Source organism: Monodon monoceros, unplaced genomic scaffold (assembly GCF_005190385.1).
Source record: "Monodon monoceros isolate NGI ecotype Baffin Bay Population unplaced genomic scaffold, NGI_Narwhal_1 Super_Scaffold_10, whole genome shotgun sequence".
Lineage (NCBI taxonomy): Eukaryota > Metazoa > Chordata > Mammalia > Artiodactyla > Monodontidae > Monodon > Monodon monoceros.
Genome location: NW_021703766.1, coordinates 10172758 through 10244846, shown reverse-complemented (window position 1 = coordinate 10244846; position 72089 = coordinate 10172758). Strand labels below are relative to the sequence as shown.

The following is a 72089-nucleotide window of genomic DNA, read 5'->3' as shown; positions in this document are numbered from 1 at the left end:
GGGATCCTCCCGGACCTGGGCACGACCCGCGTCCGCTGCATCGGCAGGCGGACTGTCCCGACACTGGTTCTTCTGTCTCCCCCTCCCACTCTTAAGGACCTTTGTGATGGGCGCACCCGGATAATCCAAAATAATCTATTTTAAGATCAGCTGATTAGCAAGCTTACTTCCATCTGCGAGCTAAATTCCCTTTTGCTGTGTAAGGTAACATATTCACAGCTTCCAGGGGTTGAGACATGGACTTTTTGGGGGGAGTGGCGGGGAGGCCGGAGGGAGCATTATTCTGCCCACCACGGTATTCCATAGTGTACATCCACCGTATTTTAATTAACCCAGGTTTCCAGCTCCAGGGAAATGAAACACTCCCAATTCCTTACTAAAACAAATAGTGCCTCGATGTTCATCCTCTCAGATCTATGAGAGCACTTCTCTCATAGGGGATAATTATATACACACACACACCTAGGGGTGGTATTACTGAACCTTAAGTAATATTCATAGTTATGATACTACCTGATTGCAGAAAAAACAACAAATATTCACTTTCTGACTCTCAAGCAGGCTAGCAGTATTTCTATGAAAACTGTCTGAAGAAGACGCAAGAGGTCTTCCTAAATTTCTTGTCTCTCTCCACTTCCCAGGCACGTGATGCGTGGCCCTCCTTTGAAGTTAGACGTGGTCATGTGACTTGCTTGGGCCAATGATGTAGAAGTGGAAGCAAGACTGGTCCTGCAGGCCAGAGTGTTAAGAGCACAGCTTCATCTCTTGCCATGGAGATCAAAGACTCCCAAGCTGATACAGAGCCTTCATCGAGCTGGGTCTCTGCATGGCTCCAATGGACAGAGACCAGCCCCACCCTTAGCAACCAACTGGATGGATGTGGAGGGGCCGGAAAAAAGAAATCAAATATTTATTATGTCAAGGCACTGGACTGTGTGGTTTTTGTTACTGCTCCGTAAAGTAGCCCATCCTGACTAATATGTCTTTAAAACCAGAGAGTCCAAGTTTCAACTCTATTTAGATGCTGAGAATTTTTATAAAGCACTTTTTATCATTTTCTTCTGCCTTATCCCTCAGACTTATAAGCCCCCTTTCTCCTCCCTCCCACGCACACTGTTTTTCCATAACGTCTTACAGAAAAACCTGAACCAACTTTTTGGCCAAAACAATACACTGAAATAATCTCTCTTTTTTTTTTTAAGTTTAAAATATTTTATTAATTTATTTATTTTTGGGTGCGTTTGTGTCTTCATTGCCGCACGCGGGCTTTCTTTAGTTGTGGTGAGCGGGGACTACTCTTCGTTGCGGTGCACGGGCTTCTCATTGTGGTGGCTTCTCTTGTTGTGGAGCACGGGCTCTAAGCGCACAGGCTTCAGTAGTTGTGGCATGTGGGCTCAGTAGTTGTGGCTCACAGGCCCTAGAGCACAGGCTCAGTAGTCGTGGCACACAGGCTTTGTTGCTCCACGGCATGTGGGATCTTCCTGGACCAGGGCTCGAACCCGTGTCCCCTGCATTGGCAGGCAGCTTCGTAACCACTGGGCTAGTGATACCCAACAGTCCCTCTACTTGACAATATGGTCCTTGAGTGCAAGTACCACGTTTTTTCATCATGCCCAGCTTCAAAGGCAGTCAGGACCTGGCACATTTGTAGCAGTCGTATAATGTCAACCCAAGCGACTTTTCTCTCCATCTTACATACACCAACCGAGACTCAGAGAGCATAGGAGACTGGCCGAGGTCACACAGCCAGGAAGAAGAGGAGTCAGGATGAGAATCCAGGTCCCATTACAGTATAATTCCTCCTTCGGCAGCTCAGGGGGAGGCATCCAATGATACCAACCAGGACCTACCCCTCTCTGCCTTGCCCACCTCACACAGATACAGACACCAAAGCTTAAGTACAAGAAGGATTGCATGAATTCCCTTCCTCGTTTTCGAAGAACAAGGGAATGATGGTTCTGACATCGATTTCAGATGAGATTAACATCTGGGCTAATTGCTTCTCAGCATCGCTGTTACACATTTGCTAATATTTCCTCTTTGCTCAATTGCAGAAGGAACCTCACAAGCCTGCTTCATCAGATGGGAGATCACAGACCATGATGTAAGCCCAACATTCAGAAGACATAAACAAGTCAAATCAGCAAGTGTTCCTGGAAATAAATACAGACTTCAAGGTACAGGGACATACAGGGAGGCTCCAGGCAGAAAAGGGGGCCCACGTTTCGTTTGAAATATAAATGAGAGCTTGAATGAGGGAGAAACCAAAATGATCCATTTCCTCTCATATTATCATAAATGTGGTCGGCGGGGATTCCAAAAGGACTCAGAAGCTTGGCTGTTGGCAGATGGCGTGGTTCCCCTTATCAGTCCATCAGCTGGGCTAACATGACCCCGTAGAAATAGGTTTTTCTCCACTGCATCTGTGCAAATAAACATTGGCAATGTCTAATATCGAGCTGCTTGCTTGTAAAGTGATCTATGACCCTGACAGATTATCACCCTGAAAGTGAGGCAATGACTCCAAGCCAAAGGGTCCCATTTGTTTCCAGGACTTAAACTTCTCTGTCTTTGAAAAGGAACAACGGTTGTGGCCGCAGATGGCTAGAGGTGATTATTAACGTGCTCTCCCCATGGTGCTCAGAACTCAGATATCTACAATATGGAGGCTAGAGGATTTGACCGGCTTGGAGCCAGTAATGGCCCCAGGGAATGCTAAATGTTTGTGCATGATGTAAGAAAGCTTGGGCCTTGGCATCAATCTCTCGACGAGACAATATAGCAGAGCGGTCCAGAGCTGAGGATCTGGACCTGGGTTTGATTTCTGCTCTGCCATGTAATAGTCCCTTGCCCTGGAGTGATTGACTTAAACTCTCCCAGCCTGTTTCACAGCTCACTTAGAAAAGGAGGATCAGAGTAGACTTAGACAGGGTCATTGTGAGAAATCAACCAAATCATTTATGCAAGTGTTAACAGTCCCTGTGTGAACTATTACATTGATAAGAGGAAGAAGAGTCATCACAGATATTCCATTGGGCAATGGCTGCATATTCCTGCTGGAAGGACACCCTGCCTGGGCTAAGACTTCAAGAACTAAGCAGGCAGCCCAGGACACACTCTGGAGTCTGGGGGCACAGGCAGTCCTAGAGGAGAGGAAAGGGTCTTCCAGATGGACCAGAGGTACCATCTTGGGATGTGGTGGCAGTGGTGAGGTTCCGACTATCATGGGCAATGGAGGTGCTCAAGGAGACGGTGGCTACAAGGAAAGCTCCCTACACTGGAACAGATGAGAGTCAAGGGAGAGATCACCTCTGCTGGAAGAGCAGATTAGCTGTTGCCACGGAGAAGGCACCAGCTCTCAAAGTAGACTCCAAAGGAGGCGTCAGAGCTGGGGCTTCTGCCAGCAGAGCGAGGCGGGAGCACCCAAGATGAGGGAAGAGGAGTTACTTTCTTTTTTAAACCTCTTCAGTGGCTCCCCATGGCCGTAGGAGAAAAATAAAACTCCTTTCCATGGCCAGTGGGGCTGCCCCTTCCTAACTCTATAGCATCAACACCCCCCACGCTCCCTCTAAGCACCTGCCCCCAGCCACACTGGCTAACTCCCATCACTCAACCCAGTTCAGCTCCAGCATCACTTCTTCCAAGAAGCCTTTCTCTCATGGCCCCATCTCTCAACTGTCCTGCAGATCTAGGGGTTAATGGCTTTCTACTGTGACTGGTCCCCGAGGGCATCCAATCCCCGGCTCCTTTCCTTAACCTGTTAGTACTTCCTCCTTTAAAGACTCCTCAAAATGCCCAACTGTGCTAGAATCTTGATTGTCATCTCCTTCCCAAACCAGGAAAACACGACGTCAGAGACGGCGGTTTATGTACACCCTGGACCCTCCCGTCACCCCGCGAAGTCTACGCTGTCTCCTCCACCACGACCAGGGGACAATTGGCATGCTTCAAGACAGCTGCGGGAAACTGCTGCGTGGCTGGTCAAGCAAAAGAGGCACAGAAACGGAGCCCAGGATCCTCGAGCGCACGATGCCTCCCAGACCGTCCATGCCTGGACCACGCTGTCATCACGCGGTCGGAGGCTACTCCAGCTTAGAGCAATTTAAGCCTTCAGCTGATGGAAACGCAAGAACGAGAACGGGCAGCTGTAACTACCCTCCCTGAAATGATTCTCCCAAGGACTTCAGAGCCTTTGTGGTATCCCAGGATCTGTGAGAGTCTCCCACAGGGGTGGCCTTGAGAACGTAGAGCTGATCGGAAGACTGAAACAACTGCTTCGGCTTGGCGTGTAAAAATGCGAAGGTCTGCTCTTCCTGGATGCTTTGGAATCCCAACATGATGGGCAGCAAAGGCCTTAGGTATCTCACGCTGAAGATTCCTCGGAAATCACTTACAGCCCCCCTACCCCCATCCCCACAGTGTTACCTGTGGTTTTCTGAAGGTGTGGGGTTTTCAACGCCATGATTCTGGTCTGGCTCCCCAGACATGTGCTGTCTGGTCTTAACTATGACCCCAAACTGCAAGCACCCTAAAGGATTCCTAAGAGGTGGAGACATGAAGCTTCAAATCCTAGAGGCCAAGAATGACTTGGAAAGTTAACATTCATCTACGGCATCTCACACCCAACTGCCCGACTCACGCATCACCCCACAATAGGGTCCCGCCTCGGCCCCAAGTGGACCAAAGGTTCTCACGTGCTTCATACCTATGAACCCTAGTGGATGCTTGGCATTCCTGGCTCCTCCTCAACCAACCCCTTCCTTCTGGGCACCTCACAGCATGGCAGGCGTGGTGTCATGGCAAATCAGATCACTCCAGACACCACAGCTCCTCTCAGAGACACCCAGAAGGGGGGCAAGTGTGCTAACTTCCGCAAATTGAATAGCATCACCCAAGATTTTGAATCTTTAGCAGATTGACTGCAGGTCAGAAAAGAAATGGGTTGGAATCCATTCATTTTAGGTGTGAGCTAGTACCTTGCTAAGCTACTCACCCTAGCAGCTAGAACCTAGATGCAAAATACTACAAATCACAGGCCTTCGTGACAGTTTGAAACCATCGACATAAAAAGGTAAATGCCAAGGGTCTACTAAGTACAGCAGACAATGCTAATACCCCACCTAAACCCCACTGATGTCCGTGAGCTCCATGTGTGCACCCTGGCTTCTATGTATTTACAGCAGGCTGGCGCGGGGCTCTTAGGGGGGCTGACCTTGGCTGATGGAGCTGGCTTTGCTCACAGGCCTGGAAAGCCATAGTCCCTTGGAATTCATGTCCACCCTCCACCCTCCTCCTGCGGGTGGCTCTTAACCAATGACTGACAGGCACAGTACGAAATCCCCATCTCCCTCGCCCCACATTCTAAGGCATAGAGCTTGCCTCTCAAAGTTCCCCTGATGAGATCAGCCTGAAGCTCTCCACTGTGGGACTTGGCCTGAACTCGCCGTCTTCCTTGGCACCTTCCTCTGCCCTGTCCTGCTCCCCCAACCCCCATGATCTCCCCCCTTGTACCTGAGCCCTCCTCTCTGGGTCTGTTCTGGGGTCATCTCAGCTCCATGAACTCTGGTAAACCAGCAGCAGCATTTTGAGGTATGAAGACAAGAAAAGGTGGACATATCTTGGAGATGAACCTCTGATCAGACACATGCTTTGCAAATATTTTCTCCCGTTCTGTAGGTTGCCTTTTCACTCTGGTGACTGTTTCCTTTCCTGCGCAGAAGCTTTTTAGTTTGATGTCATCCCACTGGTCTGTATTTATTTTTGTTGCCTGTGCGTTTGGTGTCATAGCCATGAAATCATTCCCAAGACTGATGTCATGAATATTTTCTCCTGTGTTTTCTTGTAGGAGTTTCGCCTATAGTCAACAATAATGTATGTACACTTAAAATGTGTTAAGAGCATCTCTCTCATGTTGTGTTCTTGCCACAGTAAAATTGAGAGGGGAGATCTATTTGCACGAGAAATAATTAAAAGAGTTACCATCGATGTATAAAGGCCCAAAGAAGACTGTGTAGTATATTAAACACATTCAAGGCCCTTCTCTCAGTTAGCTGACAGTCCAGTGGGAATGAGATCTAGATCCATACTGATATCATATAGTCCATCTATCTATATACTACATTATATAGGCATACACACATATGTATATATGCATACGTATATACTATATTATGCATGTTATATACTATAGTATATATAGCATACTATATATATATTATACATTACTACTATAATAACCTAGTATATAGATAAATAAATTAACCAGGAAATTAAATGTCTAAATGCTAAACTTGCAGCCATCCTATTGCTGAAGCATAAATGAATAACTTACGCTTCCTTCCCTCAAAGGAAAGTCTGTGGGGAAAAGTCTGACTCTCTCGGCATCACCCTTAAAGGGTTGAGGCATGACTCAAAAATCAGTTTTCCTTCAAGACCACCTTCTAGGGATGTGACATCCATGAAAATATCTAAAGGCTTTCGTGGCTATTTCTATTTCAGGACCACTTCTTGGGAGTAATGTGTTCCGTAAGTTTCCTGTAGTGAGACGTGGTGAGGGGTGGAAAGACTGGAGCAACAGATAAATATGGGTTTGGACGCCAATATTTATGGGCAAATATGGGTTTGCTGCCTCTATGACTGACTAGTTCGGTGGTATTGGACTTCCAAATATTAAAATGTGTGTCAGGTTCCCTTTCTATGAAATAGGACAACCACTCCCCTCACGGGTTCATAGTGAGGATTCTAGATGTAAAGCGCCTAGCTCAGTATGTGACATACAGCTGGACTCGGTAACGTTTATTTTCTGTCTGGTCTAACTCTTACTCTTTTCTTTCAAGGAATCAGACCTAAGGAATATGGAGACAGACTGAATCAAGAGGCTGGGAAATGGTCCAAATCAAAGGACTTTTGAAAACAGGACTTGGTAAGCTCCTTGAAGGCAGAGGCTAAGTCTTTTAAGTGTTCAGTACAGTGCCAAGCCTGCTGGCATTGCCCAACAAACATTTAAATAGTGATAGCTACTTAAGAACTGGATTTTGGTCTCAGTTTCCTTGGAAAGGTCGCCACCTGGTGGACAGAGCTCAAAACAGCACACCTCTGGAATCAGTGTGTTCCTAGGGCCATTTCAAGGCTGACAATTTTATCTGCTAACATTTACAGCTCCTGGGAGCCTGCTCAAGCAATAGTGAGTTTCCAAAGAAGCAGAAAGAGGAATTCAGAAGGGAAACAAAAACTTCTTAGAGCTCTAGAAAGATCAATGCATTTTCTCGCTTCTAATCCTTCGGTTAGAGAATCCATCTTGTCCCATTTACCGGCCCTAAGAATTACGAGTAAAAACTAGCACCTGAAATCCTCAAACTTCAAAGCGCATTAGACATCTACAAAAGCAACCCTAAGCTAAGTCAAGTGACAAGGAAAAGACAAAGGCCATATTGAGTTGCCCTCAGGACACCCTATACGAGTATCTGGTTTCTGCTGCTCTGAGCATTCCGAGATCTAAGATGTTAAAATCATCTTTCATGGAAACACACTTGCAACACACGACTGAGTCTCCAAATGGTGGATATATTGATAAAATGGAGTAGAAAGGAAATTCTCAATGGGGGTGAAACTCCTAGGCTCCCATTCAGTGAATCTGTGATCAAATGCAAAGAGCATGGCTTTAGAGGTGGGTATGAGTCTGGGTACAAATCCCAGACAAAGTAGTCAGCTGTTCCAAGGCTTAATTTCCCCATCTGTAAAGTGAGTCAATGATATTTCCTCCGTACCCATCACCCAGCCACTTCTAGCTATGGTTCCCAAGTCAGCACCACCATGATGGATGGGAGAGTCTTCAGCAGCCCTGATGGTCAGAAGTAAACCACACCACGCATTTGTGCAAATGTTTGGGTTTCTTTTATGACGACATGTCACGTGGGCCTGCATTACTCAGATAATCACCCCATTTCACCCATCGGGTGTTTTCCAGTGAGCCCATGGAAGCCTGAGGTCAAAGAAGCACTTAGTAATTAAATAATGCCCACAAGTTTCCTGAACAGAGATTTCAAGCCAAGCCCATAATGTAAGGAAAGCTCTGCCCACTTCCATCAATTCATTTCGGCCTCTGCTTCCTGAAAGATCCCAATTAGCGACTGTGATCAGCTCCACCTGGGGAAACCTGCAAACCCTTTCAGCTAATTGGCCCAAGGAAGAAAAGAGGGACTTGAGTGGACTTCATGGGACACGGGCTGACCTCCATCCTCACCCTCCCCAACAGTTATTTCTTGCATTGAAAGGGGAAGCTGAAAGGATACGTATGATGGCGGCAAAAGCCCTCACGTTGGTATTAGGGAAAAGTAAACGGGGTTGGGGGCAAGGGATATCAAGACAGCTATTATAACGGAAACTGTATCCCCATCCCCAGAACAGAACACACACCAACATCCCTTCACTTACTGATCGTTCTTAGTGTCTTTCCTTGTTTCTAGAGATGGTGAGAGATTCCAGCAGACTCATTTCCTACCTGCCAGGTTGGAAAGTTGGCGCCGGTTTCACAGTTGAGATCCTCTTGTTGACATCTGATTAGGCTCTTCTCTGTGTTATCCTTGAACAGAACCCTGGATAGGACTAAGGGCTCAGGGCTGGGAGTGGGAATTACGCACAGCAGTGCACGGGGGAAGACGATCAGTGGTGAAAATCCTCCATGCACAGCCAGAAAAACTTGATCTGAGCCCCAGAACTAGCAGCTATGGGTCTGTGTCACCCTTGAACAAGTGACTTGATAAAGCCTCAGTTTCTTAATCTATAAAATAGGCATAAGATTCCTCACAGCAGAACCCTGTCAGGAAAAGTGAAATCATTCCCTTCCTTTGGAAATTCATTAAAATGTACATTGACATCACCTACGAAAACTTTACCATAGTGCTTGACCCTTAGTGGATGCTCAGAAAATGGTGTTTTGCCCTTACGAGTATCCAGGGAGGTAAATGTTCCTGAACCTCTTTTATGGAGGCATCTCAGCATAACTTTTTTAAAGATCACACACCCAGTAAGGGCTGGGGTTGGATGGGGCCTGAAACTCAAAACCCAAAGCTTATACCCTCCCCTCTACAGTAGGGATCCTAATTCTTTGCTGGGCATCAGAATTTCTTGGGATGCTGGTTAAAAGTGAACATTCCAGGGCCTCGTTCCAGATTCTGATCCAGTCGGTCTGTAGTAGGCCCCAGATCTAATGTAGAAATTCCCATAATTCCTCTCATTCACATTTAGATATTATTATTGTTATTATTATTACCACAAGTAGTAGTGGTATTCAAGTTACTATTAGTTTTTACTTTTAAAACTAAGGTGAAAGTTCAGTATAGCTCCTGGTTCAGAGATCAAGATGAAAAACACAATCACATACATGTATGCACACACATACATATGTAAAAAGTACATACTGGATCCTACTCACTCCAAAGGGTGATACAGAATAAATTTACTAAAATTCCACGGGCCAAGTAAATGTATATTTTAATAAATTTGTTAAGTTAAACTATGTTCTGTGAGTTTATAATTTTGGCCATAAAAACTGTTAAATTTCTCAAAGAGTCTCTGGGTTTTAGGGAGATTATTTCGATAACACTGGAAGATTAGGGAAAGTGAAATCCATTCACTCATCCAGCAAACATGTGTTGCTTATCTATTTTGTGCTCGGCACTGGGATAAGTGTGAGGGATTCAGAAATCAACAAGACTAGAAGCTTCATGAAGCCCCAGAACTTGTCTACCTTGTTGGAAAAACAGATACACTTAAGTAAATCAAATAATGCCAGAATATGGTAAGTGCTATAAACGAAAAAAAAAAAAAAAATCAGGGTGCTGTGGCAGAAGTATTGGGAGCCAGGGAGTGTGAGACAGAATGCTCTTTCTGAAGAGCAGAAGTTTAAGCTGAGAACTGAAGGTGGGAAGGGCTCAGGCGTGTGAAAAGCCAGCAGGAACAGCAAGCACAGAGGCCCTGACACAGGAAGGAGACGTGTGGGCTCATGGGATGGAAAGCAGCTCTGGGAGCTGGCTGAAGAAGCAGGAGACCAGTGAAGTGCCTCACAGGGAAGGAGGCCACAATGGGGGCAGCTGTGCAGGCTCTGCCCCATCGCTGCCCCTGGACCCCCGGTTACACACGCAGCGACCGCCCACACGGGGACCTGAAACAAAGCCCCTGTGGGCTGTGACAGACCTCGAGCCTGAGGATCTTGTTTCTCTCTTCCTCTCCCAGGACAGCTGCCGGCAGGACAGCCTCTGTCCCCTTCAGCACTGGGTCCTATGGAGCCCAGGCCCCTTGAGAAGGAGGGAAGAGGTCGCTTCCAGGGGCCACCCCCATCACAGGCACCTCTGTCTCCCACGCCAGGCTAGGGACGCTTTGATTAACCCACTAGTTCCCAAGAGGGATGGCCGGACCCCCAGGGGACCTCTGGCAACGTCCACAGACGTTTTTGGTCGTCACAAGTGGGCAGTAGATGCTACTGCCATCCAGTGGGTCAGGCCAGGGATGCTGCTATCCATCCTACAATATACAGGATGGTCCCCTCAACAGAGTCATCTAGACCCAAATGTCAACAGTGCCAATGTTGCAAAACACTGGCTTATATGTGGAATCTAAAAAAATGGTACAAAATGGAAATAGGGTCACAGATGTAGAAAACAAACTTATGGTTACCAAGGGGAAAAGAGGTAGGGACGGATAAACTGGGAGATTGGGATTGAACATAGACACACTACTATACATAGAATAGATAACCAACAAGGACCTACTGTGTAGCACAGGGAACTCTGCTCAGTGCTCTGTAATGACCTACATAGGAAAGGAATCTAAAAAAGAGTGGATATGTGTATCTGTATAACTGATTCACTTTGCTGTACACCTGAAATTAACACAACATTGTAAATCAACCATACTCCAATAAAATTAATTTTAAAAAACCACAACCCTGGCTCAGAGGCTCATCAAACTTTTATTTCTTCTCTAATAAAGCCAAGATCTCCCACTGCAGTTCCCCCGAGAATAAGGAAGAACTCAAATCCTTGTAAACGAGGCAGAGAAAAGAAAAATGGCAGGCACTGACTGATCTACTGCGTGCCAGCCAGTGCACTTTACATGTGTTAACTCATGTCCTGTGTTTCCGGTTTTTTGATTGCTTGTTTATTTGCAGCAGACCTATGTAAGATGGGTACTTTCACTACTAGAGAAGGGGACTGAGATCCCTCTGGGTAAAGGCAACTTTCAAAATCACAGAGCTGAGATTCAAACCCAAAGCTCAATGACTCCCAGTGGGGTGCCCTTTTCTGAATTCCAGCAAAGCTCTCAGGTCAGCTGCAGGGGGAAACGGAGCAGTCAAGTCTGACTGTAGGAGTCTGGTGTCTTGCCTGGGAAATGTAAATAATTTAGAGTACAGGGGCTGGAGGGTAATCATCCTGTCTGGTTTCACAGGCCACCCAGACAGCTCTGAAGCCCCTCTCCACCATCCACACCCCACGGCCACCTCGCTCCCCATAACCCATCTCCTTGCAGATTCTTGTCATTCCGGGGATGAGAACCTCCTTCTCAACCAGAAGGAAAAAGGTGAGAGGTGAAAATACCATTTGGCAACCAAGTTCCTCAAGCAGAGAAACACTATTACAGGCTGAGGAAGCGGCATGGAGGCAAAAGTCAATCAACATGTGCTGACTTGATGCCTACTGTATACAAGGCTCCCCGCTAAGAATAGTGAGGACTGGAAAGGTGAGAAACATCAATGTGGACCCCTTTCATTCATTATAAAATGGTTTATCAGGCGTATATTTTATGCCAAGCCAAATGCGAGGCTCCGAGATATCAGGATAGAAAAACAGTACCCCTGACCTATGGTCAAAGGTGCTTTGAGGTCAGGGGTCTTGTTATTAATTGTATTAATAAATTAGTACAAAGTGCTAATGTATTAATAAAAGTACTAATTAAGATATGGATTGAAAGCAGCAGTGAGCTAGGGGGAGAATGGACAGACAAGGTCCCAAGTGGATGAATGGATGAATTAAAATTAAAAAGGAGAAATTATCATTCAAAAGCACAGCTAAAGTTCTGGGAAAGGGAAGGTACAGAAGTGAAACCTGACCTGCAGGAGAGAAATCAGGAAAACCTTCGTGACCAATTGTCTTTTCATGTTAACAAGATTCAGACATGTGGATATGAGACGACTTGCATCCCGGAAAAGGAAAATGAGTCAAAGTTCTGAAAAAAGGCTTCCCCTGACTAGAAGGAGTCATTTATCCAGAGGCCAGAGCCACCTGGAAAGAAGGATGCATGCAGCAAGGATGGTCTGAGTGCCCATCACAGGGGAGAAAGTATTTGGAGCCCTTCTTGTAAAGACTCACAAGAATACAAAGTAGGTGCTTTTATTAACCCATTTAACAGATGGGAATGATGGAAAGCCCACCTACGATCCCATCAGGTAAGCAGTGAAGCCCAGGTGGGATCCAGGCCTTTTGGCTCAGAGCAGGTGACTGCAAACTACAGTGCCTGGGCCAAACCTGGGGCATCACCTGTCTTTATAAATAAAGCTTTATTGAAACACAGACATGCCCATCCACTTGCACACTGTCTATGGCTATGATGGCAGAGCTGAGTAGTAGGGCAAAGACCATCTAGTCTGCAAAGCCTTCAGTAGTTACTATGTGGCCCTTTCTGGAAGAAGTCTGCCCCCTGCTTTCCAAAACTCATTCTCTTGACTTGGGTGACCCAGCACGTCCTGAGCTGGTATCACCAGATGGAACCCTCCACCTGGGGGCCACTCCCAGCCTTTGGCCACTGCCAGCCGTTTCCCCCTCTGATGGGGAAGCTGAACCCCAGGGTCTTCTCAGGACGTAGAAAGCCCTGTAAGCGAGCACATCCCTGGGGTGCTTGAATTCCTGTGGCATCGCCGCTATTTATATTGCAAACACCGCAAGAACTCATTTTTCATGCTATTTCAGCTGAAAACGGCCGTGGCAGGCCCACAGTCTGGAGATCAGGACGGTGGGGGTGAGCGGGTCTGTGCAGCTGGGCTCAGCCAACCGCCCGGGCTCCAGGTTGCCTGTCCCAGGTGCACTGGGCCCAGGCCCAGGCTTTCTTCTGGGACAGTGGGCTTGAGGAATGAGGGCAAGTTGAGAGGAGAAAAGGCGCCTGGTGGGAAACGTGGCCACCTCTCATCTAGAAAAGCCTAAAAACACAAAGTGGCGTTCATACACCCACCTTGTTCGACAACCCAACATGGGTCATTAATTGAAATAAAATCAAACCAAATGGAATCCAGATGTTGGTAAATATGCACTTGCATAAAATTCAGAGACACGTCACCCAACGGAAAGGCACCAAAACTCAAGCAGGAGTTATTTGAGGGACCTGGGGTTACCTCCTAGTCTCTATCTCAACCACTTGTCTTTGGTTTGTTCTCCTTTCATGGCACTTAGGATTTTATCTGTCCTTTTTTCTTCTCTTTGCCTAACTAGAACTATCTTGCATTTCTCCCCATAAGAATGGAAACTCCACAAGGAACTGTGTTTGTTTGTTGTTAACTGGTGTATCCCCAGGGCCCAGGACACAGCCTGGAACAGAGTATGTGTTCAACTAATCCTTGTTGATTGAATAGATGGTTCTATTTTCATGTATGCCAGATGATCCACAAGAAACATACATTACTCTTAGAAAAAAACAACAACACTGTTTTAAAAATATGTATCAACAAATCAAAGAATGGAAATTGACATTTTATTTAGCAAATATTTATTGACTACCTACTACGTGTCCACATCACCAATTTCCCCTCGCCTCCAGAAAGCCATGCATGATACAATATTCAGAGCAAATGTTCAATGAATACTTCGTGAATATCCCTGACCACACAAATTGCACCACCGCAGTTACCACCTACTTTGAGAATGATATATAAAAACAGCAGAAACAACAACTCATCTGTAAGAGATTAAATGTTCCAATGAGCCCACCACCACAGTCCCCAAGAGTCTGGAATGCATTTTCCTGGGAGATAATAAAACTGAATCGCAACCGTAGCGCAAAGAACCCAGCGTTGTTTTGGAGAAGTTATCAACAAACATTGTGAGGCCGGCAGGTCCCGTGAATAAACAAGTCAGCATTTATGAAAGTTTGCAACACAAAGCTTGGCAACCTATAGGCTTCATTCTACCCCTCTCCATCAAGCTCCAGACTCGGAAGACCAAAGTCAAGGTACAAAATAAACTTGAGATGTTGGCAGGACAACTACAAAGCATCTGAGAGTTACATGAGTGGATACATGCTGAGTGTCAAGTAGGAGATGTTGAGGAGGCAGATCTGGACTCATTTTTTCCCTCTTCACAAACATGGTAATGAAACTCCTATTTTAAAGGCCACTTATTAATGTCAAGTAAGAAAAGACGCCCAGAGAATAGCCAAGATTGCAAAATAACGGCTGGCCTGACCGTGCTACTTAAGTCTGGCTCTCCAGTGAAACAAGACTGGTGCTTGGATATAATAATAAACCCCACGACTCTGTGGGTCAACCTGCCCACTCTGAGCTTTCATTATTAAAGATGCTTGGATCACCCTCACCGTTACCTACACCACATCTACCAGCTGGTAAGTGGTTCCGATGCAGTAGGGGGACGTGAAGGGCAGCTGGGAAAATGAAAAAAAATAACTTGTAAAAGAGAAATAAACATTCCTAAGAAGATACTACCCTCCACTAGCCATGTCCCAGAACTATAAAAATAAAGAAAGAAAATAGATCTATACTGCATTGAGCAGAGGGGCAATCCTTCCATCCCGGGGAGGATAAGAGAGCAACAAACCAAAACGGCAGGCTAACGTAGCTGACACCGCAGTCTTTACGAAAGACGGTTGAAGTAAATGCTGGAGAGGGTGTGGAGGAAAGGGAGCCCTCCTGCACTGCTGGTGGGAATGTAAACTGGTGCAGCCACTATGGAGAACAGTATGCAGGTTCCTGAGGAAACTAAAAATAGACTTGCCATATGATCCAGCAATCCCACTCTTGGACATATATCTGGACAAAACTATAATTTGAAAAGATACATGCACCCCTGTGTTCATAGCAACACCATTTACAATAGCCAAGACATGGAAACCACCTAAATGTCCATCGACAGATGAATGGATAAAGAAGATGGTGTGTGTGTGTGTATATATATATATATATATATATATATATATATATATATATACACACACAATGGAATATTACTCAGCCATAGAAAGAATGAAATAATGCCATTTGCAGCAACATGGATGGACCTAGAGATTATCATACTAAGTGGAGTAAGTCAGAGAAAGACAAATACCACGTATCACTTATACATTGAATCTAAAATATGACACAAATGAACATACCTGTGCAACAGAAACAAAGTCACAGACATAGAAAACAGACTTGTGGTTGCCAAGGGGGAAGGGAGTGGGAGAGGGTTGGACTGGGAGTTTGGGATTAGCAGATGCAAACTGGTATATATAGGATGGATAAACAACAAGGTCCTACTGTAGAGCACAGGGAACTATATTCAGTATCCTGTGATAAGCCGTAATGGAAAAGACTATGAAAAAGGAGATACAGATAGTTAGAAAGATATGGTTATGTATAACTGAATGACTTTGCTGTACAGCAGAAATTAACACAAAATTGTAAATCAACTATACTTCACTAAAATCAATTTTAAAAAAAGAAAGACTGTTGAATGATGGGCTATCAGACGTTATCTCTTCCTTCCACAAATGAGAATTAATCCCCTGCTGGGTGGCAGGCCTAGGTGCTGGGAAGAAAAGGACCAGTCTCTGCCCTTAACGACAAGTATGATTAACTCTTTAGAAACATGGTGAAATTTGCTAATGGCCTTCCATGACCCAAGTTTGGTGCTAGACTTCATAAATGTCACCCGTCCATTCAATAAGCACGGATTAAGCACGTACAGTAATCACACTGCTCACTGGGGTCACACTGAACAGACAAAAATTCCCTCTTCATGCATCTCAGTGCGTGTCCATAAAACACCACCCCGCGGATAGTACTCCAGTTTTAAGGAGACGAAGTGAGATTAGCTACAACCTTCTCAAGGTCACACACTAGTAACCGGGCCAGAGCCAAGACTTGGGCCCCGCCCACCTTCAGACCTTTCCTTCCCCACAAATGTCTGCAAGGACCACCTGGCAAAGGTTATGGTGGCTCAGGTTTATTAATAACAGCAACTTGTGTTTGTTTGTATCTTTGTTTCTACACAGACACACTTTGACTATGAAATCCACAGGTTTTTTTTCACTTCTGCCAAGATAGCAATAACAATAGTAAAACAACACAAGAATAACAATAATAGCAACAACAGTCATAGTAATGCTCCTTTCTCGTATTTCTCCAAACACATAGCCCTTTCAGGCGAATTATTTTTGGCCTTTCGACAGAGCTAGAGTTAACAAGAAATACTTCACTTTCTGTTCAACACTGTTGTAAGGAATCATCAGAATGACCGCGGTGATGACTGGCAAACTGATGCTCGTCAACCTCCATATTGAGGAAGTGATGGGCAAGGTGGGGGCCGTGGGGAAACGGGGTGCATGAGGCCCGTGTCTAAGGGGCAGCTGCTTCTCAACCTCAGCTGATGGTCACCTTGCAAAAAGGAAGCCAAGCATGCCCAGAACTTCTAATTTTTCGAGGGAAGCCAGAAATCTGGATTGCTATGTCAAATCTCCCCAAATTTCAATATTGGCAATACATTTAAAAAAACATGTGTACCAACATTTTGCTGGCTAAACGATACAAATTTTGGTGTGAAATCTGTCACAGGTCTCTGCATTATTCTACGTGTTCTTTCCAGCAAATATCATGCATATTGAACAGCATTTTAATACATTTATCTAGAATACCTATCAATGGTCTCTTCCTTTCCACACTTAGAGCTATGACATAAAACCACCTCCACAGAGAAGGAGAAAACTGTGTCTATATCAAGTAGCATTATACTCCAAGTACCAAGCACAAGATGTTGACAAGTGCCATCAAAACTCAGAGGGAGGGAGAGGCCACCCAATTCTTAACTAAGTGTCGTGGAGGAGAGGAGACTTTACCTTGGATTTAAAAGGAGGGGTCTAATTTGGACTTAGAGAGAAATGGCAGAAATTAGATCAGAAAGGCACAGAGCATGAGCAAAAGCTTGGAGATGAAAGTGAGCAAACACTGTTTAAGGGAATGTGAATATGAGAATGTTGATAGGGGTGAAAAGAGGACAAGGGAGCTGCAGATGGCGAGGACAGAAGGTTACACTGAGGCAAATAACCTTGTACAAAATGGCGCCCGTATCTGGTCTACTCTAGAAAAGGAGGGTAGGGGAGAAACTGAACTCTGAGGAAGGGGCTGTGTTGTAAGTCTTTTGACATCCCCAACACTTAACACAGTGCTTAACATGTAGAAAGCTTCCAATAAAAATTTAAGGATGAAATGAGCTCATATATGTGAGGCATTTTGACCAACACCAAGTGTGCACAACACCAAGGGATTATGAATATTGATGAGGAGACAGTTTTCAAAGGAAACTTATATCGGACCCTTGAGAGAAGACTAATAAATTGAAGGTCTCTGGCAATTGTTAAGGGTGTTGTCAAAGTTTAGCAGGCATTTTCCTTCTTAAAAACAATGAAGGGAAACTCATTCCATGGATTTCTGATCCAACTGGGGATATTAAGCCAAAAGTGAAAGGGAAATAGAGGTTAATGTGTGGCCCTTTTTGGATGTCAGAGTCAAGAGACACACCCTACCCTTCCCCTACAGCCTCCCCTAATAAAAAAAAAAGCAATAGCTCTTAATCTAAGAAAGCACTACATTTTACTTTCATCAAAAGCTATGGTTTATAAATTGAGTTATTTGTAGTGAGGTGGACGGACCTAGAGTCTGTCATACAGAGTGAAGTAAGTCAGAAAGAGAAAAACAAATAATGTACGCTAACGCATATATATGGAATCTAAAAGAAAAAAAAATGGCACTGATGAACCTGGTTGCAGGGCAGGAATAAAGAGGTAGACATAGAGAATGGACTTGATGACATGGGGTGGGAGGGCGAAGCTGGGGCGAAGTGAGAGTAGCATCGACATATATACACTACCAAATGTAAAATAGTTGGCTGGTGGGAAGCAGCAGCATAGCACGGGGAGATCAGCTAGGTGCTTTGTGACAACCTAGAGGGGTGGGATGGGGAGGGTGGGAGGGAGGCTCAAGAGGGAGGGGATATGGGGACGTGTGTGTGCGTATGGCTGATTCGCTTTGTTGTGCAACAGAAACTAACACGGTACTGTGAAGCAATTATACTCCAATAAAGATCTATTTAAAAAAAGAAAAGAAAAGACGTTGATAAAGATCCCCCCCCCCCCAAAAAAATAGTTATGGTTTACTTTCCACTGCGTGACAACGCAAGGTTTGGAAGCAGACCCGGGTTCAAGTCCCAGCCCAGCCACTTACCAGCTCTGTCACCTTGGATAAGTTACTGAGCTTCTCTGAGCCTCTCCATAAAGGGATGAGGCAGCAAAAACAGTGCCTATCTCACATGACTGATGAGGATGACAGGAATAATGCACAGTGAAAGCTGATGACCCTCCTGTAAATATCAACTTGGACACAAAATGATCTCATTTCAAGGAGACATCAAAAGCCAAGGAGCCGATTCTGTCCCGATGAAAATCCCACAGAGATTTCATCCAGGATGTAAATTGCTTCTTGATAGTCATCTCTTTCCTGGCTCCTAAGTACAGCGTTCTGCTACCACGCGTAGATGTCTCTCTCAGCAGGGTAATCCACACACACAGACTGCCCACAGCTGTCCCAACCACATGAAAGACCCACGCACTCCCCGGTGCCCTACTGGTAAAAGGTAGTCATTCATCAAATGCTGAAGACTCAGCACCAGACACAATGAAAGGTCAGCCCTGGGTTTTTATTGCATTGGTATTAGCTTTCCCTGTCCGCAGCCACTTGCTCAGTACAAAGCTTTACAGTGTTTACAAATGGTGGAGGGTCCTGGCCTTTTCTTCTTATTGACTTTTACATCCTTGCATCATTAATCTTTCATTTTCATTGGAAACTTCAGCTGGCCGTGAAAAGGAAACACTGCCTTCTGCTGTATGACTCAAGTTCTGCTGGGCTGTGCACCTCTAGAGGAGGTCTGGGTGTGATAGGGTGTGTCGGGGGAAGAAGTGCCATCTTCCATCCTGTGCAAAAATTGAAACTGTTATTTTTGTGACACTGTGCTTGCACTTGAGACCAGCCACACCTGCCTAAGGAATTTAACACAGTGTTTACTATATTGTGAGCATTCAATAAAGAGCATCGGTTGTTATTATTATTTTATTATTAATTTTATTCGATTATAGTTATTTCCATACCTTGTATGCTCGAGAAAAGAGAATATTTGTCAACAATAGGAAGTAACTTCTGAAGCAAGTAACACTTTCATCGGTAATAACTATTAAAGAAATAGCAGAGCAATAACAAAAAATAGGTATCATCACTATATAGTCCAAGCTTCAAAATGCTGAACGTGGGCACGATGCAAATTTGTTATCTTTCCTACTTTTTGTGAAAAAAGAATTGTTTTCTTCCAGGTTTCTTTTAAATAATTTTCTACATCGACATCATCAAATACAACTTTCTTTGATGATGGAAAAGTTGTATAACCTAGCAAAAAGCTTACTGGTACATCCATGTTATTAAACACCCAATGTGACTGAGCAATTTTAATTAAGATCTAATAACATAGTCTATGGTGTGTATATACCATACTTTACATAGCTATCCCCTTACTTTTTCTTCTTGTAATTGCTTTCCATTTAGTATTGACAATTCAAAGGATACTTTTCAGATACCTCACAAAAATATGCACTGAAATTGGGAAAGCTAGCTGTTCTCTTAATAATCCTAATCTCTTAGAGTTTGGTACATCATCTAAGCCTAACCAACCTGTGAGAAAGAGTCAACATCATCCTGATCCATTCATAAGTACGCCACTTAGATAGAATTATTGTATCCTTATTGTATTATATCCTTCCCCATCTCTCATTTCTAGTCTGTTAGCTTTTAATCACCAGCAATGCTTCTTATACCGCCCAGAAATCTGAGGAAGAACAGAAGTTTAAGAAGGAAGAAAGGCAACCTGGGAATGATGTTACAGAGAGTGCACAAGTGGATGAGAGAGTTCTGGGGGGGGAGGAGGCAGCCCGATGGCACAGACAAGCTGCATGATCCTCCATCCCTGCAGAGGTGCCACCTCCTGCCCCAGCCCAAGAATACTTCTCTCACCACTTTCCACAGGTCACAGAAGAAGAATTCATTCTCTCTTTATACCACTTTGTGCAAAGTATTACCCCATCCACTACCTTATTTGATCATCACAATGACCCTGGATGCGGGTGGAGGGTGTAAGTTGGGCAGATAATATTACCGTATTCACATTTTACACAACAATCTAGAGATATTAACTTGTCTAAGATTACATGACTACCCCACACCAACACTAGAATTAGAACTCAGATCTCACAGCTTCCAAGTCCAGAGGTCTTTTTAGTAGCTCTTTTATCCGTTTCCTCCTGCTCCCCAAGAACAAAATAGGGCAGCTGTCTGGACTGGTGAATAAACAGTAAAACCGGAAGGCTACATATCCTGCTAAATTAATAATTAAGGATTTCTGATTCCAGGAAACATGGAGGAAACACACTCCACCCTGCCTCTCCCACTGAATATAGCTATAAAAACATGGACCTAATGCATGAAGGTGTTATTTGAGGACACTGAAAAGTAAATTGTGGCAATAAAATCAGAATTTAAAGTAACACTGAACTGGTGGTAGGTTTTCCACTTCTTTTCCCTCCAGTATACTTTGGCTTGAACTCAACACTCTAGACTTGGCAGTGGACACCAGGACAGAGCAGAGGAAGCTACTTCATTCTGGCCTGAGGCCCTGAGGAAGGAACTTCTAACTCCAAAAGACAGTATGGAAATTTCCTGTTTTGTTTTCTTTTTCTTTTCTCTATTTCTCACACCCCCAATCAGTTTTGTAAGGGTGGTAGAAGTGACTAGAAGCAGGAGCCCATGGGAGCCAAAACTCTGATGGAGAAGAATGCTTCTGTCAATTTGGTGGAGTTGAAATCCCAAGAGGGTGGGGAGGACCTTTATTTTCCTCCCTCTGTTCTGCCACCATTGGCTCTTGACACAGACAACTGAAGTGACTAATCCTTAGTTTTCAGAGGACAAAAAAGGAAGAGCCCTAGGGAATGAGAAAATACTGAAGAGATCACAAGAAGAGAACTCAGGAAAACAGACCCATAAATGTGTTCATGAACTCTGGGGTTCACGCGCCTACAATGCAGGCATTGATCTGATCCTATTCAGCACACCAAACACGTTGATCAGTCAAACTACCTCCCAGGACCCAGACTGGCCACTAGGTGGAGAGCATGCAGGACAGATCTGAATAGCATTGAAAATGCTTTGAAAACCAGAGGACATTAGAATCATAGCCCACAGAATGTGGGATAGAACTTGGGGCCTGACCAAAAAATAGGTCAACTGACTGCTGAAAGAAAAACATCAACATTCTCCAAGGATTTTAGAAAGACCCAGAGTCTCTTAACCTAACACTAAAAAAGTTTAGGATACAATCCAAAATTACTCAGCATATACAAATGTTGAAATTACCTGACAAAGACTTTTAAAACTAGGATAGAAATGCTTGAGCAAGCAACTACAAACACTTTGAAACAAAAGGAAATATAAGAAGTCTCAGTAAAGAAATAGAAGATATAAAGAAGACTCAAATAGTTTTAGAACTGAAAAAACTGAAAGAAAAATTTACTGGATGAACTTAATAGCAGAATAAAGATGACAGAATAAACAGTCACCAAAATTGTAGATAGATGAATAGAAATTATCCAATCTGAACATAGACAAAAAGATTGGAAAAAAAAAAAAAAGGAACATAGCCTCAGGGATCTATGTGATAATGACTAGAATTTTAACATTCACATGACCAAAATCCCAGAAATGAGATAGTATAGTACTGAAAACTATTTAAAGAATAATGGTTGAAAACGTCCCAAATTTGATGAAAGACACAAACCTACAGATCCAAGAAGCTGAGTAAACTCCAAAAAGAATAAACCAAAATAAATCCACACTAAGACACAGCATAATCAAACAGTTAAGAACGAAAGACAAAGAGTAAACTCATTATCTATAATGGAACAACAATTGATATTACTGTAGATTTCTCATTAGAAACCATGGGGCCATAAGAAAATGGCACAATATTTTTAAAGTTTCGAAATAAAACAACTGCCAGTGCAAATTCTTTATCCAGCAAAAATATCCTTCAGAAATAAAGGTGAAATAAGGACATTCTCCGATGAAGAAAAACTATGAAAAAAATCAGCTAGAACGGACCTGATCTATCCAAATTGCTAAAAGAAGTTCTTCAGGAAGAAGAGAAATTATGCCAGATAAAAATGTGGAGTATCAGTCATGAAGAGCAGAGGAAAGAATAAATATAATAGACTACTCTTTTTTCAAGGCCCTTAAAATACATTTGAAGGTTGAAAGAAAAATTAAAACTTTGTCTACCGGGGTTTTCAATATATGTAGATTTACTATATGAGACAATTATAAAAGGGGGCATAAAGACATGCATATGATGGAATGTAAAAAGATGCATATGGTGTAATGTAAAGAGATGCTTATGATGCATGTCGTGGTAAGGTGTTTACATGCCACTTGAAATGGTTAAATGTCGATTTTCAGTAAAGAGTGGAAAGCTAATATATATACATACACACACATTTACATACACGCACACATACTCATATATACATATCATAAACCCTAAAACAACTACTTAAAAACTTTACAAAGATAAAATAGATAAAAGATTTAAAAGAATAAAAAATGGCAGATAATTTTTTAAATGTTTAAACAACCCAAAAAGAAGCAGGAAGGAAGAAACAGAGGATGAAAACAAAACAGACATGGTCCTTACTTTCAAGACAACAATTAAAGGAGCAGATAAATATTTGCATTTCATGATGAAACTCCTGAAGGAAAATGTAAAGCAGAGCACTCTGACATAGACTAACCATCACGATCAGGAAAAGCCTCTGTGTGGAGATGAGCTTTCAATTAAGACTAAGAGCAGATCTGGGGAAAGAGTATCTCAAGAAGATGGAACAGCATGAGCAAAGACCTCCAAGCAGGAAACAGATTGGGTGTTAAAGGAACTGAAAGATGATGGTGGCTGAAGCAGTGAACAAGGAGAATGTGAGATAAAAGAGGTAAGGGAGAGAAAGACTGTGAGATCTCCCAGGCTGTAGTTACTAGTTTGGATTTCATTCCAAGCACAGTGAGAAGCTGCTGAAGTACTGCATTTGAAAAGCAAAGGATTCTATTTTTAACGTTCTGAGGAACCTCCATACCGTTTTCCATAGCAGCTTCACCATTCTGCACGCCCATCAACAGCGTAAAGGGTTCCAATTTCTCCACATCCTCACCAACACTTGTCTGTTGTTGTTGATAACAGCATGAGTCCACTTATATGAGGTATATAACATAGTCAAACTCATAGAACCAAAGAGCAGAAAGGGTTTAAAGTTTTAGTAATGCAAGATGAGTATGTTCTAGAGATCAGTGATTATGGGCTTAAAGCTTCAGTAATGCAAGATAAATAAGTCCTAGAGATCTACTATACAGCATTGTGTCTAGAGTTAACAATACTATATTGTACACTTAAAAATCTGTCAAGACAAATATCGTGTAATATCACATATGTAGAATCTTTTAAAAAATGGTACAAGTGAACTTATCTATAAAACAGAAATAGAGCCACAGATGTAGAAAACAATCTTATGGGTAACAGGGGGGAAACAGCGGGAGGGATAAATTGGGAGGTTGGGACTGACATATATACACTACTATATATAAAATATATAACTAATAAGACCTATTGTATAGCCCAGGGAGCTCTACAAAACACTCTGTAATGATCTATATGGGAAAAGAATCTTAAAAAGAGTGGATATATGTACATGTATAACTGATTCACTTTGCTGTACACATGAACCTAACACAACACTGTAAATCAACAATTCTCCAACAAAAATTTAAAAAATAAAAAAAGAAAGAAATGGAGGAAGACACACAAAAAAATCTGTCAAGAGTGTAAATCTCATGTGTTCAGTGTTCTTACTACAATACAATTAACAGATTTAAAAATAAAATGAAGATGAGAATTCATCTGAAAAAGGAAAAGGAAAGGAAAGGGTTATTCTGGAGAACCTTACCTACCCCCACCCAAGGTGGGAGATTCCTGGGCAGAGTGTATATGTGCTCCCTCGGGCTTTGGCTGAGGATAACACAGCAAAATAAACAAGGAGGTCCCAGGCAAGAGCAAGCTTTCTCATTCCTTTGACAGCTGAATGGTTAGCTTCCCTGGGCAGAAATGTGTACAAATCTGGATTACATCGAACAGTCAGATGCCTTATCTAAAAGACGACAGCCAAAGCTTGATCTTTGGCCTTAGGGGAGAATTAAAAGATGTTTATGTTTCAGAAATAATCAGAGTCAGACATCTCAAAATTAAAATTCTTTGTCAGCCTATCAATATTTATGAATGTGTAAAATTTCCGACAGCCCCATTCCACAATTTCCATGCACTGCAGGTTGAAAGAAGTTTGACCTTGGAGACAGATAGCATTTCTCTGCCGGCACATTTCTCACTTACTCTGCAGAGCAAAGCTTGTATAAAACTATACCCATCTTCCAGTTAAGTTACCTATATTCACCTTTCTTGTTGAAATCAACCAGAGTGAGACTTCTTTACTTTCAGCAGACCCTGCAGGATTGAAACAAGTAAAACTACAGGTTCCTCCATATACCATCAACTCCAAAAAAACCATGAATTAATGAACCAAGACTATTATATACTATAGCCAATCTAGTTTGAAACAATGGCAAGATTTGCATTCGGAATAAAAGGCTCCTACTCATACTTTTGACATTAACTCATCATGTGAACTTGGTCAAGTCTTTTTTTTTAAAATTTTTTTTTTTTTTACCTTAAGTGGCTTCATATCTATTATCTGCAAAATAAGGAGTTGCACATTTTACGTGTATGTATCCGTGTGTGTGTGCACGCGTGCGTGTGCGTTTGTGTATGTAAAGATGAGGTTCTCTAGAAGCAGAGCCTGAGACAGGGATTCAGAGGCATGTGATTAACTGAGGGACACCAACCTGTAAGGGAGGTGAAGCAAGAGAGAAAGGGGAAAGTGTTGAACAAGGATATGGTTAGGGTTACGCTTAGGCTTAGCCTGACTCGCAAGAGAAGGTTAAACAGACCAGGAGCATAACACATAAATTTGTAACTCAGAATCGTCCCCATTGTGAGACAAGAGGGTCAGCCTTTTTTTTTTTTTTATCCCGTTATCAGGCACTGGAATGGAGAGATTAATTAATTTCTCTTGGGTGAAGAGGCTACCCTCAGGTGAAGATAATTCTTTGGAGACGGAGGCCAGCCATGAGCTCCCTGGAGCAACATTTACAGCAGCTGGGGAATGGACACACTGCCCCATAGAGGAGATCTGGACAAGGCACTAACATCTACGTTGTGTATATACGAATAAGAGGATATTGCACATACATGAATGAAGGTAATGGAGGTACGTGCGTGCACGCACACACACACAAACACACACGGGGGGAGGTTAGTAGTGAGGAGAAAGAGTGAGAGGGAGATTGACTTCTATTTTCTCTATTGGCTTGCAAGGTTATTATGAAAACAAAAGATAATACTTGAGAAAATACTAGAAACTCATGCCTCGTGCATTCTCAAACCCATCACAAGCTTCCCTGACTCCCTTTTGCTATTCTCTCTGCCTCTGACTGCCCTCCCCAACAACCAAGTTTACTGTGACTCCAAGTGGCTATCAGGTCCCTTTGGAAAGTCCCCAGGTCTACCTCCTCCTCTGACCAGCCCTCCTACTGCTCTTACTCATAATGTAAGACACCACTAATAAGGACCCAAGGACAGTACCCTGTTGTGTGGTACCCATCTTGGGAATCCATAATTAGAGGGTTCAAATCCCAACTCTCCATTTAACGCTTATGTGACCTCTGGCAAAGTCAAAACCTCTCTACACCTGCCTTCCTCCTCACCTCAAGGTGAGCGACGGCACCGACCTCAAATTTTTTATTCTACATGTGACAGCTTTTGAAAGCTACGGTGATACATTATTTGATGGTTCTTTTCTCTGTCCGAAGGAACGCATTTCTAGCATCTCCCAGTTAAGTAGACCTGTAATACCCTTGGAACCTCAGGACTCCATCCAAGAAGGAATGGCTCTACTTGGATTTAAAGGAAACAAAAGGAATGCATAGTTCTTGCACTGAAGGAATCTAATGCTGAAGAGAGGAAAAGCATGAAAATGGGGTTGGGGGGTGTCCCAGGCCATGAGCCAAGAGCCCTGGTAGCAGCTAGGCTCAGCAGACGATGCTCAACTATTTTTAGCCTCTGTTTGGGTGTACTGATTTCCGGGAAAATATCCTCTAATTATGGTGTCTAGGATTGTATCCTGCCCTCCCACCCTCATCCCACCAGAAGCCGAAATTCTGCACTGTCAGGCAGCTCTTTCTAAGTGCCCCTCAAACAAGACAGGGATTCTCAGCTTTCTAGAAATGCCATCCTGGAACTGGCTTTAATTTCAACAGCCATCCAAGTGCTTTGCTCATAGCAAAGGGCAGTCTTTGAATCCTCCCCGCATCAGGCTGCTTCTGGTGCCTGCTGGCATCCAGCACAAAGCACTGGCATGATTTTTCTTGCTGTTTTCAAAACAATGCTGCAAAAAAAAAAAAAAAACCCCACAATTCCATCTTAGCAGCTAGTGTAGTGGGATAATGAAGTGTAAAGCCTATTCTGGTTACACGTTGCCTCATAACAAGTCACTCTAACACTTAGTGGCTTCAAACAGCCATGTTGTTCTTTCTTGTGGTTCTATGGGTTGGCTTGGCTAGCTGGACAGTTCTGCTGATCTTCCTTGGGGTGTTTCATGCCATTGCCGATGGCGATTGGGGTTGGTGTTATCTAGATGTTTAACTGGGATGTTGGCTGAAGCGTTAGAGCATCTTGTAACAGTGTCCATGGGGAGGAAGAATCCACAAGATAAGGGGAGGAGAGGAAGAGGCAAACGTGAATACCTTCATCTCATTACTTTAAATGATGAACCAAAACAAGAGTCCAGGAGGCCATCAGATACCAGCATATGGGCCCTTGCCTCCTTCCTTTCCACCTCTTCTTTTTTCATAACCTTGTCAGCCACAGTTACGGGGTAAAAATGAGCCAGAAATGATGGGAATCGTTGAGCCAACATCCAGGCATGACCTTAAACACACACTTCAGATCTAAATGCACACACACACCAGTCAACAATGGGAGCTGAAGGAACCATTTATGGAGACACTTTCATGAGACTCGTAATTTTCTATCTGAAAATATGAGTGCTCTCTGGGGTTCATCACATTTCTGATAAGAACCTCTGCTGCTCCTGCAGTGCGTCTCATGTCACAGGCTTACAGCCCTGGAAAAAAGTCTTGGAATTCTGAGTCCAATTACCTTTCCCAAAGGGAGTACTAAAAGGGATAAACTAATGAAAAATGATTATATATTTCTGAACCTTTGTGGCTAAGTAAGTCCAAGGTGATAAGACGACCATAGATTTTCTTTCTAAAAATCGCATATCTGGATACAATGCCTCTCCTGCCTGCCCTACGTAAAATAGCAAGTTATTACCCTTCACCTGGATTTAATTCTCTCTGTGCGTTTCTAACTGCCTGATATTATGTCTATTAGTTTATTGTTTGACTCCACAAAATGTCAACTCCATGAAGGCAAGGACCTTATCTATCTTGTCCACTGTCTAGCCCCTTCAGTAGTACCTGGAACACAGTAGGTAATCATTAAATATCTGTTGAATTAATTAATTAATATTATTTTAATTAAGTATAAGACACTGTAGTATTTGCTCTGTGAGGTTCTGTTCTGCAAGATAAGAAGTTATCCTCCAGAGCTGTGCAATGTACATTAGTAACTATAATGCTCAGAGAACTACAAGGGCATTTAGATGAATAAACGGAAGGCTATTCAGAGAGCACAGAAAAAAATCATGGAAGACTATTCATTTGGGCATTACCCACTGAAGGTGACAGAGACGTGATTCAGACAAAACTCCAGCCCACAGTGGGGCTCGCTGCGGCTTGGGTACTGTTTGAAATGCCCACCATCTGAGAATCAGACTTCCTGACTTCCTGACTCGGATTATTAACCTGTATCTGGTGGAACTCAGTTTCCTCCTCTGTAAGATAAACATCTCTGCCTGGATAATCACTGAGGTTCCTTTCCATGACAACAGGGGACGGATCTAGGAACAAGGGAACTGGGTTTGGGCACCAAGTCCTCAGTAAGGCAAGACCCATAACCAAACTGTCTGCTGTCAAGATCTATCCACAAGCCACAGGATGTTCCCTACAGGGTTAATTATAACAAAGAGAAAATTGGAAACCAAATTAGAGACATTTTCGAATTTATTTGGAACTAGTTTTAGACTTAAAGAGAAAAATTGCATGAATTGTTGAGTTTCCATATACCTCACCCAGCTTCTCCTAGTATTTTAATTGTCTCATTCTCCTTAATGCTCTAAAATATAAGTGGGTTCTATCTAGTTTGGGGTCTTTATTCTCTCATCCTGCTCTATGCTTGGTGTCTTTGCTCAGCACTGGCAAACTATCTTCTATTATGTCTTTGATTATTTCCTCATTTCCACTGTCTCGATTCTCTCTTTAGGGAACTCCTAGTCATTGGGGATTTGACCCTTGTATACTGATCATCTATGTCAACTGTTCTCCCATGTTTACATTCTGAGAGATTTTTAAAAATGTTTCTTCCAGGTGTTAAAGCACATTTCTTTCTTAAGACTATTACAGCAATAATAGTTTCAATTTAGAGCAAGGTTTCTCAACATTGGTACTATTGACATTTTAGGATAGGTAATTCTTTGTCTTCGGGAACTATCCTGTGCATTGAAGGATGTTTAGCAGCATCCCTGGCCTCTATCTGCTAGATGCCAACAGCACCAGAACCCCTATCACCACAATCAAAATATCTCCAGACATTGCTAATCACCCCAGGTTGAGACAACTGACTTAGAAGAACTCTAATTTCCCTTATTTCTTCTCTTTTTCATTTGGCCACAGTCACTAATACAATTAGGGCTTGTTAAATTTCTATTCTGTTTCTTGAATTATTTCTGTATTCCAGAGTCAAATGTTCTGTTTATTCATCTTGGTTCTTCTCTGTCGTTGAGATTTCCTGCAAACGTCTGGTGGTTTTGACCTTCTGTATATATTTACCAATGCAGGGCTTCATCAATTAATATAGGTCACTGGATTGAGTCTCCAGTTTTTTTAGTAGGTTTTTGCCCCCAACAGACCTCTTCCCTGAATCAGAGTGAACTCGGGGTGAAGTGTATGAGTAAGCAGGCTTCACTATGGATGGACCAGTTCAGAGCAGGCAGACAGAGCAACTGATCACTTCACCAAATGTCAGATCACAGTGCGTCTACCCTGTGGCACTAACGCCCATACCAATGCTCTAGAGAGGTCTTCCAATAATCACCCTCATTCCTGCCTCTTCTCCAACCCTCATCCTCTGTAACCTACTGAACCCAAGCCAGGAATGTCTTGAGGCTCCAGGAAAGAATAATTCCCAAATTGAACCAAACCATTACCACCTGGCCCTAGGTGTGCTCTGGGCCCCTTCCTCCAAATGTCCTTCAATAAGGAAATGATTAAATAGTGTTACAACCATAGCATGGAATAAAATTGTGTTACATCCATACCATCAATAAAAAAGAATAAGCTACTGATGCCTGCAATGATTTGATTGGATCTCAAGGGAACTATGCTGAGTGAAAAACCCAGTCTCACAAGCTTATATAGTGGATGATTCCATGACAAAATTCATAGAGGTGGAGAACACATTAGTAGTGGCTGGGAGTTAGGGATAGAGGGGGAGTGGCACAGCACAGGTGTGATTATAAAGGGTAGCACAAGGGAGATCTTTGTGATAAGGGAATACTTCTGTGTCTTGATTGTGCTTTTAGTTACATGAATATACACATGTGATAAAACTGTAAACACAAACACACACCCAGAGCATGTAAAAGTGATGAAATCTGAATAATCTCTGTAGCTTGTATCAAGGCTGATTTTCTGGCTTGGATATTGTGCTAGTTATCCAAGACACTACAAGTGGAGAACCCTGGGTTAAGGGTAACTCCCGTCACGGAACCTATATGGAATCTCCTTGTACATTATTTTTTTCAACTCCCCATGAATCAATTGTTATTTCAAAATAAAAATATTTTTAAATGAGGTAACTGTAACTCCACCTTCACGCTCACCTCCATACATTCATGACCTTCTCCGACACAGTGAACATTCCATCCCCCATTCTTAGGCAAATAGGGGTTTTATTCCTTCTATCATCTTTCCAGTGGGATTTCTGGAGGTAGAGGAAGCAAACTCTTTGTGTTCACGTATGTGCAGAGAGCAACCCTGAATTGGAAAGCATGCGTGCATTTCTTTTGAATTAAGAGAACTATAAGGAGGGCTCAAAAAGTTGAGTTAATCAAAACCCCAGCTTAAAAAGAATAGAGATTTAGGGCTTCCCTGGTGGCGCAGTGGTTGAGAGTCCGCCTGCCGATGCAGGGGACACGGGTTCGTGCCCCGGTCCGGGAGGGTCCCACATGCCGCGGAGTGGCTGGGCCCGTAAGCCATGGCCGCTGGGCCTGCGCGTCCGGAGCCTGTGCTCCACAACGGGAGAGGCCACAACAGTGAGAGGCCCGCGTACCGCAAAAAAAAAAAAAAAAAAAAAAAAAAATGTAAGCTACATTTAGAAATATGTTATGTACTTATTTGTTTAGGAACTGTAAACTCTATCTATGAAGTTAAGTAGCACATCAGAAATGCTGGACATTGTCAGACCATGTCAACTGAGCATACTGTAAAATTCCCCTTCACAGAGTTGTAGCTTTAGTTTTGGTTGACGATCTTTCCAAGGACCATACATGTCAAAAAGGCCCTTGCATGCACTGTGGAACTTCTCTTAAAGATATTTTCCCACAGGTTACTCAGTGTCTCATCTGAGATATCACTTTATAAATCTCCTTTAGAGCAGTGTTTCTCAAAATGTGGTCCTTGGACCAGCCGCATCAGTATCACCTGGACAGTTGTTAGTAATGCAAATTCCCAGGACACACGGACTCAGAAACTCTGGGGATGGGACCCAGAAATCTGTTTTTATAGACCCTCTAGGAATTTCCAATGCATGTCAGAGTTTGAGAACTACTACCTTAGAACTTAGTGATGGGTTCTCTGCTGTTGGATTTGGTTGCAGTGAGAAAGTGTTTTCTATGGTTTAAAATAAGAGAAAAGGGCTTCCCTGGTTGCGCAGTGGTTGAGGATCCACCTGCCAATGCAGGGGACACAGGTTCGAGCCCTGGTCCGGGAAGATCCCACATGCCACGGAGCAACTAAGCCTGTGTGCCTACAGCCCGTGCTCCACAACAAGAGAAGCCACCGCAATGAGAAGCCCACGCACCGCAGCCAAGAGTAGTCCCCGCTCGCCGCAACTAGAGAAAGCCCACACGTAGCAACGAAGACCGAAGGCAGCCAAAAGTAAATTAATTAGTTAATTAAAAGGAAGAAGAAAGAAAACACAAGAGGATTTTAAAAATAGATACATAAAATAAGAGAAAAAATATGGAGTGATGGTGGAAATCCCTTATAAAATTATTTTTATTCTAACTTTCTGCCACTGGGAACCTTGTATATTTCAAATTTCTTTTCCTTTTTGGTTTCGGTTAGTTTGTTTTGCACTCGCTGCTAGGAAACTTAGAGCCAAATTGGAAGGTCAGCCATGGGAAACGTATTAATCCGCAGAGTTATCATGTGGATCCCTTCCTCAATTTCCTTTCCTTGCCCCAATTTCTTATTTTTATTTTATTGGATTTTGTTCCTTTGGGGAGAATAGAAAGTTTTAAGTACAGTCAATAAATCAAAGAATCCTTCACAACAGTGGCAATGTGTTCTTATATGCTGCCACATGTTCTGTTCTGAGTATGAAATACAGCTTGAGCGAACAGATGTTACCAGATATTAAATTGTTTCAGAAGTAGATGAGAGAAGAGGAAAATCCAAATACTGCCCAGAAAAAAAAAAATATTTTCATGTATAACTCCCAGGGATAGTCTTACAGAATAGAATTATTATTGCTGTTTTGTTTAAACATAAGAGAAAGCATTCAGGCTTAGATTTATTATATTAGTATATTAACCACTGTTGCTCTTTCGGCTTCTTGCCTTTGGGTGATGTTTTCTTGCTGAGAATTATTTTCTATTTCCATCATGTTGAAACAAACAACGTGTGTTTCCATTGTCTTTTTATATTTTCTGAGCCAACAGTCTGATATAATTCCCATTTGAAAATGGATGCAGGGGACACGGGTTCGTGCCCCGGTCCGGGAAGATCCCACATGCCGCGGAGCGGCTGGGCCCGTGAGTCATGGCCGCTGGGCCTGCGCGTCCGGAGCCTGTGCTCCGCAGCGGGAGAGGCCACGACAGTGAGAGGCCCGCGTACCGCAAAAAAAACAAACAAACCGATAACTGTTTTTTGAACAGCATGTGCTTCCTTTTTCTAAAAGTCTGAACTTCGGAAGATAGAGCAAAAGTATAAAATATATTCTCTGAAGACTGAAAACCGACTCGCATAGGGTGTTTGTGCTCCCACTGGACAGCACTGCTCTTGATCCTCTGTTCCAGACCACAGAACTCCACATCCCTTCAAACCTGACCGACTCGTACTTGGAGACGCCACCCGATCACTTGCTAGGATCTGGTCCCAACCAGGCCCCTGACAACTGGCCAAGTCCCGTTCTAAATCAAGTAACTCCACAGAACCTTGAAGCTACCACCCAGCTGCTCCAGACACCAACACCTGCTAGAAGCCCGTGCTGCTCTCACCGACCACACAGAGCCCCAGGGCATCGATACGGTAACGCTCCAGGCGTCTGATAAACCTCTCAGAACCCAGCATGTGTATTACTTTCGAAAATGACTGCCGTAAGAAATCACCACATACCGAACGGCACAGAATAATACAAATTTATTATCTTACCGTTCTGGAGGTCAGAAATCTGAGGACAGACTCATTGGGCTAAAATCGGGAGGTGAGCAAGGCTGTACTTCTTCCAGGAGGTTCCAGAAGAGCATCTGCCTCCTTGCCTTTTCCAGCTTCTGGAGGCCACCTGCAACCCTTGGCTCTGGACCCATTGTACCTGCAAGGCCAGCAGAAGCTGTCGACTCTCACACCCCGTACCTCTGACACTGACGCTTCTTCGCCTCCTGCTTCTACTTTTAAAGACTCTTGTGATTACATTGGGCCCACCTGATACTCACAGGTTACCTGCATACTAGCCTCTATTAAGGATCGTTGATTAGGAAACATTTCCATCTGCAGCCTTAATTTCCTTCTGCTAACGTAACATGTTTACGACTTCTGAGGCTTAAGACAGGGTCATCTTAGGAGTCATTATCCTGTCTACCATGACCAGTGAGCCAACAAGTGAGTAAATGAGTGACCAACAGACAAGTCTGGTGGACTGACCGAGTGAGTGTCCAGCTTGGGGTGATGACCGCTCAGCTCCTTGAAAGCAGCCTGTCTCCAGGAGTGACTGGATGGCAGCGTGGGAGCTCAGCTTCCCCCACTCACTCCGCCGCCCCTCTGAGCTTCACTTGCCTTGCCTGTCACATGAGGATGATAGGAACACCTATTTCGCAGGCTGATTGTGAACACAACATGAGAAAACATGTCAGTGTCTGGAATAGAGCAACGACACAATAGAAAGGCATTGAAACAATGAAAATGGAAGAAGGAGGGGGGAGGAGGGGGAGGGGGGAGAACCAATGTTCCATGGTACTAAGGCATACTAAGTCTAGACACAGAGCATCCTAGAGCCAAAAGTATCTCGGCAATCATCAAATGGGAAAGAAAGGCAGAGACGGGAAACAATGTCATTCAACTATGACAGAAATAAGATTAGCAATCAGCACCAATTAGAAGCCATGAGACCTCTCTCTTCAATACCACTCAACCCCTTATCAAGACTGTGATGCCGAGCAAGGATGCTCTGCATTAGCAGATGGTGGGTGTTTGCCCAACCGTGGAGTACGCTTCCTTCCAGCTCTGGCTGTGTAGGGAACCCTGCCTTTCTGATGCGTGGGAGCCACACTCTCCTTAAACTTTAAGATCATATTTCAGTAATATGGGGACATTTTTCACCATGGATACAAAGCAGGATACATAATTGTATATTCATGATAGCAGCAGTTATGTAGAAATAAACACTTATTTTACTTGAAATTATTGCAAAAAAATGTGTTCACATTGTTTATCTCAGTGTTGTATTTGCTGGGGGCTTTTTATTTTTTCCTAACTTTTCTTTGTTTTCCAGATATTCTAAGTGAGCACGATTTTTATAATAAAGAAATGTAGAGGTGCTTATTTTTTACAAAAAACTAATGAGAGAGATTACTTCTGGAGGACATTGATTTTGTTCTGTCATGGCCCCAGATTTCTAGAACCTGGATGTTCAAAAGAAATATTTCCTTTGTACTCTGAAAAATACTTCTTCTAGCTATGTCTTCCCCTATTTCTAGGAGATCTCTGATTTATCCCACCTTGTTACACACACACACACCACCACCATCAAAAAACGTTCTAACATTAACTACCTCTGTAAGCAAGCCTATGGACCATATAAAACTGAAATGTGCCCATCAGTGAAAACAATAAATCAAAGCCTGTGGCTATGTTCACATCCCATAGTCACCATCATCGGCCTCGCTCAACCGAAGTTCTCTGGCTTCATGATGTTTTCCCTTTCTGTTATCAGTACATTCATTATCCAGGCAAACTCTTTTCTAATAGAATTTCATATCAAATAAAGAAACACACTGAGAGACGGTAACCCTAAAGAGGAACACAAGTCTAGTCTCTCATAACCCACATTCCCCTGGATGCAATTAGTGTAATCTCTTTCTGAACGTGCTCTTAATACAGGCTTTTACCATGGACCATTTCTCATGTGTCTTGGTTTTTCATCACTCAATGCTTGAGTAAGACCACAGACATTAAAATGATAACATATCATGTTGAAACCATGGTTAAGTTCAAGGGGGAAATAACATGCTTTGTCTACAGTTAGAATGGAGGGAAGTGATTGCAGGTCACGGCTGCATCGTTTTCATAATATTTGGACTTGTTTCTTACTGTCACATTTGGGTTAATGGAGTTACATTTCGAAAGCTGGTCTAAAGCATTCAGAGGTCATTGTGTACATGGCGGGGATGGAGTGGGGGTGAGAGGCAAGTTTTCTCAGAACTTTAACGATTCGTTAAGATGGCAATCAGATCCCTACTACAGAAAGATCTCAAAGCCCCCAAACAAAAAGGGAAAGAAACGGTCTTACTCAAAAGTACCTATGAATTAAAAACCCATCTGAGAAAAAAAAAAATCAAGCCCTACCTGATTTCCAAAAAGATGATTCCCAACAAATCAGACTTATGAGATGTTCAGGGTTTATTATATTAATTATTAATAATATAGGGCTTCTAGGAGTCTCATGAGTGATTGGCCTGCCCTTCTCTGTTGTGTCTCTGAAGATGCAGAAATTTCCCAATGTGGCCCCTGTCAGCCCAGCTTGTTTCCTTGTATCCTACATTCATTGACTTTTCCCCCAATTTTCCCCCACTGACTACCACCTCTTTCTGTAGCTTCATTCCCTGAAACCACCTGACATAACGGAAGGTCATCAGCTCTCAGGGCTTAGAATTTACCTGATCTCACCAGCCTGCTCATGTTTTCTAAAAATCTCCTGTCTCCACTTTGACAATAATTGTGATCATAATCACATTAACAGCAAACACTCACTGGACGCTTTCTATGTGCCGGGTGTTTTTTACTTATTTCGTTTAAGTCCTGTGACCGCCACGTGATGTAGGTATCCATTATTAAACTCTCTGAGCCTCAGTGTTCTTATCTGTAAAATACGGGTATGCAAAATGACGAAGTTCACACAGTGGGTGAATACTAGGTCTGAGAATCACACCCAGGAATTCTTAATCCCAGAGTCCATGCTCTTAAACACTGCCCTATGCTTACCCTAGTCTACTTGCTATCAAAATTTCCAAGGTCAGCCTCATCCATTCAGATAATAGAACTTGTCTTCTAGACTGTATCATATTCCAAAGGACGGACATATATATATAGATAGACAGATAGATAGATATAGATATAGATATATCCCTCCTTTGATACATAAAATTTTAGAATTACAGAAGAGTTGTAAAAATAGTACAGTTTCCATCCATCCTTCATCCAGCTTCCCTGAAGGCCATGGTTTTTTCGGTCTTTGGGTCATCATTGTCAAATTCAAATCAACTGAACTGCAACACGATAGGGACACAGAAAGAAAACCATCTAATATTTTAATAGTACCTCACACGGGTGGCATGGCTTTCCCCCTTGGTGGAGGCTCTCGGCTGCCCCTCTCACACTTTTCCTGTTATTACTGATAATTTCCTCTGTACATAGCACAGGCACTGACCACAGATCTACACTGTTGACATAACAGATAGACCAAGGATTCTTAATTTTGCTGGGTCCTTGATGAATTTAAAGAATTGCCCCTTTCCCTAGAAAATGCAGAGGTAAACAATCCCATGTAATTCAGGCAGTTTGCAGACCCAGGGTACCGCTCTTGTCTGTTTTATTGTTTGAAAGCTAACGATTGCAGTCTGACCTGCTAACCTCACTCACTATCTTTCCCTCAATCTTCATAGGGCTTCTCCACACCACTAACCCCGGGAAGGCTGCCAAGGAATTAGAGCCACTCCTCCCAAGACACAGCTTTCAACCACTGAATTGTTGGTTTGGGGCTGCGGAAATGGCTGTTTGCCAAAGAGTACATGTTACCGCCACCAGGACAATCTCATCAGGCAGGGAGGACAGTGGATCCACGGCTCCCACCATGCCAAATCCATTACTTCTGGGAGCTCCTGACAAAGGGGCAGCCCAGTCAGCTCCTCAGTTACGTACTTGCCGAAGGTCAATCCACTTACCCATACAGACCCCAGTGACTTCTCACAAATTATTATTTATGAGCCTGATATCCTGTCCAATCTAAACATTCTACGTGGAATGTAGCTGGTTTCTTTCTTGATAAACTGAAAGTCTGAACTTCTCAGGCTAATATTCTACTAGGGGATCAGGTGGTTATTAATGAAATCACAACACCTAAGAAAGGTCTTAAAAGAGAATCAGAGGACAGTTGGTCCTTGAGTTACTCCAAGCAAGAGAGTGAGCCTTCTTCGGGTAATATAAGAGCAACATGTTGATTGCCTTTTCAAATATTAATGGGTTAAAAAAAACAGGCTATTTTCAAAAATACTCACATTTCAAAAGTATAAAATTAGTCTATCCTCAGCATCATATGATGAAAAGAACTCAGGCTTTGGAATTAAACAAATAAACCTGAGTTTGGATGTGCCCCTTGACTGAGTTGTGCAACTTTGCTTATCTTCTTCTGTAAAATGAGGAAATAATGCACATGAAAAAGCACTATGATGAAGATGAAATGCGGCAAATGTGCACAAGGGACTTTGCAGCAAGGACTAACTTAATGAATCTTACTTCTCTTTCCCCTAAAATTCTTTCCACAACTCCCAGATATCCAGCAGCAAGAAGGTAGACAAATCTACAACTTAAGACACATCAAATTTTGAAACATATTTAAAATTTAGGGAATGTAAGCGATTAAGAATGCAAATCTCTATGTATGTCAGATATTCAGAAGTCAACAAAGAACACTTAAAATACACCTAACAGCAAAAGACCTAAATAGACATTTCTCCAAAGAAGACATACAGATGGTCAAGAAGCACATGAAAAGCTGCTCAACATCACTAATTATTAGAGAAATGCAAATCCAAACTACAATGAGGTGTCACCTCACACCAGTTAGAATGGACATCATTAGGAAATCTACAAACAACAAATGCTGGAGAGGGTGTGGAGAAAAGGGGACCCTCCTGCACTGTTGGTGGGAATGTAAATTGATAGAGGCGCTATGGAGAACAGTATGGAGGTTCCTTAAAAAACTAAAAATAGAATTACCATATAACCCAGCAATCCCACTACTGGGCATATACCCAGAGAAAACCATAATTCAAAAGGACACATGCACCCCAATGTTCATTGCAGCACTATTTACAATAGCCAGGTCATTGAAGCAACCTAAATGCCCATCAGCAGACGAATGGATAAAGAAGATGTCGTACATATACACAGTGGAATATTACTCAGCCATAGAAAGGAACGAAATTGGGTCATTTGTAGAGACGTGGATGGATCTAGAGACTGTCACACAGAGTGAAGTAAGTCAGAAAGAGAAAAACAAATATCATATATTAATGCATATATGCGGAATCTAGAAAAATGGTACAGATGAACTGGTTTGCAAGGCAGAAATAGAGACACAGATGTAGAGAACGAATGTATGGACACCAAGGGGGAAAAATGGGGTTGGGGGTGGTGGGATGAATTGGGAGATTGGGATTGACATGTATACACTAATATGTATGAGACAGATAACTAATAAGAACCTGCTGTATAAAAAATACAAATAAAATAAAATTCAAAAATAAATGAATAAAATAAAATACACCTAACAGAATGTCTATCATCGAAAAGTCTACAAAGAACAAATGTTGGCGAGGATGTGGAGAAAAAGGTACCCTCGTGCACTATGGGAATGTAAGCTGGTGCAGTCACTATGGAGAACAGTAAAAAGGTCTCTCAAAAATATAAAAACATAACTACCATATGACCCAGCAATTCACTGCTGGGTATATATCCAAAGAAAACAAAAACACTAATTCAAAACATACATGCACCCCAATGTTCATACGAGCATTATTTACAATACCAATATATTTACAAGATATGGAAACAACCTAAGTGTCCATCAGCAGATGAATGGATAAAAAGATGTGACACACACACACACACACAGACACACACACACACACACACACAGAGTGGACTATTACTCAGCCATGAAAAAGAATGAAATTTTGCCATTTGCAACAACATGGCTGGACCTGGAGGAGATTATACTTAGTGAAATAAGTCATACAGAGAAAGACAAATACTGTATGTTCTCACTTACATGTGGAATCTAAAAATTAAAACAAATGAGTAAAATAGGAACAGACTCACAGATACAGAGAACAAACTAGCAGTTACCAGTGGGGAGAGGGAAGGAGGGAGGGGCAAGATAGGGGTAGGGGATTAAGAGGTACAAACTACTATGTATAAAATAAATAAGCTACAAGAACATATTCTACATCACAGGGAAATATAGCCATTATTTTGTAATACCTTTAAAAGGAGCATAATCTATAAAAATATTGAATCACTATGTTGTACACCTGAAACTAAGATAATATTATAAGTCAGCTATATCTCAATATAAACAAAGAAACAAACAAAACTGATTGCAATCAATTCTGGGCAAGCTGGGGTAATCACACTCCAGCCTGTCTTTCCACTGAATGCAAATATCAACCCTGGACAGAATGCGTGGAGCAGTTATCTAAGAAATATATGGTAGCAGGCAGATCAGGGAAGCAGAATTGGAAGTATCACCAAACTGGTGGTAAGACCCCCACTTTTTCTCCTGAGTGTCACCCAGCCCAGACACACACACAGCTCGAACCCAGAAGTGGACATTCGTGTGAACACCGGTATTCTGACCCAAGGATTAGGAAAGGGGGCTGCAAGGATCAGAGACAGTAAGAGAAGTCCCTTTTTCTTTACTTAAAGTTTCTGTCCCAGCTGCTGGGCAATCCTGTCACATTGCAACAGCAGCAGCAGACTGGGAAGATGCCTAAAACTGAGGAAAGGGAATCCTTTTCCCTGACCAGAGAGCATGATTCCAACAGCATTAGGCAACTAGCCATTACATTTTTTCCTCTCTATCTTCAGCAAACACTAAACACAATAAATTTTTAAATAATCATACCCAGACATATCATAACATGACTTGAAAACTAAAGACAAAGAAAAACCTCTTAAAAGCAGCTAGAGGAAAAAGGCACATATAAGGGAACAACAATTCAAATTTCTATAGATTTCTCATCAGAATCCATGGACACCAGAGGAATGAGAACTTTTAAAAATTTCTGCAGGTAAAGAACTGTCAACCCAGAATTCTACACCCAGTAAAAATGTCCTTCACAAATGGAGGTGGAATAAAGACATTCTGAGATGAAGGAAAATTAAGAGGATTCATTGTCACCAGAACCTTCTCTGAAAGACATGTTAAAGGAGGTTCTTTAGACAGAAGGGAAATGATACTGGGAGGAAACGTGGAACATCAAGAATGCAGGAGGAGCACAAGAAATGGTAACCATCTCAGTAAATAAAATAAAGTAGTCTGCTCCTCTTTAGTTGGCCAAAATATGTATGATGGTTAGCATAAAAATTATAACACTGACTGATGTTGTTTTCAATGTCTATAGATGTAATTATACATATGATGCAAATATACATATGATAATTACTATACATATATTACATATAATATATATAAATATGTGTATAAATACATACGATAAATACACTACATATAAATAAAGAGAGGAAAGGTAAAAGTACCTATATTGTAGTTAGGTTTCTATACTCCATTTGAAGTTGAAAATATTAATTCTGAGTGGAAAGTGAAAAGCTAAGTATATTATATTATATCATGTTATACTATATTATATTTTCTATTGTAATCAACAACTAAAAAACAAACAAAACACAAAAAACTTTTAAAGTGATACAGTAAAAATCTCAATAGAAAAGTTAAAATAGAATACTAAAAAAAAAAATCGAATAATCCAGAATAAAGCAGAAAAGAGGAAACCTATAAATGAAAAACAGAAGGAAGAAACAGAAAACAAAGAAACCGGAATGGTCCACCTAAATCCAAACACATCATCACATACACGTGAAATGTAAGTAGACTAATCACACTATTTAAAAACAGTTATTGTCAGAATACATTTTAAAAATAAGATCCAAGGATATGTCCTCTACAAGACACACTTTTAAATATAATGCTGTAGGTAAGTAATAATAAAGGGATGGAAAAAGATGTACCATGAAAATACTAATCAAAAAAAAAAACAGGTGGAGTGACTCTATGGATATCAGACAAAGTACACTTCAGAACAAGCAAAATTACCAGAAATAAACAGGAACATGGTATAATGATTAAAAGGTCGGCTGACAGAGAGACATAACAATCAAGTGTGTATTCACCTAAAAACAGTTACAAAATACACGAAGGAAAAATGAACAGAATGAGAAGGAGAGACAGAGAAATCCACAATTGTATCTGAAGACTTCAACAATAGATAGCATGATTAAACAACAACAACAAATCAGCAAGGATACAGAAGAATTAAACAACCCTCAACTCACTTGATTTAATTGGCCTTTGTCAATTGTCAATTGTCCCATTACCAAGACAAGAAGGACACTGTATCAAAAGAACCCTAGCGGCAGAAAAATGGCATTAGACAACATCCTGGACAAGTTGCTATCCTGGATGGATAGCACGTGTCTTAAGTCCAGGATTAGCCCGACTGGTGATGAAGGACAACAAGCCCTTTCTGGGCTTTCGTCTTTTTACCTGTGGAACAGGCAGCTGGTGGACAGGGCAATGAAGTGCATGTTAAGAGGTTGAAGACAGACAGTCTAGGTTAAAATCCTAGCTCTGCCTCTTACTAGTTGGATGAGCTTGGTCAAATGCCTTGACTACTTCTCTAGTCCTCTTTATGCTTCTCGGTGTAGCACTCCCACATTCATATGTAAAAGAACACACAAAACCACCTACACTACATGGGGAGAGGAGGGGTGTGAAGTGGGAGGTGGGCGGGGAGAACGAGGTAATCTCAGTATCACACTTAAAACAGAACCTGGTCCATGGTAAACAGACAACAAATGTTATTATTAAAGCTATTATTAATTCCATAATTATTGAGATAGAGCAGTGTTTCTCAACCTTTTTATTATTGCCTCCTTGAGAAGCTGTTTTCTGACATTTTTTTTCACCTAATCATACCTCTTCTCCCTGAAATTTTAATACCACAGATATATACTGTATATCTGTGTATGTGCTGTGGCTCTTTGGAGAGCCACAAACCAGTTTAATATTTAAGAACCAATTTTCACCCTCTTGGGAGAAATATTACCCCTGTTGAAAATGCACATGTTAAAGAAATCAATCTCTAACTTTCTATAATTCTAAATTGGTATAGATCATATTATAAGACCTTTAAAATTACATATTTATGTTACATAAAATGTGAATGAAAGTTGCCAGTGGAATTGTTTATTTATTGTTAAATTATGCTAGGCAGCATTTGGGAGTATAATGGGTTAAATCAAAGGGTTTGGGAAAGGCTCCCTAAATAGTACAGGCAGGCAGCTAGCCAGAGACTCTGTCTCCTTAGATAAATATCATTACATCCTGGAAATATATTTATGGTTAAGTTACTGGTATACACTATGAGTTTGAAGATTTATGAGATTATAAAAAAATTTTAGTCATGAAGAATATGAGAAAATGAAATATTTTTCTTTTAGTCATGTAACTGGGCAGATTGAAATGTTCTCCTAATTTCTCTTGACATATAGCCCATCTCTCATTAGCTTATAAGGGTGTCTGTAACTGCAGCACCTGTCAAATACTTATTTCCAATGATCAACGATCACATTGCAAAGACAGCCCAACCTCATCTTGTCTTTAAAGGTGGAGAAAGAAGCCTAATACTAAATGTCTCTTCTGGAGCCAAGAAAGCATGTATTTTCTCAGCCCCTAAATCACACATTGATGGTAAAATAAGGCCCAAGCAGCTGTTTGGAATACTCCAGCCTTTCATTCCTTACTGACCTTAGAGATATTCAGCCTAATCTTGATAAATTAGCAGAGTATCACTTACCCTTCACGCTGGCTTATTTTTTTTTTTCCCCTTGAACTTCTTCTGCTGTGTTTTTTCTTCCATTCTGGTCATAATGAGTTATTTCACATTGGTTCCACCTCTGATGCCATCCAGTTGACAACTATTGAAGTATTCCGAATTATTTTGGAAAGAAAGAATATAGTGATGTCAGAGAAGTAAGCTGACCAGTTTCCCAAACAGGGAATGTCTTCTGGGAAGATCACACTCAAGGTCAGATTTTCACATGAAGGAATTTACATTATCAGTTGATTGTGACTCTGGAACTGACTCAATTTAATCAAACTCCTAAACGATTAATATAAATCATAACGTCAAACTTCTGGTTTTAGTTTCTGGCTTTATTTGTTTGTTTTGTTTTTTCTTTACTCTGAAGAAAACACCTATCTAGTGACTGAAAAATAGATGTCTGTCATTCAGATCGTACCTACCCAAATAGCAAGGAACACATGGACACAAATTAGTAATTGTTAGATCAGAATGTAATCCCCAATAAAGGGGAAGATGCGTGGGAAATGATGATGTGGAATAGCAAAGACAAACAGTTGACATGTGTTCCACTATTACCCTTACTGAACCAATGACAGACACTGTTAATCAATCACTGTGCACTTTTCATGATAAGCTCTGATGCGGCCCTGTATCCATCCCACAGAGTACTTGAGGCAGCCCCATCCAATCAATCAGAGTTATTATATGAGATGAAATCTTATACGCTATATTGGCCTAGAGGGATAATTAGTCCAAGCCATGGATCTCCTTTTTCTGCCATAAGGCAGAGAACTCTTCACTAGTTATCAGAATTTATATCTACAGCAGGATTCATACTCTTCTCTCACTGCTGGGACTAGAAAATTATTGCCATATTCTCCTTTTGATCTGGTGGAGCATATCTGACAGATAAAATTAGAGAGATAGAATAACGTTGAACTTCAGGAAAAAGACTTTAGTGATGAAACCTGAGCCTCTGTAGTATTTGTCGAAATCTCCATGGAGATTTTGTGCTTCTTAAAAGCACCGATGCTGGCCATCCAGGAAAGGTTGAACTACCCAGCCCATGTGATTCCACGGTCCTGACTCTGGCATTACAGATAAGGCTGACTAATCGCAGCCTTGCTTGATAAGCGAGGACAGACACAGTGCTCAAGACTTTACAATAGGGTGCTCTAGACTGCTCCTCCCAAGCAACTAGATATGGCGTGGCAGGCAATCATTAGAGTTAAACAATTCTCTCTCCTTCTGAGCAAGGTAGAAAGACACTGAACCGACATTTGCCCAGTCCCTTTAAGGTAAGTGTGGCCAGGGGACTTGATGGGCCAATGCTATTGGAACTGAAGAGACACAAAGCTCTAAGAGGCAGTTTGTGACTTAACTGCACCAACCACGTGGCCTGAATCATTCTACATGGTAGGTGCAGTATCAGTTTGGGGCTTACAGGGATGTGGCTTAAAGCCTTCAGTCTACCCACGATAAAAACCGTGATGGTTAATTTCATGTGTCAACTTGACTGGCCACGGGATGCCCAGATCAAACATTATTTCTAGGTGTATCTGCAAGGGTGTTTCTGAATGAGATTAGCATTTGAACTCATGAAGCCAGTAAAGCAGATGGCCCTTCCCAACACGGGTGGGCATCTTCCAATCCACTGAGGCCAGAATAGAATAAAAGGCAAAGAAAGGAGGAATCTGCCCCTTTTTCTCCTGCCTCGATGTGTGAGCTCATTTCATCTTCTCCTGCCCTCAGACTGGGATTTACACCATAGGCTCCCCTAGCTCTCAAGCCTTCAGATTCAGACTCAATTATACCATCAGCTTTCCTCGGTCTCCAGCCTGCAAAGAGTAGACCACCAGACTTTTCATCCTCTGTCATTGTATAAGCCAATTCCTCATAATAAATATGTGTGTCAATTACCGGTTCTGTTTCTCCGGAGAACCCTGACTAATACAAGCATGTAGACAGAGCAAGAAGCAAGCCTCTGTTCTTTGAGGCCATCAAGATGGAGGGGTTGTTCCTTCAGCATAACCCAGCCTATTCTGAGACGTGGTACAAGGGAAACTTTTTTGCAATCCTTGCAAAATCTTTCTGGGAACTCTCAATAGGAAAAATTTGGCCTCCTCAAGGTACCTTCAATTTTGGCAAACTTTAAACATATATGCAGATAAAAATAAGCTCTCTTGATACTGGGGGATCTTTTGAGATGAGATCTTGAAAGAGGACCAGAGAGCAGGTTTGAACACAATCGGGACGAGAAGGGGGAAAGAAATGAAGGAGAAATACACATGGGAACAATTCTTCAGGCCTCATGAAAACTTGTGCTGATCCCTGATTTTGTATTTCTCCAGGACAACTGGGCAGGGACCCAAGCCAATCTGTGTTGGAATAAGATACACTGAACCACAGTGAGTGTGTTGGCCCCAGAACTACCATTGAAAGCAAGATGGGGAGAGGAATGGTTAAATGTTACCAAGCATCATTTTCTAGGCAAACATTTAATTTTTTTGTTGTTTACATGTCCCTTCCACAATAGGAAAAAAATTCAAATAACTGGTTTAAAGAGGGCTTGGTGCTACAAAAGATAGTATTTTTTTTCTGCCTAGCTTTCGCAATATATAGTACTTTCAGGCCATAAAACAGTTTTCAACAATATGATTACAAATTTTAAGGGGTGTCATCCAAAAACTATAAACTACAAATGCAACTTCTAAAAGTGCATACAATGTCAAATAGTAAAATTTTTTATATAATAGAAAACACATTTTCTTGGGTAAAGTAGACTGCTGATACTTTAAATAATGACATAATAATTAATTCCCAAACAAATGAACTGAAGGCGCTTCCTTACTCTCCCCAGCTGTGATTTTCTTATCAAGGATATGTTTTAGAAGAAGACTTGAAAGTGATAATGTCAACTCACATAAAAATACTGTGCTTTCCCAGTCAAATGTCATCAAAACTACACATTCAGTTACGGTTTTATAAAAGTATAAGGTCCCGGGAATGTATTTCGTAATTGTGCGTGGCACTTAAAAGATTTACTTTTATAAAACATTCCAAAGGAGAAATTCAATTATTGGAGAGAAATTATGAATAATTTTTCCCTTCAAATCAGATATTTTGTATTTTTATGAATGGCGTAGATTAATTCATCCATTGATTTCATCAAAAATATTTCTAAGCCTTATCAGTCACCAGGTTCAGTTCTAAATGCTGAAGCTACCACTGTGAATAAGACAGACAACAACCATGGACTCACAGAGCTTACACTCCAGTGGGGGTAATAAATAAGCAGAAATGATAGACATAGATAGATGGATGGAGAGAGAGAGAGAGAGAGAGAGAGAGAGAGAGAGAGATGGATGATAGGTATCACTAATGATTTCTTATTATATTACATATATGTTCTATAGTCTAGGGATAAAGAATGATGGTCAGAGGTACTATTTGAATAAAAGAGTCAAGGAAGCCACCTCTGAGGAAGAAACCTTTGGGAAGAACCCTAAATGAAATGAGGAAGAAGATTCCAGGTAGAGGGGAGAGTTAAGTGCAAAGACTCCAGGGCAGAAACAAACTTGGAAGATTTAAGATACGGATCTTGAGATGGCAAGATCTAAGATGGAACAATGACAAAAGACAGTAGACTAGTGTGAAGAGAGGCATCACTGGCGGTAAGGAGGTCAAAGACAGACAACCCAAAGCATCAGCTGGTTCATTTTGGTGGATGGTCCCATATCCTTTAGTTGAATGATTTTTAATTAATTTTGAATCTAATCTTTCTTACCTGTTAATGTAAAGCCCGAGATTTCACTCTAAATGCCATATCGGCCTGTCCCTCAAGTGTTTGATATATAGTGTTTGTATTGTTATTTGGTTCTAAATATTTTCTAAATTCCACTATGGATTTTTTTTTTTTTAGTTGAGCAATGCTCTGTTTGAAGTGATGCATTAAAATTGCCAAACATATGGCCTTCTATATGTGCCCATTACATAACTGTGTTGCTCAGATCTGTATTTTCACTGATGTCTGTCTGTTTAATCTATTGGTATCTACAAGAAATACGCTTCAATCTATTAGTACAGTTTTGTATTTGCCCATTTCTCCTTGTAATTCCATCCATTTTCTGTTTTAAATATTTTGTGATTATCTTGTTACTTATACACATTCAGGGTCAACTTTCTAGTTCCTTTCTGGTTAGTGATTTCCTTTTATTAGGATTAGACGAATCCGAATAATGTGTTTTACCTTACAATCTGTTCTGTCCAACATTAATATGACCATTTTAGTTTTGCCTGATATATATTTTTCCATCCTTTGACTTTCAACTTTTCCATGTTATGATACATTTAAAATATCTCTTGTAAACAAAAAGTGGCAGATTTTTTTCCCAGTCTAAGAATTGCTATCTTTTAATACATGAACTAAGAATTTTACATCTATTATGATTATCAAAATATTTAGATTTAATTCTACCACCATTTTTTTTTTTTTTTTTTTTTTTTTTTGTGGTACGCGGGCCTCTCACTGTTGTGGCCTCTCCCCTTGCGGAGCACAGGCTCCGGACGCGCAGGCCCAGCGGCCATGGCTCACGGGCCCAGCTGCTCCGCGGCATGTGGGATCTTCCCGGACTGGGGCACGAACCCGCGTCCCCTGCATCGGCAGGCGGACTCCCAACCACTGCGCCACCAGGGAAGCCCGCCACCATTATTTTTAAGACCAATTATTTTGTGAATCAAATTCCAATGACAACTTGATAGTGAAAATTCAGATTATTCACCCAAGTATGGCAGAAACGTGTGACTTTGTTTCCTGTTGGGAAGGTTTTTTCCCCTATACAGACCCCCCAAACAGCATCAAGCTCCTGGTTGTTCCTCCAACTAGGGAGCACAGGTTTTCTACTGCCCCTTTCACACTGAAGCAGCACTTCCTGGTTTTATGTGAGGGTCTCCATCCCAAATTCCAGCCTTGCACTGCCCATAGGGTCACTGTGTCAGTTTGCTAGGGCTGTCATAACAAAGTACCACAGATTGAGGGGCCTAAATAACAGAAATTAATTTCCTCCCTATTCTGGAGGCTAGAGGTCCACGAGCAAGGTGTAGGCACGACTGGTTTCCTCTGAGGCCTCTCTCCTTGCCTCACGGGTGGCCATATTCTCCCTGTGTCTTCATATGGTCTTCTCTCCGTGCATGTCTGTGTCCAAATCCTCTCCTCAGAAGGCCACCAGTTCTACTGGATTGGGGCCCACCTAATGACCTCCTTTTAACTTAATTACTTATTTAAAGTCCCTTTCATCAAATACAGTCACCTTCTGAAATACTAGGGATTAGAACTTCAGTGTATGAATTTGGGGGAAGGACATAATTCAATCCACAATAGGCAGCCTCCAAATTCAATCTGCCAGGCTGCCAGAAGTGGAGGTTCTGAGTGGTCTTTAATGCCTCTCTCTGAGTCTAGTTTAAGACCAAGCTCCACTGCTAACATTTCTAGGAAGTTAATCCTGGTCTGATGCCCCTGGACAGCATTCAGAGGTTCCTCATCCAAGGCACTGTGTACATACTTCCCTTGTCATGCTATATAATCACTGGCTACATATATCCTAATAGAGGAGGATGGTACGATAACACTGGTGATGACGCAGCACCGGGCACAGGAACTCTTTGAGGCAGCTACTTTTATTAACCACCTTTTAAAAATAAAGAAGCTTTGTCACAGAAGGTTAATTAATCCACCCAAGATCACAAAGCTAGGGAGTGATACCATTAGGATTCAAACACGGGTCCTCAGGCCAGAGTGCACATCCTTACACCAGTATTTACTGACTTAGGAATCCAAGAGACTAGGTCTGAATTTCAGCTCTGCCACTAAATTATCAGTAAGCCTCTGAGAACGTTGCTCCAAATGTACCTCCTTTGCTCCTTTAACAAATACTGAGGACCAGTGATATGGCACTCGGTGTGACGGGGCTGGGGATGCACAGTGAGCAAAGCCCGGCACGGACTTTGCTCTCGTGGAGCTTACCGTCTAATGGGGGAGCTGTCCCTGGGGGGACGGTGTGGGGGGATGATTTCAATGACGTCAAGTTATAAACCAGGAAGAAGGCCCTGAAGGAGAGGAATGTGCTACAAAGTAGAAACCTGCTGTGGAAATGGAATGGCAGGGACGTCCTGCTGGAACACATGGATACCAGGAGGAGAAACTGGCAATAACTAAGCAAAGGGTATGGTAAGAATACAAAGAGAATATCCCCAAAGGAAGAGCACACCCCAGGGTCCTGTGGTGGAAGGAGGCCGGGCAAAAACCAAAGAAATGGAAGAAGATCCATGTGGCTAGAAAACAGAGAGGGAGAAAGAAGGTGGTGTGAGATGGCTCTGGAGAGGCTGGCAGGGAGAGAAAACGCTAAACCTCTCTGCAGGTTTCTACCAGAAGGGTTTTACCAGGTTTAACTCATCCATAAACTGTCAATAATACAATAATAATCCCTTCCTTGTAAGGCTGTAGTGAGGATTTGCTGGGGGGTCGGGGGGGAAACTATGACAGATGTCTGGGTTGTGGTCAGCACTCAGCCATCAGTCTTTTTTTCAGTTTTTCTCAACTGTATTTCTTATAAGGAATGTCTAGTCAACAGTCTTGTCCACTGGGGTTTTAGCCCTCCTTTAAATTGATTTCCACACAAAATGTAGGACATTGGTATCTCACTCTGCGGCCTGTCCTTTCAATCTTTCATTTGCATGAAAATTACTAGATCAAATAATGTCATCCTGCAGAAAAACCGCAATTGTGAAATCAAGCAAACCTTGCAAAAGTGGCCAAACCAGAGGATTTGCCAAATGCCACCACTACCAATTAGAAGCGAGAGTGATTTGGGACAACATCTTTAAGAAAGAATAAGTCTTTCTTCCAAAGAGTACCACAAAAACTCTCCTTTTAAGATGTTAAAAAAAATAAAATAAAATAAAAAAAACCTCTCCTTTTATGGAGAGGACAGAGGGTAATGGCGTTGAATAGTATTCTTCCCCAGCTTTTGGTACAACCGAGTGCTGAGGGCTGACGTGGCAAGTGCCACATCTTATTTGGTGCTTCGTCATCTTCTCTAGGGCTATACGCTCCCTCACTTCTCATATGTAATATAAAGAACTCCCTCTTTCTCGTCTTTATCAGTTATAACATTTGGAACCATCAAGCTCACCACTGCAAGGAGATTTAGGTTGAGAAGGATAGCTAGACTTTGCAGCTCTGACTCTGTCCTAAGATTTATATTTCTTATAGGAGTCCTGGTGCGACCACCCCACTGGCCTTGGGTAGTGTTGGAGCAGGAGAAATGACTCATACTTTAGCCTAAATGTGGACAAAAGACCCTTCTCTTTATACCCCATAACTTAACTGAGACAACGTCAGAAGAGTCGCATCCGACTTTGCTAAAAGAGAAATCAACACCAAAACCAAGAATACCTAGAATGCAGATAATCTGTTTACCGAGAATGACCAGTTCACTGTCAGCTTGTGGCTCCACGTAGCTGAAGGCAACTCCAAACTTCTCGTCTCTCTTTAACTCTAAGCACCTAGGAGTTCATGCCTACGTAGCTGAGATCTTATATGCTCTACCTAAACACTGAGCCCAAAAGCGAGAGATCGATGTCTCCTTTGTGGTTTGCCTAGACCCATCTCTTCCGTGGTTGACTAACAGCAGGAATAAAATTCACTTGTAGCCTCACCTCCTATTCCTCCTTAGGCTGAGGCTTTATTGGGCATCTCTCTAAACAAATTTAGAAATGCAAGATCCACATATCCATCAGAAGAGGGTCATCTCCTCACAAGTACTCCATTCTCCAAAGCCCAGTTTTCTCAAAAAATGGGAAAAAAATTGTGCCACGGAAGATAAGTCTAACACCCACTCACCATTCTCTTGTGATACATTTTTAAAAACGCAGGTGCTGCTTTCAAATAATTATATCTAAATTCTATTTCAAAATACTGTAATAATTTTCAAGCTGTTACATCTGTCTTCTCTAGCCTCCAAATACCTTTATTTACTGAATTGTGCAAGAATAACTGTAAGATAAGTCAGAACAGGCCGTGACCCACCCTCTCTAATGAACTATAAGATCTGAGAGGGCCAGGCTGTGTCTGAGTGATCTTTTATGCAGCTATGATTGTGCACATCCTGGTGACTCTGTCTTGAATCCCTTCTGGTAGACACTTTTCAACCTTGTTGGCTTCCCAGCATCTCAACTTTCTTCTAAGTTTGGAGAATTCTCCCTGTGTCCCACTACAGAAGCTGCAAATGTCAGGTACTCCTTTTCCCAGACTCCCTTGCAGCTACAGTGTGAACACGTGACCCAGGCTCTGCCAATCAGATGCACCCACAATGGACTCTGAAACAGGACCCAGCGGTACCAGGAAGTGGGACCACCTCAGGCAGCAATAGAGGCTGCGGCAAACTTGAGCTCCCAGGACACAACTACAGGGCTGTAAGTCCAAGTATTCAGGGCTTGTGCTTTTTTGCCAAATCAGTTCTAGGGTATGGTTTTGATCTTTGTCTCTGTGTAAATCTGAGCCTGGTTTTTAGCCCTCCTAAAAATACCCTTTTAATAAATCCTTTTCTGCTTAAATCAGCCAGAATCAGTACCTGGAATGCCCAGTTAAGCGTCCTCACTACACTTTTCTTACCTGGAGAACCAGCTCAAAGCTCCCACTAAGTGGCTGATAAGTGAAAATAGGAGGCAATCACCTGGCTATTATTGATCGAATTCCTGCAGATAAACAGAATGGATTAAAAAAAAACAACAACAGACCAATCTCCTACTTTGGAGCCTATGGATCCAGGTCAGGATGCTGTTCTCCTTTCTGTGGAAGCACAGATTATCCTCCCAGATAACTACCCATCGGTCTGATAACAATACTGTATATCTGTAGCAACACACAGAAAATTATTCGCAGTTATGATGAAGGTAAAAATGCTTTTTAAAAAATGCTTTCCACTTTTAAAAGATGGAAACCCTCAGCTGAAGAGAGACTTGTTTTTTTCAGGTGAATATTCTGGACCACAGGTTTCTGCATGATTTTGCTGAAAAGTAAATGACATGTCATGGTTTCAGAGCAGAAAGAGACCATGCCAAGTGAGTCTGCATAATCCTATCTTTCAGTTTTGTCACAGACTCAGGGTCAAGTGAATTGTGTTTAATGGGAGAAGTCCTCTCTCAAGTGCTGAGGAGTAAGACCTTTCCAGAACAGGGAATAAGGCCCTGTCACCCTCCAGGGTTATTCTCTCCTCATGCCCTCTACATTAACCCAAAAGCTTCTGTCTGGGGAATCCTCCCTTGCCATGCCGAGGATGGAGACACACAGGGGAACAAACTTGGGGACGTACCTCATCACATTGTCACCAAGATTTTACGACAGAGCAGTGAGCAGTTATGTGCAAACAGATTCACAAGTGGGCCATTGTTTCAGGCTGTGGTTACTCATATGTCAGTGTGCTTTCAAAGTGCATGCTTCTTACCAACGGGGTCAGCAACAGACCCTTAAATTACATGGTTGTGGGTATAAACAGAGCCTTCCAACCCTGGCTCTCAATCAGAACAAAATTTGTGCTGAGGCATAAAGAAAGTTTTGCGCTGCTGGGAACGTTCATCCAGAGAAATCTACAAACAGTGAGCTGCTTTACTACAGATGCCCAAGGGGACCTTAAGATAACACTTTGCTATCAGTGAGTTTCAGGCAAAATTTATCTCCTGAACTGCCAGTAGAGAAATCCTACCTAGAATCCAATAGGATAAATGGGGCTCAACCTACTTGTCAATTTCAAACAATGAGTGGGTGGTCCTAAGCATTGGCTTGGTGGGAAAGAGTCCAAGATTGATTAGCAATGTCTACCCTGGGATGGGAAGTGAGTTCCATGAATTTTAAAAGCCCTGTCACCCGATGTCACAGTGTCAATTAAGCATTGCCTGATTTCCTCAATTCAGTCCTGAAATCTCCGTCCCTGGAAACTCCAGAACTGTTTCATTCTGCTTCTCTTATAATACTAGATTCCACTCTACTATTTGCATGTTTCCATTTGCCTCTTCTAGCTCTTTAATTCCCCGAGGCAAGAAACTTCAGCTTATCTACTCCTGCATTCCTCTTGGGTTTTAGCAATCTTCCACCCAGCCTTTTACCTATTTCTCAATTCTGCAGCAAGTGTGGAATTTCTCCTCTGTTTTGGAATTGGTTAGACTGGAAGAGAAGCATAGATAAGATCCAGTCCGTACCTTCAATAAGCTTATGGCCTAGTGGACTACTTACTGAGTGAATGAAGCAAAAATTGTATTCTGGTTCCCCCACTGGTGTGATCTGTGTTAATGACCGTCTCTTAGCGGGGTTGGTGGTTTATTACTTATGAAGTAGGTTTCCATATACATTGTACTCTGATGTCATCCCAGTGAGATGGACAGAACAGTGAACTGAGGTCATATCAGAATGGTTAAAAGACTTGCCCCCAGTTTCACCATGATATGTTTTCACAAATCAATTAAGGAATGTTTTTGAAAGTAACCATGAAGCAAATGGCTCCATAGTGCTGTGACCTGAAGGCTGAGCTCTGACAATCATCCCAGCTTCAAACACAGAGCAGGAACCTCAGTGTCTGGATTGGCTGAATAACAGACACCACAAAGATGTCCACATCCTAACCCCTGGAACCTGAGAACATGCGAGGTTTCATGGCAAAAAGGGAATTAAGATTTCAGATGGAATTAAGGTTGCTAATCAGCTGACATTAACATGGGGAGATTATCTCGCATTTTCCAGATGGGCCAAATGTAATCACACGGTCTTTAAATGGGGAAAAAGGAGACAGAAGAGAACCAGAGAGATGCCAGCATGCGGAGGACTCAGCTGGACATTGCTGGCTTTGAAGATGCAGGAAGGGACCACAGCCAAGGAATGCAGGCAGCTCCTTTCAGGGCTCGAAAAGCCCCTAGACCCTCCTAGAGCTTCCAGAAGGAACAGCCCTGCCAACACCTGGACTGTAGCCCACTAAGGCTCATTTTGGACCTCTGACTTCCAGAATTGTAAAGTAATAAATGTGTGCTGTTCTGAGCCATTAAACTTGTGGGAATTTGCACAGCAGCAGTAGGAATTGAATTCAGAGTCCCTGTGAGCAAATCAGTTTCAAAATAGCCTTCTTCACAAGATTTGTGTGTATGTGTGTGTGTGTGTGTGTGTGTGTGTGTGTGTGTGTGTGTAATAAAAGGATATATACACAGGGTCTTCTGCACAGCAGAGCAATCACAAATGTTAGTTCCCCTCTGTCTTCCCTTGGAAATATCACATCCTGAGAGTCTTTATTTTTTTATCACAATTTAAGCAAATTTTGGCCTATACGATTCTCTGACAACATTCCAAAACACTGAAGAAAAAGAAACAAGAAATAAAACTCTTCTTCCAAGAAAGTAGGTCTCCACCCTAACTATACATGAGAATCACCTGAGGAACTTTAAAAAAATAGAGATGCCCAGGCTCTCTCTTGGACCAATCACATCGTTCTCTCCGGGAGGGAGTCTCAAGCATAGGTCTTCCTTTAAAAGCTCCCCGGGTAATTCTAAGGTGAGATGAGGGTTGAAAACACCCACCCAAAGCCATGGAGGAGTTTTTACAGTAGAACTGGGAGCACAGCTCTCTTGATCCTTCGCCCCTGTAATTGTCCCTACCACGCCCACAATATGACTTTCCAGCACCTTCTCCTAAATAGACTAGTTTTCCTGTTTTGTATTTACTCCAGAAAACTCTTGCCAAAAGAAAACCGACTCAGAAGTCCAGTGGATAAAAAAAAGACGAAAATGGGATTTGGGAGCCAGGAATCCTTCAGATTCCAGCCTTCTGAATGTCCTCTGAAACCAAAATTTTTGTTTATCAGTTAACCCTGGAGGTGGGCTGGACTTGTGTACCTGTCGAGTGTGGCATGTCCCAAACCGTACACCGCAGACCATTAGATCCTCAGGACGTTAACAGATGTTGTCAGAAAAAATAACAATAATGGGGGGTCCATGATCAAATATCTTAGAAAATCACCATCCACGCTCTCCCACACTTAGATATTAAAGGCTCTGAGATGTTCTGCAGTTGAATACGCGCACGCACACACACACACACACATAGTTTAACCTAATACTTCCTAAACTTACTTGACCAAGGAGCTGTTCTGTTCAGGAATACCCGTCATCCGGGGGACCCAGTGTGGAAACGCAATTCCTTCTTGTGAAAGATCAGAAAATGGGGGCTTAGGGTGTGATGTACTTTGCCCAAGGTAAGGAAGCACAGTCTGCCAATGCCTCCCTGTCTCCCCCTGAGCCACCTGGACTTCCTTGACCTGGGCTATTTCCAGCTCACTGACAGCTTCCCAACCCAGGGTGCCTATGCTTTCCATCACTGGCTCTGCCCACCTCGAAGCTCTGCTCTCGAGGGGCCCTCTTAGTGGCTTTTCCCCTCCCCCCCGCCCCTAACCCTACTTCTTCACCTGTGCTTCCCAGGGTCAGTCTCCTAGTGACTCTCCTCTCGAGGCTTTCTTTTGCAGGAACACAAAGAGTTATTCACAGAGCAACTTACGCACAATGACCTAGATCTAAGGTCTAGTTAAGACACTAAATAGGTGACTTTTTTTTAAGATTTAATTTTTTTAGAGCAGTTTTAGGTTCATGGCAAACATGTGCAGAGAGTGCAAAGATTTCCCATATACCCCCTGCCCTCACACTTGCATAGCTCCCCCATTAGCAACATCCCCGCTACAGTGGGACCCACATTAAAATCAGTGCGGCTACACTGGTACATCCTTATCACTCAACATCCATAATTTGCATGAAGGTTCACTCTTTTTTTTTTTTTAATTTTTATTGGAGTATAGTTGATTTACATTGTTGTGTTAGTTTCAGGCGGTCAGCAAAGTGAATCAGTTTTACATATACATATATCCACTCTTTTTTTTTTTTTTAAGATTCTTTTCCCGTACAGGCTATTACAGAATGTTGGGTACAGTTCCCTGCTGTATAGCACAAGAGGGTTCGCTCTTGATGTTGTACATTCTGTGGGTTTGGAAAAATGTATCGTGACATGTATCCATCATTACAGTATCATACAGAGTAATTTCACTGCCTTAAAAATCCTCTGTCCTAATGACTGGGTTTTTTACAAATGAAATCGGATTCAAGCTCCAGATTCCAAGTTTTCAGCAGACATAGACATTTTCTCTAGAGACCAGCAGTTAAATTCTACTGTCAAAATCAAAAGAGTTTAAGCTTTTTCTTCCTTCTGACACTAAAAAAAATTTTTTTAATGTTTTTTGAGAAATAAGGCTGCGTTAGAGATAAAGCATTTTTGCCTTATCTTCAGAAGCAGGGCTTCTCCATTTTTGTGCCCACTGGTGAAAGGTCACAGACAAATAATCAGTCATGTTGCTAGAATGTTCTTTGAGAGCTACGAAGGAAACAGAAAAGCTTAAGAAAGTTGAACTCAGGAATTTCTGAATAGGCTGCACATCTGAGGTGGCTCCAGGCGGCCAATTTTTTTTTTTTTTTTTTGAAAACAGTGAATAAATTGCTCAAGAAATTAGCTGTCAATAGCAGGGGTAGGAAAACCCAGCCAGAGCTCTAAGTTTGGCCAAGGATCTCAAACTGCTTTCCAGATATTTGGGGCTCAGTAAACTCTAACACATTTTCCCCAGCAACTTCTTTTCCCCTTTAATTTCCAAACCCTGAAATTACAAGAGGACTTTGATATATGCTTTTTAAACATTACTTGATATCAAGCAAGCAGATAAGCATTTTCTGATTGTTTTAATGGAAGGATTTTCAAGAAACTAACATTTGATTTTGGTGATTGCGATATTTTCCCATATTTAAAGTTTGCACACTCTGTATGCCGAGGGTGGACATTTACGGTTGAAAGCTCATGAGAGAAACTTACATTTTCACAGGGAGGGAGGGAGACACAGAGAGAGACACAGAGAGACAGAGAGCGGGGGAGAGGGAGAGAGTCTACAGGAGTTTCAGGAGACCTACGCTTAGAAAGCTGGGAGGAGAGAAATATCTAGTAAGGTAGAGAAAATGCAGCCCTTGCCTTTCACCTTGGGGGAGACTGATGCTGTCTAAGGCCAGTTGGACAACAGTCAGAACAGGCATTACAAATAGATGAATAAGTTGTTAGAATCCGTCTGCTCCGCTCTGAATATTTTCAGGACTGACTGGATCCAGAGTTGTGTGCTTCAAAACACAACTACATCTGACTGCTCTTCATCAAAAGTCACGGCTGCCTAGAAATCCATTCCCAGAAGTCCCGCTCTTGTGCCCCATGAGGGTGTGACCTGTCACTCCTTCCTAACTGCCTTCTCGATCCTCAGCTCTCATCATAACCATTGCCAGAAACTTCCCACCATCTTGGGGTCTGACCTCAATCCCAGACAAATGACCAGACCATCTGACTCTCCACTAGCTTAGCTCTGAAACCAGATTTTGTTTTGAAGGGCGGGGAGTCCATGTGAAAATGTTGTTCTCTGTCATCTTGACCTCACACCGTGGAGCTCCTGCTAATGGCAACACCAGCTCATCCTCCCATTTCCACCCAAGCGTCCCACTAAGCATCTCTCCATGGACATTCTACCTACACAATACAGCTCATCACCCTGCAGGTGCAAACCCCCCTCTGTGGATTACACAGGGGGTCTCCTACAGGGAATGTTTTGAGAGAGTGATGGAAAAAGTCCCCTTTGACCAAAAATGACTCCCTCAGAAGCCTGCCATGGGACTGAAAAGTCCACCATTCTTTTCTCTGGATTAAAACATGGAAGGCAACTGTCTAGGGAGATGGGGAACTGGTGAAGTCATAATCGACCACAGGCACGCAGGCTAAAATGAACTTATCAAATTCGCTCTGGCCACCAGCAGGGCTAATGAAAATGGATCATGGACACAAAATATTTGTTTAGATATGACAAGGAAAGATGCCTGGGGCACGTGGGGCTGAGCAATCAAAATGTTTCTCCTTAGAAAAGGGAACCCGCCTGCACTGTTGGTGGGAATGTAAATTGATGCAGCCACTATGGAGAACAGTGTGGAGGTTCCTTAAAAAACTAAAAATAGAGTTACCATATGATCCAGCAATCCCACTCCTGGGCATATATCTGGGGAAAATGTTAATTCAAAAAGATACATTCACCCCAATGTTCATAGCTGCATTATTTACAATAGCCGAGACATGGAAGCAACCTAAATGTCCCTCGACAGATGAATGGATCAAGATGTGGTACATATATACAATGGAATATTACTCAGCCATAAAAAAGAGTGAAATAATGCCACTTGCAGCAACATGGATGGACCTAGAGATTATCATACTAAGTGAAGTAAGTTAGAACAGAGAAAGACAAATATCATATATCACTTGTATGTGGAATCTAAAACAAAATGATACAAATGAACTTATTTACAAAACAGAAATAGACTCACAGACACAGAAAACAAACTTATGGCTACCAAAGGGGAAAGGGGAGGAGGGATAAGTTAGGAGTTTGAGATTAACAGGCACAGGGAACTATATTCAATATTTTGTAATAACCTAAAATGGAAAAAGAATCTGAAAAAGAACACATACGTATGTATTATATATCTGAATCACTTTGCTGTACACCTGAAACTAACAACATTGTACATTAACTATACTTCAGTAAAAAAATGTTTCTCCTTAGTTATGGGAATAATAAGGAGGTGGGCAGGCGTTAGGAGACAAAACAAGAGTACTACGTGCCCCTAGAAGAACCTAACCCCAAGGAGAAGACACACAGGTAGGAAAAGATGATGCAATGACCATGAAAACAATGCTGCAGTCATCATTCAGGGAGAAGACAGAGTGTTAGACATTTACAATATAGCCACTGATTTGATTATCATGATCCTTATACTAGGTAGGTATTCTCATTTCCATTTTACAGATGAGTATACTGAGGCTCATAGAAAATTCATCCCTTACCTTATTCACACAACTAATAAGTGGCAGGTTGTGGGTTCAAGCCCAGATCCCCCTCCAAAGTCATCATCATTCCATTTGGTCACACCATCTTCCTAATAATGTCTTAGCTGTAGTATAGTTAGGGGTGCACATGTGTGCTTTCTCAGGGAAAAAGAAAGAGAGAGAAGGAAAAATTCCACTAGATTTCAGACTAGAGGCTTGGCGCAGAGAAGCAGCAACGTCACTGAACTCAACGGACGACTGTTCCTTAGCCTCACGCCCCACGATTCACCTAAGTCTGTGGCTCCCAACTGGGTACTCAGAGGTATTGCAAGGGGTCTGTGTATCCATATGTACATTGAACCTTGTCTGCAGACAACATACATCACGGACATCTACTTCTGTGACTGGTAATGTACCAGTTGATTCAAAAGTGTTATTGAATTCACGGGAGATATTTATCATTGTATATTTCCCAACCCAGGAATATTAAAAGCATAATTAGAATCATATGAGATGGGAGTTTTTGTTATTAAAAGGGGATTTTCAAGCCTACAATCCAGAAATTCCATTCTTAGATATATACTCAACAGAAATGCAGCAATGTGTTCATCCACAGACATTATACAGGAATGCGCATAGAAGTGTATTCATAATTTCCCCAAAGTGGAAACAACCCAAATGCCAACAAGAGCGCAGTGGATAAATACAGTGTCGAACGATTATACCACGGAATACAAGGCAGCAGCGAATAAGAACAGACCACAGCTGCACACATCAACAGGATGAATCTCACAATGGGATGTGGAGCGAGGACGACAGAAACCTAAAAACAGCCCTCTATGTAAGTCCACTTATATAATATTCAAAGACAAGCGAGACGAATCTGTGCTGCTCAAAGTCAGGAGAGAGTTTACCCTGAGGTGTGTAATGGAACTTGAGTGATGGGGGCTTATAGTGTTCTGTTTCTTGATCATCTGGATGTGGGTTATGGGAGTGTATCCAGTTAATGAACATTCCTTGAGCTGTGCATGTGATTTATATGTGTTTTTATATTGCTATTTTAATAAAAGATTTTTTAAAGCAGAGGCAGTCATACCTATAAGATACATGACCACCGCTCTCTGTAAAGGTTCATCCCAGCCAGGTGCCTCCCTATTTTCACCCTGGCCATCTCCCCAACTTCAAATCCCCCACCCCACCCTCTCTGCCTATAAAAACCATTTCTTGTTCTTTCAGACTCAGCTCTGTCACACCACCTCCAAGGAGCTTTCTCCCATTCTCTAGCCAGAAGTGAATTCTTGCTCCCCAAGCCCCAGAGAGCTTTAACGGCAATCTCTCTGATGACAAAGCAGAGGTCCCCAGAGCCTAGTATAGCACAGTGCTTGCCAAATGATAGGATAACAACAAAGGTCTTCTGTTGTTGTAATAACCTCCACATCTTAACCTCCTAAAGAAGGATTTATGTTCACCTTACTTCCTGCCCTCAAGAAACTCATAGTCTTGGAAGAAACGTATGTCTGCTAACTTTGTATTGCTCACCAGACCCAACCCATTACCATGCATCCAGCAGGTGCTCAGGTAATGAATGAAGACATATGTCACCTGTAAAAAGAACTTGCAATGAAAGATACCTTGAAGATCTCAGCAATTCTAGATCATACATGAACAAATGAAAATAAAGAAGAATTCGATATGAACATTGCCCTTTCCCCCCCGATGGCTGGTATTTTATCGGATTGATACTAGACTGAATACCCCTTTGGGGGTCCAATGATCTCTACAGGCAAAAATGTGCTTTTGTTTTCTACAATAAGAAAACTGAAGGGTGCTAAGATGTTTTGATCGTGGGGATGAAAAGCTCAGCCCAGTTCCAAGCCCCTTGGATCAACCTTGGCACACACTTCCACCACGAGGAAAAGGCATCTGACAACAAAACCGACAAGGCCACATCCCAGGAAAGATGACAGAAGTGGCATAGACGGATAAACCTTCAAATCCACTTCAGCCTGGTGCCCCGGGAGGGGCCACGGTATTTCTGAAGGGTCCCCAGAGAGTGATCTCAGTCTATCCTTCTGCCTCCTTCCTTCCCTTTTTCCTCCCCTTTTCTCACTAAACTGCACAGGACAAATTCACTGTGAAATGATTTTTTTTTTTAATCATTAGGGCAAAATGAGCGAGGCTGGAGCGCTAAGATTCCTGAATTAATAATATTGCTGCCATCCGTGATTTGGGCTTTCTCTTTTCTGTTGGCAGAAGCCAACACATGAGGAGATATTTTCCAGCATCACAGTCAAACTGTGCATTTTTAGATTTGTGGGCAGGCTGAGTGATCTCCAGCCAGAGTCTCAGCCCTCAGTCCTACATTCCAGTGTCATTCTCTGACCACAGCATCATTTCTGGTCTCCCCCAAGTCATTGCTTCGGAGAAAATGAAGCGTGTTTTCAGAATTTAATTTAAGAAATAGCCCAGGCAACCTAAGGCCAACTGACAAGGTAGTGGGTCCAGTCAACAGAAGGAAGGGCAGACATTGAAGACAGACGTGGTCAGCACCTCCCACCAATGAGACCTTTTATGCCTGCATTGAGAATTTCATCAAAAGTTGGAGTGTATAGGTCCAAGCAGCTTCAAGTGCCCACATCTTTTGCTTTTTATTCCAATCACAAGAAAACAGAGCATGTGAGTTAAAACATGTATTCCAGGTATCATTACCATTCAGGTATCAACTGGAATTGCATTTCTCACGGAAGCCTAGCCAAAGCCTTGTTCAAGCTAACATCCTTCCTTCAGAGATTTTACCGCAATTGTCATTTGCTAATAGTTACTTGGGCAATCCAGGAGGGCAAGGATTGAAGTTGTCTTGTTCGTGGCATCGGTGGTACCTGGGAAATACTTGGTATAGTTAACACATGCTAGTTGGCTACACAGACTACTAGGACACAGCAATCAGCAACACCCCCCCCCCCCCACCATGGTTGGAAAGCAGGGAAGCAAGAGAAGTGTTTTTCATGCTCGTGGTGAATCCATGATCAAATTTTCCTTCCTTTTTCTTTCTCCCAGACTTCAGGGCCCAAAAGTGTCTCCTGTCCCTAATTTATGGCACCACCATCCTCCAAGTTAATCGGTTTCAAAACCTAAGAAGCATCATTGGTTCCGTCTCCTTGTCAGTCTGCCTACTTCCGACTCATTGATGCTACCTCTAAAAGCTTTCTTCCAGCCGCCTGCCCCTCTCCTCCAACTCGTATCACTCCTACCCAGGGTCTTGTTCCCACTCTCCTGGACATCGAACTGGCCTCTGACCGTCACTCTTGCTTTTAACCAAATCTCTTCATTTCTAGCTAGCAGATCATTCTTGGTACTTTCAGATCACCCCCTCCTAGAAAAAGTACTCGTGAATTCCTCACACTCAGGAATAAAATGTATGAATTTTATGAATTACATGAATAAAAGGTAAATGCCATACTTTGGAATACTCCTCGGTCCCCAAGCTGTCTCCAACTTCCCTCCAGATGATCTTTCTATGTCTAGTTGAAATGCCATTTTCATGCAGGAAGTCTTTCCTAAATCCATCTCCACCTGAAAATGCAACCAAATGCTGTCACCACATTTTTGGGAATTTTGTAAATGTTTAATGTTATAAATTCTAAAGTACCTCCTAAATCGTTCCCATTAGTCTGGAAAGATCTTCCAGCCACAATCTAGACCATCCTGGTCTTTGTTTACTCCCAAATGCCTAACACTATGCCTGGCGCAGAGTAGCTTTTCAAAAACTACTTCTGGAGCTTAATTAAATTCATTCCTTCATTCATTCTTTCAAACGTGCAGTCTCTGTTTACCCCAGGGATAAGAGGTAGAATAATTATGTGACCTCAGACACATAACTTTCATCCTTCTATAGTTTCTTCATCTGCAAAACGAGCTCTGCTGTGGACCAAATAAAATAATGCGCGTGAAGCACTTAGTGTCTGACGCATAGTATATGCTCAATAAATGTTAACCTCTTATTATTATTATTTCACAAGGCAGTCTGTCCACTGTGGGGCAGCTATGGTTACTAAAACATTTTTTTCCCCAATTCTGAGCTAAAACAGACCTCCTTATAACTCCTCTCCACCGACCAGAGCTTCTTTGCCTGTGGGCAACAAGCAGGCTCAGCTACACTTTTAAAAACCTAATTCGCAGCCCCAGGCCTGGAATGAAGGGAAGAAAACTGGGGTCAGCTGGGGAGAGAAGCTGGAATTCATTAAATCCATGGGTTTCTGAAAAGGGCTAAGGTTCTGTAAGTTGGTGTTCATTTTCTACCTTAGGACTTTTGCTCTGGGAGTCCAATATACTGCTTAAATTTCTCTTATTTCCTTCAGCTGTAGGATTTGGGTAAGCAAGGAAAATTCTGCAAAATGACTTCACCATTGGCAGTCATTTGCCCTTGGCCAAATTGGCTTGCAGTTACTCTAAGAATGTCAGGAGTTTGCAAATTAGCTTAGGCCGCCTGATGCTAAGGAGTCCCCTTGGGGCGGGTCGTGTCCATGACTTGAGTCTCGCACAAGATGGATCCAGCTGCCCTGAAGAAGCGTGTGCCCTGCTGTCCTCACTTCCCCCCCAGCACCTGGTTCAGCTCCTGCTGGGAACCATGACACCTCAGGACTTGTTTTCATTTCTCCAGTTTCCCACCCCCTCTTCCACTGGACTTTGTACCCCTTTGTACCTCTGGGTTAATTATTTTTTTAATAAATGGCCTTCAACTGACAGAAGGCTCCTCTCTTTAAGGCACCAGGCTTCTCCCTTTCGTCCGTGTGCTCTGTTCGGCAGTGCTGTAAGTTTGCACAAACCAAGCTGTGCAGAAGCTGCCACACCCACCCACAGGCATAAGAGCTGATGACATCACAAGCTAATCCTGAAGTTCAAGAAGAGTCTGTAACTCTCCAGGGGTAGCAATGGCTTATTTTCAGCTAGCTTCAGAGTAATCCATAGTTTTCTTCAACTCAAGCACGTTAGGAGAATGAACTATGTAGTATTTCTACACAATCCACTGAGGATCTACTCTAACTCACAGCCTGACAGCATAGCCTCCTAACCCACTTCCGCCTCTACTTTTGTCCTCTATAATCTATTCTCTACCAGACCCCAGAGTGATTTTTTTTTTTTGCGGTACGCGGGCCTCTCACTGTTGTGGCCTCTCCCGTTGCGGAGCACAGGCTCCGGACGCGCAGGCCCAGCGGCCATGGCTCACGGGCCCAGCCGCTCCGCGGCACGTGGGATCTTCCCGGACCGGGGCGCGAACCCGCGTCCCCCGCATCGGCAGGCGGACTCTCAACCACTGCGCCACCAGGGAAGCCCCAGAGTGAATTTTTAAAAGATATAAGTCATAATATCTTACAGTCTTGTTTAGAAATGTTCCACAGCTTCAACTATATTCCAAATGAAACCACGGCTGTCCAAGCTTTATATACCTTGGTTCCTGAAGTTTCTCTGCTCCCTCACAGCCCGCTGCCCTTTGCCTACTACACGCAAATGCCTCCCAGTTCCTCAAATGTATCAACTCCGTTTTGGCTACGGGCCCATAGTTTTTGTACTTCCTCTTCCTCCACCTGGATTCTTCTTCCCCAAGTTGTAAATATACGTCTCAGGCGCATATTTTTGCCCCCACCTTACATTTAGCTTTCTCTGAGAACTGTAAGCTGCGAAGGTGCTCTTTAAATAATTCAGCTTATTTTCCTTACATCAGACTTCTTGGGATCGCCATGATTTATGTGGTCAATGGCCCCAATTCTCTATACATAAATAAGAAGTCTAATGAGAGTCAACAAATATAACTGGCTTCATTGCCCAGTGTAGGGAAAATATATCAATCCTACAGTCATTAAACGAATGTGAATCATATATAAAAGTTACCGACATAACAGTCACAGAGCGCCAGGGAAAAGGATTCAGAAGAGAAGACACTCCCTTCCCTTTAGCAGGGTGTTGCTCACTTTGTAAGAAGGAAACCTTACCCACGATGGAGCTTCTCACTGCCACTGGAAGAGGCAAGTTTGATGGGATTGCAACAATAAGCTGTTTCTTTAATATTCCAATTTCCTTCTAGGATTGAATTACCAGCCTACTTCATACTCCTCAGATGTCACAGGGGCAATAAAACTAATCAGAAGAGGAATTTCTCCTTGACCACTGTCCACAGTCCGTTCCCTCAAAGGCAGGCTCTTGATACAGAAACTTCTCTCAGTGCTGAACAAATAAGCCTGTGGCTTGTCAAGTTAGCAACAGGCGTGTCCAAGATTCACAATGCCTAGAAGCTGAAAACACAAAAATAAAAGTCAAAAATAAAATAGTAAAAATAGTAGCAATATGAGTAAATCCTAGCATATAGTAAGTGTTTATTCTGTGCCAGAAGTGATTCTAAGCCTTTCTTATATGTTATTTCATTTCAATCCCATATCCATTGCTTGAAGATGCCAATATTACCTCTCCATTTTACAGATGAGAAAACGGAGGCACAAAGAGATGAAATAAACTAGCCCAGGGTCATTCAGGCAGTGAAGTGGAGTGTCAGAATTTGAACCCAAGACATCTGACTTCAACACCTTCATCTTAACAATTTACTGCTCCTCCGTGTGCCAGAGAGGCTTGGAGGTCAGCACATCACCAACACTGCTGACAACACCCACGTACTCTGAGTCCCAGAGGGACAGGGTTTGCGGAAGTGGCCATGCAAGGCCTCTGCCAACTTGATGAAATCGTGAGTGACTGAGAAGTGCGATGGGTCCACTCCACCCCGTGCGATACAATCGCCCAAAACGTTCCAGGAATTCTTGCAACATCTCCCCTCTCTTCCACTGGGCAGGTCTTTTGTACCTAACCCTTGTCTGCGCCGTTTCAGGAGACACTCCACCATCAATTTCTTCTGTTTCATCATGTAGCCAACGATTGTTCTCAGTCTCATTTCTAATCACGTTGACCCCATTACCCATTACCTACTGAACCACCTGGGTTTGATTCCCAGTGTTGCCACTTACAGTTTGGGGAAACGAACATGTCACTTACCCTCATCTAAGGTTAGGGGTCTTCATCTTACATCGGACTAAAATAAGTTTCTTACAATGTTCTTTTGAGGATCTAGTTCATAGTGACTGCTCAAGAAAAAAAAATGGTAGCTATGTGGCAAAATAAAGCACTTAGCATTTAAGACCTTCTGTGTGCATGGCTCCTACCAACCTTCCCAAGTTTATCCTACATGAATGCCCTTCAACAAATACTGCTACCTCTGGGGTTCACCGGCTCTCCTCTAGACCAGCATTCCTCCAGGGGTGGTCCTTGGATCCTCTGCATCAGATTCACATGACATGTCCTTAAAATTCACATCCTTAAGCCCCACCCTGGCCTTGTTAATCAGAATTTCTCAGGATGGTTCCTGACTACCTTCATTTTTAACAGGCTCTCCAGGCAATACTTACGAAGCCCTACGATGTAGTCCCACTTGCCTTGTCTACGACAAGATTCTCTGTGCCTGAGACTCCTTCCCGCTCTCATATCCATCACCCAAATCCCACCGATAATTCAAATCCTGACTTATATTTCTCCTCCTTCATACAACCATTCGAGATTCCTCCCTCCAGAAAAAATGTGTCCCTGCTCTGAGTTATCGTGGCCCTTATTCATGGACATGGCGACTGTCCCCAACGTTTTCAAGCTCCTAGAGGCGACAGTCAGTATGTAAATCGCGCTAGCATCTCCAAAGTTATCTCTCACAGGACTTCTCACAGAGTAGGTGCTCCGTGAAAATAACTGAATGGGCAGGATAAAGCCCAATCCCAATATTTTTAGATCTTCTTGATAAATTAAGTAATAACCGACTCACTTGAAGAAGAGAAGGGAAGCTGACTGAGCAGACTTTATTTGTTTAAATAAATTTATTTATTTATTTATTTCTGGCTGCGTTGGGTCTTCGTTGCTGTGCATGGGCTTTTCTCTAGTCGCGGCGAGCAGGGGCTACTCTTCTTTGCAGTGTGTGGGCTTCTCATTGCAGTGGCTTCTCCTGTTGCGGAGCACGGACTCTAGGCGCACGGGCTTCAGTAGTTGCGGCATGGGAGTTTCAGTAGTTGTGGCTCACGGGCTCTAGAGCGCAGGCTCAGTAGTTGTGGCGCACGGGCTTAGTTGCTCCGTGGCATGTGGGATCTTCCCGGCCCAGGGATCGAACCCGTGTCCCGTGCATTGGCAGGCGGATTCTCAACCACTGCACCATCAGGGAAGTCCTGAGCAGACTTTATTATCTTTCTCTCCTCCCCTTCTTCTCCCTGATTCCTGCTGCCCCTTTATTCCTTAGCCCAAGTCTTAGAGTGGCACACTTGAGGCTGGCTGCCAAAGTTAGGTCATTTCTCTTTCTATTTAAGAGTAGGAAAAATAGGAAATCAATATAACAATAATAAACCGTGTAATGTCGTCAGATTTCCCTGGTATAGGCTCCTGTTTAGCTCAAAGGGCTGGAGACATTTCCCCAGCATCTTGGTTAGATTCTGACTTTGTGAACGCTGCAGGTTGGTTGCTGTTCTCAGTACAGCTAAGCAGAAACACTCACTCACTCAATTTGCTCCCTTGTTAAAGCACCGCAGTACTTTCCACTCCTGCGTCTTAGGCAGCTCAGGCTGCTACAGCAGAACACCATAGGCTGGATGGTTTAAACAACAGACAATTATTTCCCACAGTTCTGAAGGCTGGAAGTCTGAGATCAGGGTGCCAGCATGGTCGGGAGCTTGGTAAGTATCCTCTTCCTAGTTTATAGACCACCCAGCATCTCACTGTATCTTCACGTGAGAGAGAGAGAGAGAGAGGGAGGGAGGGAAAGAAACAGCATGTCTCTCCTGTTGCTTCTTTTAAGAGCATTAATCCCATTCATGGGGGCTCCACTCTCATGACCTAATTACCTTCCAAAGGTCCCGCCTCCAAATACCATCCCGTTGCAGATTTGGGCTTCAATATATGACTATGGCGGTGGGGGGGCGGTGCGGAGGGACACAAACATTTAGTTCATAACACCCCAAGCGCCATGATCTCAGTACAGCTCATCCTGAGTTTTGCTGGAAAGGGCACACCTTACCCCCAGGCAGTGGCAAGCAAAATGGCAGTGACTATGCCACTGTAAGTTCAGACCCAACAGTGCAATCACATTTCAATAAGGCGAGAGCAGGGATAATCACTTTCCCTCCACACTCATCTCACTCACTGTGCTCCAGCCACTTCGCTCACCCTGCAGTTCTTCAAACACACCAAGCTCCAAGCTCTTTCCCATCTCAAGCCCTTGCCAATTCCCTCTGCCTGTGATGCCCTTCCGCTATTCCTATAAATATACAAACCTTTCCTTTAAATCATCTTTCCTTTGAGCATCAGCTTAAATATACAGTCTGCAGAGGGAGCTTCTATGGTTGTATTTTTTTTTATTATTAAAGTAACCTCCTTTCCCAGTTCATTCCTATTTCACCCCCTTTTTATTTCCTTCTTGACATGTACCACAATCTCCAATTCTTGTATTCATTTTTTAAATTTGCTGGCTCCTTGTCGGTCTTTCCAGAAAGGATAAAAATGGAACAAGGCCAAGAACTGTGTCCATCTTGTTCACCATTCCTGACACATAGTAGCAGCTCAATGAATATTTGTTGAATGATTGAATAAAATAATTACACAGTATATAATCATAAGGAAAGGGGAGTCACACAATAAAAACATCAAATCTTTTATTCATATATAATGTTATAACCAGGAGATAATCATCTTATTTAATTTTATAACAATATCAGATTTCAACATGAACTCCCTGATTTAAGTTATTTTGTTGCTAAAAGGAACAGGTCCTCCTCTTTATCCTGGACTGTGATTTGCCATGATACTTATTCTATAGACTCTGAATAATAAATCTCATTTCTCCCAATGGAATTCAACTCCTAGAGATTAAAAGTTGACATCCTTACGAGACATCAACCAAGAAAAGACAACTTGAAGAAGCAAGTGTGGCTATTTTAGAAGAAAAAAACGTCTACATTCTGTTTTGACTTTGCAAGTCTCAAAGAATACTTTCATGACAATGCATGGAGAACTACGTGAAATTAAATAGCCACAGTGGAATGTGGATTTAATTGCTTGAATTGCTGCATTAGCTAAAATAAAACAGCTGTGATCACACTCTGGGGTAAAAACCATTGTTCAACAAAGACTTCTATTAAAGATCACCCCAGTGATGAGTCTGGCTTTCTAAAATCAGGCATACCCCTTCCTGGACCACACGTTGTCCTTAGGGTAACAGTGATTTCAATTTGGGGGGCATGTGGGTTGGAGAAACGTTGTCTGTGCCATAGGGCAGGGCACAGGACTGCTTGATAGATTTTTCTCTTTTCCCCCAAATACACAGCTCAAGTTACTCAAAATTACTCAGCAAAGCAAATTCCTTTCATATTTCCATAATCCCAAGACACAGGAAAGGTGTTGGGCTGGCTGCTGGGGCTTTTGGAGTTCCAATGCACTAAAAGATGAAACTAGAAGCAAACTGTGTCCAAGTTCTTCCCAAAGAATCTGTGTGAACAGACCCTGGTCCCTGAAAAAAACGAGTCTCTGAGGTGGTGGTTTTTGATATTTCTCGGGATCAGAAACCACCTTGACATAATAAGAAAGCCACAGAGACTTCCACAGAACATTCTTGAATGTACTAATACAAAGTTTGAAGCCTAGTCTCCAGAAGCTCTGTGAACACCCTAAAATTATCCATGGGCCACAGACTCAGAACTCTTGTCCTAAAATGCAGAAGCAGGGCTTGAGACGGGGAAAGCCAAGAATTCAAATGTTTTTTTCACCAACCACCATCGTGTACCTACTCTAAATAACTCTGCCACACACCACCTCTAACCCATCTGCAGACCTTGAAACGTGTGATCAATATCATGGCAAGTAAATAAGTAGAAGGGAAAGTTTGAGGGAAAGCACAGAAGGGCAATTAAGCAGAAAGCCAAATTTTTAAACTCTTAATATTCTGTCCAGTCCTCCATTCCTAAGATTCTGTTCCATTGACCTCACAAGTCAGTCACTGTCAAAGTCAAGTGTGCCTCAAAGTCAACCTGAGAAGGTTACCTTAAAATGCAGATTTCTAAGCTCACCTGGTTTCTGATTCAAAGGGATTCTGTAGTTTTTATTAAACACCCAGATGCTTCTGAAGCTGGCGGCTGCTTAAACCACAGTTTCAATTACTTCCAATCCTGTTTCTCAGCGTCTAAGAAATCCCAATATTTCAGGATCCAAAATACATACCCCTTCCTCTTATATCCAGAAGTGACACAAACACCCTTTGTCTAAACCTGAGTACCAGAGATGCCACTCTTTCCTTCTCATCTACACCCCTTTTAAGGGGGAACTTTCAGGGGAGAGATGGAGTGAGCTGTTTCTAGATGACCCGGTGCCTGAGGATTGCCCAACCTCTGATTATCAATTGACTGCTAGCCTTATTTCATCTGCAAAGTCCCTCTTGTCATGTACTGAAACATATTCATAGGTGTGACACCAGGGGAGGTCGGGGGGCCCATATCTTTCCTAAGGCAATTGCCTACCTTTTCTGCCCATCCTTCAAGACCCTTCTTCTCCAGAATGTCTCAATAATGATTTTACCCCTAATTCCCACAGATGATCCCTCCCCTTTTTGAGTTCCCATTTCACCTGGTTTAACTGCTTATTGTGAACTATAAAATAGAGATAATGCCCCTTTTTGTTCTCTTATTGTTTCTTATCTGCCACCTGAGTTCTAGTTCTTTGACAACATGACAATGCTTTAAATGCCTCTTCATCCCACACAATATACAACGAGTCATAAGCACGGAGGAGGTGTGGCAGCACCTGTTGCTTTGACCTGCCCAGTATCTATTCCCCGCTTTCCCCCATTCTTTCCTGGTTACCATATCTCAATTTCCGTTCAGAAAACTACCCTCCTCCAGCCTAAATTCATTTGTTTCAGAGAGCCTAACTCCACTCCCTGATTCCAGATACGGGCACATGATCTAGGTTGGGCCAATCAGCATAAACCATTCCCCTGGCACAAATGATTGGTTCACAATTGTCGCATGACCCAAGCTAGGCCAATGAGATTCAGTGCCGAAAACTTGGCAAGTATAACCCAGGAAGTGAGTAGTCTCTTTCTGTGCAGGTTCCTGGGGCCAGTAAGCTTCACCAGGCATCTTGTCATCACTAGAGGAGGAGCTGCTCAAGAAGGAGCAACACAGATACAAGCAGGGCTGAGAGATACAGAGCCAGTGACCGAGTCCTAGGGACCTGGTTCCTGGATTCAGCCAGGCCAGAAGCTAGCCCTACCTCCCAAACGGCTCAATTATACACGGTGTACAACTAATAAATATCACCTAGTATTTGAACCAATGTGAGTGTGTTTCTATCGCTTCAACAAAAAGAGTACAGGTTTATTTAATAAATACTGACTGGTTGAATTAATAGCCATTTTCGTCTTGGGAAATGTTGGATGTATTTGGGTTCTTAAAGCCTACAAAGTACTTCTTTGCAGAAGAAGGTTCAGTTGCTTAACTTACCTCTTTGGCAATGAACACTGATATGGTCATAAACTTATGGCCTTTGGAACTGGACGAATGAACTTGGATCCCAGCTCTGCCACCTAACAAATTGTGTAGCCTTGGGCATTTTACTTAGAAATCTTTAAGCAGGGGAAGATCACAGCAAAAACTGTGCACTGTTATTGGAGGATCATTTTTATGTAGATGATGGAATGAAGGATGGAGAGACAGACGCAGGAAACTGTTATCAAGTTGAGGCGATAGCAGATGAGACTTTAGACTAAGGCAGCATCACTTGAGACACAGACCAGAGAACAGATTGCAAAACCTACAACACA

General features: G+C 42.5%; 1 long non-coding RNA gene across 1 annotated transcript; it reads right to left on the bottom strand.

Moving 5' to 3' along the window:
* Positions 1 to 43147: 43147 nt before the first annotated feature.
* LOC114903771 lies at positions 43148 to 65248 on the bottom strand. The gene is made up of 3 exons (XR_003795808.1): positions 65197 to 65248; positions 62667 to 62779; positions 43148 to 43336 (listed from the first exon to the last, which is right to left on the bottom strand). It is a non-coding gene; the product is annotated as an uncharacterized LOC114903771 (long non-coding RNA).
* Positions 65249 to 72089: the final 6841 nt, after the last annotated feature.